Raw genomic sequence first — 69,079 nt, forward strand, 5'->3', positions numbered from 1 at the left:
CCCAGTGGGTCCACCAACGAGGACGCCTTTAACACGTTAATGGAATTGTTTGCAGAAGATAGCATTACTGTGTTATAGTGTTGCGTGGAACTACCGTGTTTCTGCACACACAATACTTAATGGAACAGTCCTGAGTTTGCTGCCATTGTTAAAATGTTGCCGACTAACAAAGACTTCTTAGCGACTATAATTACGTATTAAAATGTTGCCGACTAACAAAGACTTCTTAGCGATTATAATTATGTATTAAAATGTTGCCGATTAACAAATACTTCTTAGCGACTATAATTACGTATTAAAAATAGTTTTGTTTGTTTCTCTGTTTGCTTTGTTTTACGACACCACTGGAGCACATTGATTAGTTAATCATCGGCTATTGGATGTCAAACATTTGGTAATTCAGACTCGTAATCATAAGAGGAAACCCGCTAACGTTTTATATGCACTTTCCCACAGACAGGAAAACACATACCAGTGCCTTTGACCAGTTATGGTGCACTGGATGGAGAGAGAAAAGACCTAATCAGTTGGATGGATCCACCGAGGTGGTTCGATCCTGCGATGGAAACACCTCAAGCAAAGTCGAAATCAACTTTGGAATACTTGCAAACCAGTAGGACGATCACAAACTCATATAATATGCAGATACTGACATTATACACATTGTAAACAAGAAACTTTATTTGGTATTTAATTTTAGTTGTTACAATAGTGATAGTGTATTAGTCAGAAACATCTTACAAAGGGAGGAAACTGAGGATAGTCCCTTTAAATGTTGTATTTTATGTACAGATAGCAGGGCGGGGGATTCGCAAACTGCGTCTGGCATGTATGACTCGCTTGACGCCGGAGACGATACACTAGAGATCTACGAAAATTTGAAACTAGGTTTGTAACAGCAATATTTTGTTTTGTATACCAATAATATGTACGTTGCATTACAAAAATAAATATATAATGTATCCTGGTTATAATGGATATGTACTCATGATCTTGTTTCGTTTTAAGGTTTGTCTATTGAAATACTGCACACCATATTTGTGTTACTGCCATACGAATCGGTGCTGTAGGTTCGAATCCTCCCAAAATTGTAAGGTATATTAGCTGTGCGGAATGGTTATATGATAATAGTGAATTAATTGGGCAAACATTACAACCGGAAGTTCAGTAAACAGTAGGTTTTATGACCACCAAAGATCTTGAAGGACGATTGGGGTCAGAAGTGAAATTTTAAAGTTGATGTGTTTTATCAGCAAGTCGTAAATTCAAACAAGAACAATGACTAAAAACAAAACATTAACAACTGTATGATCAACAAAATGAAAAAGGTTGACAGAAATAATGTTCCACGGTGTTTAATCGACCTTCCTGGAAATGGTCAATATCGAGAATGACACCCCACGCACGTATACAAGGCAACTGCGTGAAGCATGTGTAAACCATGGAATGTGTTTCGGTGTGTTGATAAACAGATCTGAACGTTCTTTACTAGGATGTCTGTCGTCTAATAGTTGAAATTAATATTTCAGGTTCCCCTACCTTTTTGAAGAGTATATATTTTTCTGTACCTGCGAAATTATTGTGAGTCGAAATCAAGTTTGGAATACTTGCAAACCACTAGGACGATCACAAACTCATAATATACAGATACTGACGTTCTACACATTGTAAACAAGAAACTTTATTTGGTATTTAATTTTAGTTGTTACAATAGTAATAGTGTATTAGTCAGAAACATCTTACAAAGGGAGCAAACTCAGAATAGTCCCATTAAATGTTTTATTTTATGTACAGATAGCAGGGCGGAGGATTCGCAAAATGTGTCTGGCATTTATGACTCGCTTGACGCCGGAGACGATACACTAGAGATCTACGAGAATGTGAAACAAGGTCTGTAACAACAATATTTCGTTTGTATACCAATAACATATACGTTGCGATTACAATAATAAATATATAATGTATCCTGGTTATAATGGATATTGTTGACAACCAAGCACATGTGTTCAAACTGAAGTTCTCTTATTGTTTTCTTATTCTTAGGGATCCAAAATACAGATTGACTGAAAGATATAAAATATAAAAGAACTAAATACTATGTCTTTTTTATATTAATACATTAATAATACTAGAAAAGTATATATTCACTATTTTGTAATTACGACATTTACGGTAATTTACGGTACAATCGAGCCAACCATGTGACATATAAAAATGTGTTTTTACATACATATATAACGTTAAAATCAATAACCCAAGAAACATAAAGGAAGTTTGTTACATAGAAAATCAAAAGATGTATATTAAACGTGGGGATGACATGTATATTTTCTTTACCATTGTTTTAGGCGTTCTTTAATCTTGGTCGTCTGCACATGGTTGGTTGCCATTACGTTAGAATTATCTCCCTTGGCCCATGGTAAAGCAACGGGTGATATATAATCGACAATAAAATTAAACGAAAGCGGAATTTTCCCTCAAATAACTAAAAGTACTCTAGCGGACTTCACAACACAGTTAATTAATTTAAACCCGATTATTTGACCACTACATTCCGGCCTCCTAATTGTAACATACTAAAGGTACAATTATAACACAAATATCTGGTCAAATAACAAACCACTAACGTCAGATAATAAACCCTTAGAATAAAGTTATTAAAATCAAATAATCAAATAACTTTAGTGTTCTCAAAGCACTTCTGAAATTTCCAGTTCCAAGTTATCCTGACACAATGACACACAGTTTGCCAATGGGAAGGACAAGTTCAGTTTTCCTGAGATACTATGACAAAATGTTTGTCGATGGGATGGACAAGTACAGAAGAAGCCGTTTACAGTTTCACTGTTCGCACAAGTCCTTTCTTGTCCATAACAACTTCAGTAATCCGGCCAAGTGACCAGGCATTCCTTGGTGAACTGTCCATCACAAGCACAATGTTTTCAACAGCAAGATTTCTTTTTCTAGTCAACCACTTTTGTCTATCTTTCAGTAGGGGTAGATACTCCCTAATCCATCGTTTCCAAAATACATCCGCCATGTATTGGACTTGACGCCACCACCGTCGACAGTATGTATCAGCTTTGTTGAACACTCCCGGAGGCATCTTGTCACCAGACTGCAGCAACAACAGGTGATTAGGAGTGAGTGGTGACAGGTCATGCGGGTCACATGGCACGTCTGTGATAGGCCTGCCATTTAAAATCGCTTCGACTTCACAAAGGAGGGTATGAAGACATTCATCGTCTAATTTCACAGTTTGCTCTTGCATGATCGAATAAAGAATTTTTCACACAGAACGAATCATTTGTTCCCAAACACCACCATGGTCAGACGCCGCAGGGGTATTGAAGTACCAATCAATTCCCTTTTTAAGAAGTGATGAATGCAGCTTTGTCTGGTTTAGATTGGAAAGTTCTTCTCGGAGTTCTCTCTCACTTCCAACTAGGTTGGTACCATTATCTGATCTGATGAGTTTAGGTCATCCGCGCCGGGTACTCTTACATGGTAAAACATTGTTTCTATATCTCCCGTGACGGCTACCGGTTCTTGGCGAAATCTCAATAGAATTCCTATCAAGTTACTTGTAAGGTCAGGACCTCGTAGAAGCATGTTGTTTAACGACACACCTTGGTAGCTAGCTGCACAGTCGAAAACCACATGTATTTCCCCAGGCTTTCTGGGATAGTATACACCGTGGTGAGGTACATACCACAATTTTCCATCTTGACCTTTAATTTTCTCCGCAGGTACTTTCTCGGCATATCCTTTCTTAGTAATGTCACTCATAAATTTCTTGTAGTCATCACGAAACTTGGGATCATGGAAAAATCTTTTCTTCAGACTATTCAAACGCTGTAGAGCTTGTTTGCTGTTGCCTGGCATCCTAACATCTTCGTTTCTAAATGGCAGCTTAATGTAGTATTGCCCATTTTGCAGATTTATAGATTCTGTTACCATCTCAAAGAATTTCTTATCCTCTTGAGACATTTCTTTCTTATCGTCAGTGGTTTTCTCTGGAAAGTCAAAATTTATACTTTTTCTTACAATGTTATCAAGTTCTTTTAGTTCTTCGGCTTCCTTGGCTACAAGGATCTCTGTTCTCATAGTTTGAAATCGATTTCTGGTTTCTTGTGGGGTTGAGCGTATTACGTTCCAGAATATCCAGCCTAGACGAGTTCTGGTTGCGTGAGGGCTACCTTGTGGACCTGTTCTAATTTCAAATGGAGAATATGGATCTGGAACATTTCCTCCAATGAGCAAGCCTACCTCTGAATCTATATCAGGTATGTTAATGCCTTGCAGGTGAGAGAAATGCGACACGTCAGACGAGGAAGGTATGTGGTTCTTCGTTACTGGTAAGCTATCTTTTGAGTACACGACAGGTAGCGGGAAAGGATTTTCTTCATCTAAATCAAATACTTGAAGTCCTTTGATGGCATAGGAGTACATGGTATGGGACTTTCCCATGGTATCAATTGTGATCTCCATCTTTTTTCCACTACATCCTAACTTCATAATCAAGGACTCTGAGCAAAACGACACTGTACTACCTGGGTCTAAGGAAGCGTAAGTTTCAACAATTTTCAGACTATCTTTCATGGCTACTTTAACTGGGATGATAGCTAAAGTACATTCGCCTGCGCCGGCCTCCTTATACACACCAACACTGTCATCTAAATCTGTGCACGCACTAATTATGTTTTTGTCCTCTTCCTTGTTCACGTGGAGAATAGTTTGATGATTTCCTTCTACATATGGCCGTTTTATCACAGCTTCTACTGATATGTCCATGAACTAGACACCGGAAGCAAACGCCTTTCGAGCGCAGGAATGCTAGTCTATCAACATGGGGCTTAGAAGCTAATTTATCACAAGAGTCTATGGAATGAGAATTCTCGCTACAGTAGATACATGGCTTTTGAACAGCTTTGTTAACTGGCTTGCTTGTGTTGATCGAGTTATTATTTACGTTAATGTTTTGTTTTGTTTGGTCCTCTTGCTTTGTATCTAGGAGGAACAACGTTGGATTTTTTGCTGGGGGGCAGCGATTTATCATCAGTTTGCATGGCTTCCTTACCATACATGGCGTCTATCACTTTCTTGGCTTCTTTCTTTACAAATTCCACAAGGTCGTGAAATTCTATAACTTTCCCAGAACTACGTATGTTCTGAATGCAGCTTCTCCATTGTTCATGATAATTAGAGGGTAGTTTCATGACTAACTTGCGTAAGTTGTCAGGGTATTCAAGAACTCTTACTGCAGATATAGCATGTACAGCATTTTCACATTCTGTAAGGAAGATGGCGTATTCGTCGAGAGCCTTCGCGTTATTGTATTTCACATTCGGCCAATTTAGTGCGCGTTTTACCAAGGCAGTAGCTTCTTCATTTCCATACCTTTTTTCTAATTCTTTACATGCGGCAATGTAACCCCTGCTTGCATCCAAATAGCTATATCCTTTCACAACTCGATATGCTTCTCCGGTAGTAAATTGTTCAAGATAACTCATCCTTTCGTCGTCGTTGTCTGAATTCATAACTATTTTGGTATAGAATTGCCTTTTGAACTTTTGGTATTGAAGCGGATCACCACTAAACTTTTGTATGTCTGGGTTAGGTTTTCGGAGCTGTTGCACAACTGACTTGATCACATTAGAATCTGTGTCCATCTAAATAGTAGTACATTTCCATCCACTGGCACGAATGGCGATGCCTTGGGATTAAGTTTGGTTCTATCAGTTACTTGTACAAATGAATTATCTGTAATGTTAGCATGCTCAAACTCAGAAGGTTTTTCCACAGGAGTCGATGGAAATCGTGTTTCGTTACCAGTTATATTCTGTCCGCTTTCAAAACTGTCAAGAACCTTAGATTTTGCCTCTGAAATATCAATTTGTGTTTGTAGTTCAAGTTCCTCTTCTCTCATTTTGATTTCCAATTTAGCGACTTCTAATCTTTGCTTTTCTTTCAACGCCTTGGCCTTAGCCATAAGATCTGCCTTTCTTTGACTTTCCTGCAGCTTTGCGGAGGATATCGAGCTTGCCAAAGATGAATGGCTGCCTCTTGATATTATGGAACCTTTCCTAGATGAAGCATTACTGATCTGTGCCCATTCTTCACTTTCTCTGGGTAGCTCCAGTTCTCATGAAGTATTGATCTACATATGCTTTTAACTTTAATAGAATATGATCTTGGCCACTACACTCGTCCTTGAATCTGGAACGGTCCGGTTCTTCAAGAAGATCTGCATATTCTTCGCGAACTTCATATTATCAAGGAATTTAAGCTACTTTGCATATGCACAACGAACATTTTCGATAGATTCCTTGGAAAAGTCACACGAGGTCATTGCACTATCAACATGTTGATATTCTTTCTTAAGTTGCTTAAATACATGATCAATCTTTTTAGATTTTATTTCTTTACTACACTGTAACCCCTTTTCAGTCATTTTTCTTGATCTTCTTTCTTCAACACGCTCACTTGTTTCTGTATCTTCTTCACTATCCATGGTTAAATAACAATGTCAATGCTGTTGACAACCAAACACATGTGTTCAAACTGAAGTTCTTTATTCTTGTTCATGAATTGTTTTCTTATTCTTAGGGATCCAAAATACAGATTGACTGAAAGATATAAAATATAAAAGAACTAAATACTGTGTCTGTTTTATATTAATACATTAATAATACTAGAAAATTATATATTCACTATTTTGTAATTACAACATTTACGGTAATTTACGGTACAATCGAGCCAACCATGTGACATATAAAAATGTGTTTTTACATATATATATATATATATATATATATATATATATATATATATATATATATATATAACGTTAAAATCAATAACCCAAGAAACATAAAGGAAGTTTGTTACATAGAAAATCAAAAGATTTATATTAAACGTGGGGATGACATGTATATTTTCGTTACCATTGTTTTAGGCGTTCTTTAATCTTGGTCGTCTGCACATGGTTGGTTGCCATTACGTTAGAATTATCTCCCTTGGCCCATGGTAAAGCAACGGGTGATATATAATCGACAATAAAATTAAACGAAAGCGGAATTTTCCCTCAAATAACTAAAAGTACTCTAGCGAACTTCACAACACAGTTAATTAATTTAAACCCGATTATTTGACCACTACAGATATGTACTCATGATCTTGTTTCGTTTTAAGTTTTGTCTATTGAAATACTGCACACGATATGTGTCTTACTGCCATACGAATCGGTGCTGTAGGTTCGAATCCTGCCAGTTGACACTTTGTGTTTTAAAATGTTATATGTGCTGGGTACACGTTTCTGCTGGTGGACTGTTAGTCCCCGAGTGCCTCGTTGCGATTTAAAAATAACTGTACATTAATACTGATTGTTACAGTAATTTTGAACCGAGTATTTTGCCAGCACGGTTAATTGGGCTTCCAGTTTTTGTAGAAGATCTGGTTGGCCGTGTTGTTATGGTTGCGTGTTGTCAACTGCCATGCGAAACCACTGGCGTAGAAAGCGTTGGGGGGGGGGGGGGGGGGGGGGGGGGGGGGCGTGCCCCCACTTTTCAGATATTTTTATAATAGTGTAAACGTGTGTAAATATAACAGTGCCCCCCCCCCCCCCCACACACACACACACACGTTTTGGCACCTTCGTTCGCCAATGGAAACGGTGCTGTAGGTTCGAAGTCTGCCTATTGACAATTTGTATTTTTTTTAAATATAACTATAACAAACCTATGTCTGTATTAATATAATTGCACACCATGTTATTGATTTTATTGATATATACTGAACCCAAAACGAAAGGCAAATCGGGATTATGGATATTTGTAATTAGGCTTACTTGATTACAACGACTCAGTTCTGTGACACGATACACGGTATACACACAAATAATTGCTTCAATGCTTTCCTTTATCAATTCAGGGAACAGGACAAAATATTTGGCCAAAGAAACAGACACAGGCCCTTCAGAGAATGTGACCCATGATTCGCCAGGTGACAACGAAGCAATCTACGTAAACCAGCGTTAACTCAAATAAAGTTCAATGTCGTGGAATTACAAGGTCATCTGTCTGGTATCTACACAGCAGGGTCGTCCCAGTATGTCCTTTACTTAAATACAGGAACACTAAATAACATAAATTCTAAATAATAATAAGTAAAATATACGTTCGATATTACAGTTTAAGGTTTATTGTATTACTTTTAAATAGTGCAATCCAATATCATATTAAAAAACCCACACAAGAAATGTTTAAAATATAATTTATTACCAATGAAATATGAGATGAGCGTCATACACTGAAATTAAATAGCAGCCTGATAAATAAAACAGTTCGTAGTATTATTGTGGCGTAGTGTTATTGATTACGGTTGCACAGACACTAATGCATTGCTTAATTTGGTATGTTGTCTTAAGGACAGCACACAATAATATTTACACACCAGTGAGATAATCACAATACTATTCCGCGAACAAGCCCTTGTATTGATGTGAATAAAGCCGGAAATAATATGTTTGCAAGAAAACAATATGTATAAAGAAGATCATCCAGTTAACTTCACTGGATAAACATGTAAGAAGGGCAGTCCCAGCACATGTGCTCCGTTTGCCTACGAGATTGATGATAGGACGATTTGGCCAAAAGTCCTCGCACACCTGGATTCTTGTGACTGCACAATATATATGTGTGTGTGTGTGTGTGTGTGTGTGTGTGTGCGTGTGTGCGTGTGTGCGCGTGTGTGTGTGTGTGTTTACATGTATGTGTGGGATGATCTACCTATTAGCAGGGTAAGTAGCCACATGTATAATATATAGTTCCACTATATGACACCTGATGAATGAATGCATTTTTAAAGACCTGTTTAAATTCCTAGTTCATGTTTGAAAGACATCGGACATCGATACTATGATGATTTGTTTTATTGTTTGTTGAAGGAACATATTTAAATTAGAAACAGTCATAGTATTGTGTTACAAAATCATTTTTAATGGATATTTTAAAAATGAACTATGATGTATATAGATTAATAGGTTATCAAATGAACTATGATGTAGATCAATAGGCTTCCAAATGAACTATGATGTAGCCTAATAGGCTTTCAAATGAACTAGATGCAGTCCAATAGGCTTTCAAATGAACTAGATGTAGCCTAATAGGCTTTCAAATGAACTAGATTTAGCCTAATAGGCTTTCAAATGAACTAGACGTACCCTAATAGGCTTTCAAATGAACTAGATGTAGGCTGATATGCTTTCAAATGAACTAGATGTAGGCTAACCTTATGAGATGTGGGACGAAAAACGTCTGTTCCTTAACGACAACACTAGAGGGTCTTGATTTATTAATCGTCGGCTAATAGGATGTCAAAAACAGTTTTGACTAATATGTATTCAAATGAAAGAGTAGGCTAATAGGCTTTCAAATAAACTAGATTTTTAATAGGCTTTTGAACTCAGGGCCTAATACCCTGATCAAAATCCTAGGGGGGGTAGGGGGGGGAGGATGGGGTGGATGGTGGGGACACTACGTTTTTATAAACAAAGTAAATACTATACAAATTAAACCCTGAGATGTGTATGCTATTTTCCGGAGTCAAAACAAAAAAAGTGAGGGTACGGTCCTGTTAATAATAAGGGCTTTTTGATATGCCCCATTCCAGACAGGATAGCACATACCGCGGTCTTAGATATACCAGTCGTCGATAATTGGCTAAAACAAGACACAGCCCAATGTGCCAACCGACGGGGATCGATCCTAAAGTTCGAACCACTAAAATAAATAACTCTTCTACATTTAATTACTCTTAGGTTTTCCCGCACTTTTTATCCACACAGAAATCGTGAAAAAGAAAAAAATACATTGGCTTAAATTACACATAATATAATGTAACCATATCGCCTACATCAACTTCGCTGAGATCTTCTAGGGCTAAAGACATGTCATATTCTTCAAGAGGGGTATCAGCCTCCGAACAATGTGACCTATACCATAGCATGTCATAACGTTGTTAGATTACGTCACGTCCTTCCACCCCTCATGGATAGTACTCCATAAAAAAGCAAAATGACAGCCTATATGGTGTGGGCTGGGGTTTTTTCTTTGTTTGTTGTTGTTTGTTTGTGTGGTTTTTTTGTGGGGTTTTTTAGATTTCAGCGGTAACTGCAAATCACTGTTTTTAATCATTATTCTGTCATTGAGAAGATTTTTTATTTATGTTGATACTTTTCTAAAGCACGGTTATGGTGTAAGGGGGGTAACTCTTATTTGCGTTTCAGCATTAAACATCGAAAGATTGAGTTGCCACTTACATTGTGTTACAGTGTATATATGCAATTTTACTCAATATTAAATTGATCTTGAATTTTATTTTTTTAAAACAGAAAATAGAAAGTCATATTACAAAATTCCACAAAAATTATGGTCGTATACATGATATATTTATTATAAGGTGCAAACATGATACTGCTCGAATAGCCTGCGTTGGATCTTAAGGCCTAAACGTTGTTACCACAAGGTGGAACTACCATGTCAATGTCATTCTGCAGATGTGAGCAGATTTTTAAATTGTTGCCAATGGTGGGGCTAATTAAAAAAAAAAAAAATATGGTGTTATGTTTATATATTGACAACAAATTGTGTAGGCCTACCTTAATTATATTTTATAGGCCTATTATTTTAGAATATTTAATAAAATATGGTTTCAAAGCTTAGTTTGTTACAAATAGTGGTATATGTGTAATAAAATTTATTAAAATAAACAGAGTATTGCAGGGTTGTTGTTTTTCCCCCCAATTTTAAAAACCAGCGGCCTCCCATCCCACACCACCCTCCAAAGAATGGATCATACGTGTTGCTGGTATGTCGGAGAGGGTTATAGATACAATGTGAGTTACGGTATTTATGTATATGTATACGAATACGTAGAAATTTGAGATGAGGGATTGGTGTGCCTCCCACGAGCGCGGATTTCAGCATGTCTTCCTCTCCAGGCTTTCTGCCTGAAAACGACTATAAATGCGCCTACTTAGTGGTTATATGTTTAAATCCTATAATTTCTAAAAAAGTAGGGTAGGTAATTTTACCCTTCGTTCCCTCAGGAGGTAACCCTGATAGAAAAATGACTGAATATTGGTGGTATAGATCCCTCCTATACCTTGTGCGGCGCCTGTCCAGGAATTTTATAGAGGAAGGGGGAGGTTTAGACTGTAGTGAAGAAAGTTTATAAGGGGGTCAAGTAATTCACTACCAGAAAAAAAGAAAAGAGGAGCATTTTCTCGAGTAGGGACCCCCAAACCCACCCTTGCACATGTCCCTTCTTGAATTGTCTGGTGGGAGTGTTTTGGTTGAATTATACATATTCATGGAGAATTGGTTAGAATATAGGGGGAGGGGGGGGATTCAGTTTTTAGCGCATTGAATGGGATCGATCCTTTATCCCATTGTTCTTCAGATGAGCACTCAACCAGCAAGCTGACACAGGATGTTGCTCAGTAGTAGTGCTCGACTGAGGAGCACCCTTGATTTGATGAACTTGGGCGGCTTTCGCCGTCTCAATCCGTACCCATGACTTGTACATCAACGACCGCGGTATGTGTTGTTCTGACAAATGAGAAAGTGCGAATAAAATATCCCTTTCTGTTTTATCAGCAGCAGGAGCAGCCTATATAGCAGTGGCAGGTTTCCTCTTCTCTCTATTGACCAAATGTAAAAATAGCCACAAGGGGGAAGGCGTAAACCGGTGGTACAGCGACCGCGCAGTCGGTCTAGGATCAAACCCGAGCAGTGGGACCATTTTCTCGTGTTGCAACCATTGCTCCACAAGTGGTATAACAAAGGCAATAGTATGTACTATCCTGTTTGTGGGATGTTGTAGCCCATGAAGTAGTAACGGCGAGTTTTTTCTCTCACTATATGTGTGGTCCTTAACCATATGTCTGACACCATATTGTAGTTTAAAATGTGTCAAGTGTTTTGTTAATATTTAAACCCCCCAAATCTTCCTGTCTTTTCAAATAGCAATAGTTAAAATTGTATTGAGGTGTCGTAAAACAAACATTCCTTTCCTTTGCTTTTAACCAGCAATCTAGGCCTGCAGCACTCTCAAGTGGACCCCAGTGTAATTCTCCAAGTCAGCAATGAAATGAATATTTGGGTAACACCCAGACGATATATCTAATGCATGGCGCACACCTACCGATTAATTCCGACTCGACTGTTAAGTCAGCACTAGTCTGAAAATGTGCACCAGCACACACCTACCGATTAACGCCGATGCGACTGTCGAGTGAGCGATAATAGGTAGGTGTGTGCCAAGCATTAAGCTGGCTGTTTAGCGGCTCATGATTGGCACACACCTACCGATTAATGCCGACAACACAGTCACTTTAGTTGGTAGGTGTGTGCAGGACAACCCCAACAAATGTTTCATTTTTTCCCCTGATAAAACTATCGCCGGCTGGTGTGTGCACGTGCACATTTTCAGACTACTGCCAACTTGAGTCGGCATTAATCGGTTGTATACCATTATCAACCAACGTGACACTTTCTCACAAACGGGACAGAGCGGGGAAAAAATTATCAATCTGATTAAAATTATCTCCATTGGTCTATAACTATTACCAGTAGAGCTGATTTCAATCAAATGGGGGGGGGGGGGGGGGGGGGGGGGGACTCCACTTGGGGCTCAAGGTGTATAAAAGAAGTCAGGACTAAACTGAAGTAAGACTTGCAGTACAAAATGTAAGGTCTTTGGTGAAACAGCCTCCTCCATCCAGATACTGATTTCACTATTCCTGAGGACTGGGTGGGTTTTTGTTTGTTTTTTTTTGTTTTAGGGCAGGCGCTTCTCATAAAGAGGAATTTAGAAGAAAACAATGAAATGGATAATGTGGCTTGCTCAGGTCTCCTACAGTCATGGAAATATTTCCTGTCGTGCGTTGGTGAAATCTTGAAAACGAGTCCATTACCTTTACCATGTAACATAATCCACCATTACCATGATGACATGACAACAGTAAGCGATGGGTTCCGATGATCATAGTGCACAGAACTAAATAAAGTTTGCCATAAAGTTTGAAACACTTACGCCTGTTGCTAATATATATCGTCAGCCTCTTAGTATAACAAATAAATTAATTCAAAGATGAAAGAACACGCGACAAATTGATACCAAGTTAGAAACGTTCCGCTGACGAAGGTCATAGCGGGGCTAACAAAAATTCATTTTGTTCTTACTCAAATAATCAATAGAAAATGTATGTCTGTATAAACATTATTTAGGTGGTTTTTTTCAGTTTTCTTAAATGTTCTAAAAATTAGTTAGACAATGATTCTAAGAGGTCAATGATGTGCATATTTTATGCTATCTATTTTTTACTTGATGGCTAATTCCTAGAAAGTGCCTGCCACCCAGGGATCAATCACAGAGCAACCGCGTATCAGTCGAGCGTTTTACTACTTGGCTACATCCCGCCCCAATTCAAAAGACACAATTTGTAAAAACTTTAATTTTAATCAGTAACACTTATTCTGATCCATGCACAATATATAACTGATGATCTTGTCCGTTGGTTTGTTGGTTATTGTTCTGCTTTCTTTGGGTGGTGATTTTTTTTTTTTTTTTTTTTTTTTTTTTTTTTAGTGTGTGTGTGTGTGTGTGTGTGTGTGTGTGTGTGTGTGTTTGTTTGTTGTTGGTAACATGTTGGGGTTTTGTTTTCGTTTCTTTTTTCTTCTTAAATTCACATTCAGTGGTAGAATAAATTCTATGTCTTACAATAATCATACACAGACAGGAATGCCAAACGTGTGTGTGTGTGTGTGGAAACCATCGCAGCTCCTACAAAATGGGGAAAACATGCCCTCCTTGCCCCCTATAAAGGCAAGATATATAAAAATGTGGTGACTCAATCTTTCAATAATATTGCTCCAATATAAATAAGTTATTCCGCTTATATCGAAACTAAATTCGTCACAAATTTGGTGAAAAATTTCATCAAACTGCGTAGTGAAACGAAACACAAAATACGCAAATCATTGCACAATACCAAAGGCTATTCCACAACCGATAACACTGCAAAGGAGCGGCGGGGAATTTTAAATAATGGTTTAAATTAAAACGGTGCATACTTGTTCAAGGGTAATGACGTCACACAAACTTGGGGTTCAACGAATAGTAGCGACCGCCAAGCAAAGGGCCGCAACTCTAAACGCTTTTTATCATGTCGCCAAAAACGCGACCCCGAATACCTACATGTCGATTACGGCTTTACACTCATTAACGGCCGACTTAATCGTTAAAAATCGGTAGTGTTCGTAAACTAGAATGATGAATAAATTGGTTTACGTGAGTCTAGCATCTTAGTTGCAAATTAAAAGTGGTAAAATGATTTTTCCAAATATAGGTTATCAATTTGTAACCCTTTATCAGCCATAAACTCCATTTATATGTATATGTTATTATGTGCAGTATTTTAAAGAACCGATTTATGTCACTAACATAAATATAAACCACCGTAAGTAAAAGAATTGATTTATTAAAGTAATTAGGATTGACCGGGATTTTTATACCAAGGGACATAACTTTTGAATTTCTCGCCACTAATTTTAAATTGTTTCGTTCATAGCGCACACAGAATCTCAAACTTGCATACATATTCCAATTATAAACAAGACTGATTGATGCCAAAAATAAAATAAATAAATTGCAAACAAGATTTAATAAGCATAAATCATTTCCAGTCTAGATTTTGCCTAATATTTGACTAAATACAGTTATGGGCCAAAGGTTTTCAGTGTCACAGTGGTAAACCAAAAGTATAAATGTAATACATAAACATGACAATTTGGTATATTTACAATGTGAAAATGAAAGACAAGTATGTACTTAAACTATACATTAAAAAAAGGTATTGCAATTTGTTCACATATGAATATTTATAGTTCACATTTATTTACCTGTAAATTAATTTTCACCGACAGCCCATAATTACTCCATACTAACGTCTCAATGCTTTCTTTATGTCATATTAAAAATACTCTACACCAAATAATTGGTTCCCTACCCTGGGTTTCTGCTAGAGGGTACGCAGGTAGAGGGTACAATTACATGCATGTACTAAAAAATCTCGGAAATTAATGGATATGTTTTGTTTTAATTTTTTGATAAATTATAGTAAGATAATTGCTGTTTAAAATTTGTAAAATTGCATTAAATAAAATGGTCCAATAAAACATTTCAAATTCATAACTACCCAATATATGCCTTTGAATATATTTTGTTTTTATTACGTAACCTCGAATTATGTTCTGGCAGAGAGCCTGCTATATTTGACAGCGGTTAAAACAATTGGTCGTCTAATTTTCGACTGTTACCATAAAGTAATATACTTAATCACTTTTGGCATCTAGCAATTTAAAGCAAATTTTACAATAGTTAGCACTTGGAATAAGCTTCATATATTATTTTGTTTTGTTTTACCTGTAATATATTTTACCTGTAATATATTTTCACCAGGACTTCCTTCTTCCTCCATGAATGATTAAAGAAAATAACACTGGATATATTGTAGTTGTTTTTGTTTCATTCCAATATATAATAACAACTGTGTTTTATGTCAGTATGTGGAGCAAACTAGCTGATACAGTTGGTTTGAAATCATGATTACAAAATCCTAAAGATAAAAGGAACTGGCTCCTAACGTCAGCCTCTACATATTGTCCACATCTGTACCGGCCTGTAGGAACGATATTTGAAGTGTGTGTGTGGGGGGGGGGGGGGGGGGGGGGGTATACAGTCTAGTGAGGGATACAAACTAGATTTTAATTTTTATATCATCTTTATTTATGTGGAGTAGTGAAAATTTTAAACATACATTTTTGTCCTCAAGTGTGGGATGGAAAACAAGCCCCTAGGCCCGCCCCTCACACACCCACCCCACCCCACCCCATCCCAGTTCCTACGGGCCTGATGTATTTTATATTAATAAATACAAAGACTACACAATGATATTGTCTACAGGACATATCAGGTGATTGTCAGCATGTGACAACATTATAATATTTTCCAACATTTCTGTGTTTCTGTGCCCGGCTGTTGACCGTTTTGGCAGACGGGTAACACATTTGCTTAATAATAAAAAATACACAGTTTAACCAAACACATTAAAACTTGGAGGATAACTAGCTAAGATAACACAGAAAAGTGTGCTAATTTTAGTTTTTTGTTAAAGTATTATATTTTGCTTTGGTGAGGAGGGGACGCTTTTTAGCAAATTTGCGAAATTGGCCTCTGGAATATCCATTGACGTGTCATGTTTACATCTATGCTGGACAAGATTTATGATGAAATGTTATTACATTTTGTGTGTTTTTCTTCTAATTAGGTCCATTTGCTTCAGTTTACATTATAAAAGTCATAAAAAAGTATGTTAAAAAAAATGCTTGTTGTATGCTACGAATAGTGAAGTACACCAGTACCAAGTTCAATCGTTAAACGTTTCGCTAACGTTAGAGAACTATTTGAGTGGTTCCCCCGTGGCCATTTGATTTACCGTGAAGCGCATAAACCAGCCTAGCGGACATTTTTTTCTGCTCGGTGTGGCTGAACTCGGACCAGATTATTGTATTTCATTGGTCAGAACACACTGATGAGTTCGAACCATTGTCTGCTAAGAAATGTAAATTGTAGTCCGTCTGTCTACTGGTTTTAATTTAGTCATGTATAAGCGACATTTATTACCCCAGCGGTCACTCATAACAGGGAAAATAAAAATCATAATTTCATGCATTGGTCTAACGAACAATACTATTGGACAATTTGACGCTTATAAACCAATGACTTTGTCGGTACTAAATATGACGTCATCACGATTTGACAAACACACAAAATGACGTCATGTAGTTTAAAGAGTTTGCCTTTACGGGTCTCTGTTTTTGGTGTTAAATTAATAACAAAATATCATTTTAATGCAATTCATTATAAATTTGGAAGCAGAATAAAGAGAACTTGTGTTTTTAAAAATTATCTATGAACGTGATTAAATTACAACGTTATAGTAATTCTCAGAACAGTGCGTAAAGTGGTTTACATCGTTCCTATACAGGTTGGCCTTCGTGCATGTGCGTCGAAATTAAAGGCTTTTAGAGAAAAATAGCTGAGGTAATAAATAGAATAACAAACTCGGTACCAGTTATTATGAAATGTATGTCCCTCGTGAAATAATTTAGATTTGTCACTCGCTAAAGCTACTGAAAATTATTTCACTCGGGACATAAATTTGATAATAACTGGTAACTCGTTTATTATCCTCTATGCAAAGTCCGAACCACGTTGTTAACAAGTACAATAAATTACTCTCCTACAATTAATTAACATTAGATTCTCTCTAGTCCGAAGGGCTGTAGTAAGTTTGGTTAAAAAATAGTAGTGAGTTAATGTGTCCCGTGCACTAGATTCTCCCCACACTTTGTCCAAACACATATTATTGTGGGAACATCCATTAAAATGACACAGATTTCACTCGCTTGATTACAACTATGTCACCTAAATTGACTTCGCTGAGATCTAGAACAAAACATAGGCTGCCATTTAATGAGTTTGCGTTTTATGGAATGCTCTTCAAGAGGGGTGTTAGATTAATTACGTCACATAATTTGAGGGCTTCCGCCCTTTTTCAGGAGTATTCCATAAACGAAACAAAATGGCAGATGGTGAATAAACTGCATGTGTTTTGTTTATAGGAGATACAGGAGATATGGGCTTCGTTCAAATAGACAGACCAGAAAAACGTCCGCTAGACTGGTTTATGCGCTTCGCGTTAAACCAAATGGCCATTTCGGGAACCAATCAAATAGTATATATTCAATCTGTCTACTTATTTAGTGTACGGTTTGGGCTGGAAAGCTGAACAAAAATGTGCTAAATAGAGGGAAGCAACTCGCCGTGCACATTAAGAACAATATTGGCTCAATGTGCGCCGTGCCCTAATTCGGTACATATCTCATTTAAGAAATTTCCCTGATATCAAATTTTTCATTTACCTTCCAAACACTGAAACATATTGTTGAAACACTGCCTGTAGTTACAACGTAATACATTCGTGTGTAACACAACGCTCATTTGTCAATTTACTTCCCTGCTACCAGAGTGAGTGAGTAACTCGTTTAACGTGTGCATATACCACGAAGGTTTCGCACACGCCCAACTCGGGTTTAATCTCTGAGATTGCCACTGTGGCCAGTGACTAAGTCCGGACCAGAAGGGGAGGGGTAAGTTTGAGGTGGGCGGAATTTGAAATAGGAATTTAGTATTTAGGTCAAAAACCTAAAGCCAAAATGAGATAGCTGATCCATCCTAACATGTCTGGCCAAAAAAGTTAGTCCAAAAATAAAATTAGAATGCCCGGCCAAAAAAGGTTTTAAGGTGATTTGAGCAATTTAGACGGGCATCCAAAAATAAAATGCGTCGGACTGTTTACAAAAAAAATAAACATAAAATTTCGAAGGGCAGCCAAAAATATTTAAAATCCGACTATTACCTGGAGGCGAAGGTTCTTGAAAGGTTGTCGGCGGAACTCATGACCAGTGGGCTGGCTGGTGGTGCTGAGATTACCAAATATCCAGTCTCCATCGGAGCTGGTGCTGGTTTAGAAGGGACCGCCGCTGTCAGTAGAGCTAACAGTTTTGGTTCCCCTTAGCCGCTTCTGGCGTTAAACCAAATGGCCATTTCGGGAACCAATCAAATAGTATATATTCAATCTGTCTACTTATTTAGTGTACGGTTTGGGCTGGAAAGCTGAACAAAAATGTGCTAAATAGAGGGAAGCAACTCGCCGTGCACATTAAGAACAATATTGGCTCAATGTGCGCCGTGCCCTAATTCGGTACATATCTCATTTAAGAAATTTCCCTGATATCAAATTTTTCATTTACCTTCCAAACACTGAAACATATTGTTGAAACACTGCCTGTAGTTACAACGTAATACATTCGTGTGTAACACAACGCTCATTTGTCAATTTACTTCCCTGCTACCAGAGTGAGTGAGTAACTCGTTTAACGTGTGCATATACCACGAAGGTTTCGCACACGCCCAACTCGGGTTTAATCTCTGAGATTGCCACTGTGGCCAGTGACTAAGTCCGGACCAGAAGGGGAGGGGTAAATTTGAGGTGGGCGGAATTTGAAATAGGAATTTAGTATTTAGGTCAAAAACCTAAAGCCAAAATGAGATAGCTGATCCATCCTAACATGTCTGGCAAAAAAAATTAGTCCAAAAATAAAATTAGAATGCCCGGCCAAAAAAAGTTTTAAGGTGATTTGAGCAATTTAGACGGGCATCCAAAAATAAAATGCGTCGGACTGTTTACAAAAAAAATAAACATAAAATTTCGAAGGGCAGCCAAAAATATTTAAAATCCAACTATTACCTGGAGGCGAAGGTTCTTGAAAGGTTGTCGGCGGAACTCATGACCAGTGGGCTGGCTGGTGGTGCTGAGATTACCAAATATCCAGTCTCCATCGGAGCTGGTGCTGGTTTAGAAGGGACCGCCGCTGTCAGGGAAGCTAACCGTTTTGGTTCCCCTTAGCCGCTTCTGGCGTGGGCCGCAATCGAGTAGTAGGGGGCGACGAAGCAGAAGGGACCTCCCTCGGCAGCTGAACCGCCGGGTTTGGTCGGCCCCCCCCCCCACCACCCCCACCCCCACCCCCGTGCTGCCCCTTGGGACACATTCTCCTCCTACTTGTCGATCCACGCGGCTTATTGTCACCGTATATAAGGGAACGATTTCGGAAACCAATTTCATTCTTCAGCGCCCAGAGTAGGAATGCTGCTACCAGAACATCCAGACGCAAGTGCGTTTTTAAAATTATGGAAAATGCATTTTGGGGTAGGCCTATTACAAAATGAGTCCCGTGCTTATAAACCTTAAAGTCTAGCCTTTAATAAAGTCCAGAATTTAACGTCATGGCAACGCCATTCAAACTGCATTACGTTAAAGTCTGGACTTTATTAAAGTCTAGACTTTAAGTTTTATAAGCACGGGCCCTGATAGCAGACAAGTGAAATAGTTTGCGAACGTTAGCGTCGCTCGCTGTCGTTGAACGCGGACCACTGTATTACATTCTGGAAGATGGCGTCAAACTGGAAGTTGTTGACAGTTTCATATGCCAGGACAATTATTCTTTTGGCGCTTCTGTTGAACATTGACGTTTGTTTAGGTTAGTTTACTACCGCGGCTTCTTTATTACAGGGACTGCTATCAGATATTTGAGACCAATATAGCCTTTTTACAACTAAAATTACTATTAAGGTAGACGACAGTCACTTTTTGCACCCTTGTTTTGGCTTCGTACACAATAAATATAGCATATCTCATAATTTCACTTGAAATCTATATTTCGTAAAAGGAGGGGGGGGGGGGGGGGGGTGAGGATGAAAAAGTATATGGTATTTTGTGCTTGCCCTATTCTATATATATAAATAATAATCTTGATTATGCAGCCAGCACCACCCCACCACCCCCAACCCGACACTGTGGACCCAGCTCTAGCGATTTCGTCCCAACGGTCCCGGTTCAGCAAGTCTATAGTATGTAGTACTTGTACTTATATAAGACTATTTCGCCCGAGTCTATTTAAATATCCACTTTGGTTTGGTCGCCAGAGGAAGATCGTATAAAATGTTTTAGTCGAAAAACGAGGGCTGCAGCCTACATGGTATTTAATTACCATGATTGTCGTTTTGGATGCGTTGGTGGAAGGCTGAGTGGACGCAAAAACATTAGTGGCCTAATAGCCACATATCCAAACAGGTCTCTGACTTGGCACACAACTATTTGTCAGGTCCCTCCCCGCCCTCTCAATATGGGAGCAGGTGAACTCGCCTTGAGCGCCGGTTTTTCAAATCGCCTCACACTCGCTCCCAACATGTTGACCTATATATATATATATATATATGTATATAGACATGTATATATTTGGAGAAGATTGTCATCTTTGGGTGCGAGTGCGAATAATTTTTACATGCTCATATACCACTAGAGTTTCGAGCATGTCCGTCCCGGGGCCTGTCTCTGGATAGCCAGTGACTTGCTCCGGGACAGAAACAATTTAGGGGACAATTTTGAAATTTACATCCAAAAATTAAATAGTGGGCATTTAAAATTTTGATGCGTTTGGAATTTGGAAATTAGCAATTAGTAAAAGAAATTAGTAGGATTAAAAAAAAAAAAATTACAAGCCAAAAATAAAATGAATTGACTGCTCGGCCGAATATTTATATAATTTGGAGCATTTTTGAAGGACAGTCCAAAAATAAATAAGAGAAAGAAGAGAGGATCGGACTATTTATAGAGGATTCGTCACGAGTATTTTTTAATATGGGAAATATCAACCGAGGCTTCGTTAATCTGTATTTGTCGAGGCTCTGCCGAGACAAATACAGATTAACAGGCCGAGGTTGATATTTCCCATATTAAAAAATACGAGTGACGAATTCTATTTATCATATCACTGTCAATTTTGTTTATTTTCCACTTAAATGATTAATAAACAAAACCCCAACGCTCGGACGTAACAATCTGTTTTGACGTATGAATACATGCACATGTCAATCACTCAGCTGATAATCGGTTTGTCAATACACCTTGAAGGTCATCTATGCTTTCTGAAACTAGGTTAAAAGCGGAAACAAAGATTGTAGCTATTTAAACAATTTAATACTAATTTAACAGTTTTATATATAAACAATGAAATTATAATAAAATAATTGACAATAGCCAAATTTTTCAAAATAACTTTTCGCGGCATTTTGCCGAGTACTACGTCATTGTCAGACATAGGCCTATCTACGTCACTGACCTATTTAAGGGCTTCATCAAGTTCAGTCTGAGTCTGTCGAAAATAAGTCTTCGTCGTTTTAGGGGGACAACAGGACTTTTAGGCTGAGCCACATTTATTACGATGTTGCTTTGGAAAGATGTAAGACTGTTTTCTTTTCGTACACTGATGTAAAACTTGCACAGAATTACATCGAGTTCTTTGGGGGCATTTCTGGTCTGGACTCATTGATTGATTGTAGATAGTTTTCAAAAATGCGCATGTCGTATAGAGGTTTTTTTGGCAGTATTCTTATTTTCATTTTCTGTAATGACATTACCAATCATCGTATCATCTACTTCTACAAATCTACGAGTTTTGTTTTTGGGCCTGCCGGATTGTGGCGTCTGCTTCGATGTCCGTGGATCTACCCTATCCCCTGTTTGCACTAACTAAACGTTCTGGTGACAATTCAGCTTGAATCATAACTATATAATTAGGGCCTACCGGACGGTAGAGTTGCTTTGATTGTAGCACTTCCTTTTTTATCGATAGTAACGCTATCTCCGACTTCAAAAGACAATTTTGACAGGTGAAAATAGTTCTACGTTTTCGGTATATAATTTGCATAATAATGTAATTTGCATACTTATGTTCTAAATATTTGCATACTTATGTCTCAAAATATGTGATTTATGTAAAAGTAGTGATATCCCTTTTGTAATTAAAATTTTGAAGGAAAAAGTCCGATCTATATGTCCAAAGCGGAAGGTTGGCGACTAATGTCCGGAGTTGCAGTTAAAAGTTGCTTCTTAGAGAGCAATCTCTGAACCACGCGGTAGTGGGTTTCCTCTGATGACTACGAGTCTGCAGCCAATTACCAAATATCCGTCACTGAGCATTCAATAGCTGTGGATTAATCATCTGGCATCGATGTGCTCCAGTGGTGTCGTTAAACAAAAGGAGAAACTTTAAGATTACTGGGCCATAGCAGTGTCCAACAGATCGCTCGTCACCTCCGCGGTCGATTCCGCCGGTGGCGTCTTCTTCCTCTTCGGTGGTAAAATCGGGGGGCGGCGACGCAGACGGAACTGTCACTGGTTGTTGAGCCGCCAGCTTTGGTTCCCCCTGAGCCGCCCCTGCAGCGCGTTCCTTCCTCCGTCCTCCTCTTCCTCTCCTCTTCTTACTGGAGTCCGCGTCCCCGTATACCAAAGTCACGATCTCCCGCGACCCGGTATACGCAACGCGGAACTCCAACAACATACCAAAGCTTGCCATAAGTCCTCCCAGGTTGGGGGGGGGGGGGGGGGGGGGGCAAGTTCAGAGCGCACGTCGACACGTCTAGCTTCATAGCTGTCTCTCAATGGAATCTCATCATTGGGTGCATTTAATATTACAAAGGGGCTGGATGTAGCTCAGTCGGTTGAGTGCTCACTTGAGGTGCTTGCGTCGCAGGATCGCACCACCTTCGTGAATCCATTCAGCTGATTGTGAGGGTTTTTTTTTCGTTCTAACCAGTGTACCACAACTGGACAAATGCCGTGGTATGTGTTTTCCTGTTTGTGGAAAGTGCATATAAAAGATCCCTTGTTGCATTAGGAAAAACAAAAGAAGTAAAAAATGTAGTGGGTTTCCTCTGATGACTACGAGTCAGAATTACCAAATATTTGACATTCAGTAGCTGATGATTAATCAATCGATATGCTCCAGTGGTGTCGTTAAACAAAACAAACTTTAAGATTACAAAGTTAACCAATTATTTGCAAAGAAAAAATACGGCGAACTAAATATAAATGTCTAGAACCCTTAACCCCACCCCTCAGGCTCCCCCAAACATTGATAGCACACATGTATATAAGAATAGAGTGGATAAAAGGTTCTTGGAGTTGTACCTAGGTTCTAGCTAAATATATGGAATATGAACTTTCATTTTAGATGTTTTATAGGGATTATTTATTATTATTATTATTTTGTTTTTGTTTTTTTTGTTTTTTGTTAGCCAATTTTCAGATCTTAAGAATTTTACAAGTTCTGATGGCCAATTTAAACAAACTTTTATTAGCCAAATACTAAATGTTGAAGCCACTTTCTATGAAAATTAGCAATGTGACACTTTCTCTAAAAATTAGCAATGTGACACTTTCTCTGAAAATTAGCAATAGGTAATGAAACAAAGGGAAATAGTGATATATTTTTTAACGCATGTGCTTTTGAAAATGACGAGGTTGGCGCTAAGTCAAAAGCAGCACACTTATATATTAGGACAAATACAAATGTGGTCCTGGCCTGCGGTTATAGGTGTATGGTTAGTAGCAGTCGATGGAACACCGATGCGAGCAACGCTATATAGGCGTTGTTCATGTATACAGAGAGAGGGTCGGAAACGAAGATCCATCAGACACACTTACCCACTCGCTAAAATATCTCCAGTTACAATGATAATTCCTATTTTTGTTTACCACAAATACACTAAGATAACTTTACGATACCTTCGAAGATATGTCGTATCTTAAATCTACGACATTCGTAGCTAAGATGACTTCAAAAATACGGGCCCTGGTTAACACGTAACAAAAATGTAGTTAGGTAGGCTATAACATTAAACAAAAATGTTGATTCCTAAAATCTGTCAAACTGGTCAAGCAAAGATCAATAAAGTAACATTACAAATAAAGTATGCGTACTCTAACTGTTTTGAAGATCAGTACTGTAGGAGGGAAAAAAACGTTTATGGTGAGCGAAAATGGCACACCAAAAAATAGGGTTGGTCGGGTAACCGGAACAACACATATTTGTTTAATTAATATATTATTTTTGTATCTTTCTACAGGTCTTGCAAGTACAACTATTAATTGTATGAATAGTGGACAGGATGGACTTCCTACTCGGTTAACCTGCACAGTGATTGGCACCGTAGTTACTGGAATCAGATGGCTTCGGCCAAATGGTGATAATTCCCAAGTGGTGGTAACATGTAACACAGCTAATGTTGAATGTATTGCAACTGGGGGTGTACCAGGCTACAATGTTTCAATTGATTCGTCTACAGGGAAACATACTCTTACCATAGATTCTTTTAACTCTTCAACTGATGCTGGAGAATGGGCTTGCCAGGATGGAACAGGAAGTGGCCAATTTACATGTAATAAGACTTTAACAGGTAAGTTCGCTATAAATATTTAGGGTTTTTTCTGTATTAATTGTCAAACTCAAAGGTGATCATGTCCTTATGTAGCAGCATCAGATTTTTACAATATCGAACACTAGGAAGAAAAACGTAAAAGAACAATAAAGCACCACTATAAATATCACATCATAGAATAAATATCACCAACTTATATCATTTAAATAGCCATATACATGTAACGTTTATAACTGCTGTGCTAGACAGAAATTGAAATGTATCCCGCCGTTACTGTGTTCAAGATCCAAAACAATATAATCATGAACCATGAATTTATTTTTATTAAAATATAATTAGTAAATGATGTATTTTTGAGATTTAAATTATATTGTTTTATACATATCTTAGCTTCAATTCTGTTATATTATAGTTCCAATATTGGATGCCTAGCACAGCATATATAAAAAATATATAAACCCAGTTAGTCATTTCATGCCATGTTACAAATATTAAAACCCCATTAATGCCAAAAACTTAATTCTGTATGAACAATTTAATCTATTAAAGTAGTCAGTATGAACCCCGTTAGGGCTCAAAATCAGGTTCACGGCGAATCCTTCTGCTCTACTTTTTATTTTGGTATTTTTAAACAGCTTAGGTCTTCAGAATGGATTGATTGGTCTGCAAGTCAATTTATATTGCAAAAAAAAAGTTATCCTATAGCAACTGAAGACATCTACACCATATAGTTTTCACATAGTAAACCAAATAATTTGGTATTTTAAAATTAAGATGCAACTCAGCATACACACAGCACATGTAGGGGACATTTTTAAATTAAAAGTAATTTTAAAAATATTGTGTTATAGGAAGATGACCGCCATATAGCTGTTTGTTAGTAATGCTAATATGAATAGATGTGCAGATTCTGGCTTTTTCGTTGAATTCGGGCACAACGCAGATTCCCCCACCCCCCCCCCCCCCCCCACCCCCCGTACGGAATTCGAAGCTCATACTCCTATGCTATCGACCGAATTTGTATTACAGTTGTTTCATTTACATCATAACACTTCTGTGCTATTTTAGGCTATGCGATTTAAATGTAATGAAACTGCAGGGCAGTGTATTTAAAATAGCTAACTTTGACAGTTTTTCTCGTGTCATCTCACTGTATTATAAATGAACTATTTCATCTCACAATTATTATAAACTAATTTTAATTCAGCGTTTATGTTTCACTGTACTTTGCAGACATACTCGTGCTGTTCTTACGATACAAATGCATGTGCATATTCTCGACAACATGCGCGAAATCAACAAAGACTGATATATTTAGCCTACAAAATAAAAACTAGTTTAGTGTCCATAGATGGAAACAACTTGTTTGTCACAAATTTGCTTCAAGATGAAAGTGTTTAATTTGTGCGTGATGAAAGTGTTTAATTTGTGCGTGATGAAAGTGTTTAATTTGTGTGTAATGAAAGTGTTTAATTTGTGTGTAATGAAAGTGTTTAATTTGTACGACAGAGTCTCGACTGCCGTGCAATCTCAGAGGACCATGTACAGAGCTTGACCTATATTCATAGCTTGAAACACGGGCTTTCGGTCATAAACGAACATAATATATGTATTAAAATTAACACACAACATGAAAAACGTTTCATTTGCGGCCAGGTTTTATTACTTTAGCAAAAAAAAAAAAAAAAAAACCATTCAGTAGCAAGGTTCAGAATTTTATTTTCAACCATTTTAATTAATAAATGTGTTGATTAGCTTGATTAAAATAAGCAAGCCTTGGTTGACATTTTGTGATATACTAGTATATTATATTTGAGGTGTCTGATAGATTATGTAAGCATTCATTCACATCTGAAGAAAGAAATCTGTTTAGCAAATATTTTAGCCAGTCAAACATTTTATTAGGCAACCGACAGCGTGAACAAATGATTGCCTCCACACCATAACATTCTTTCCATATTGACTGAAATCTATGTCCATGATTTTCCTCGTATTTAATCATTCGTTTTTGTAACACTTCTATTAAATCTGATCAACTTCGACTTCCGTCATTTGCATAATAACTACCTCTTTATAAACATTGATATAATTTAAATCCAAATTGCGTGTGCCCATTGAAACCGATCTAACTAAAGGAACAAGTCAGGAATGGTAGAAAATATCAATTCAGATTTATTTACTGCAGCAGAAAAGCAGGAAATAACACATCAACATCAACATCAGTGTCCAATAGATCCCATCTAGTGTTCAAGTGAAGTAAGGCTAAGAACTAGTGGGGTAATATAAATGCAGGCTTAAATATAAATAAATATAATAGGCTTTTTGGTCTAAATATTGTATTAGTGAATGAACCAACCTTTAAATTAATTGGAAACAGTTTCGGTTTTCAATAACAACAACAAATGCTGGCCTAAATTGCTTACTATTGTCTAAAGGTACTTTTATTCATTTTTGGATGTTTATGACTTTAACACTAAAATGCAATGACAACAGACGTTCCTTCGCGCCTTTTATACTTTTCATATGACGTCATCTAACCAATCGCGTTACGCAATTTGGCCCGACGACACACGAGATCGGATCTATATCACAAGGAAAATGCTAAATAACGTTATAAATAACGTGGGGCAGGTTCTGCCCCCAACGGATCCACACTCTACTATTACAGAGTATTCATGTGCACTTTACTGCCCCAAAATCAAGTAAGTATTAGCTGTGCAATTTATAAGACAAACATCGAGTCGGCCGCTCGACTTGCTTTGAACATTTACGTTTATATTGCTACTTGTTTTTATTTTTCATACAGTAAATACGATGGGGCAAACTCTGCCCCACACGGAATTAGTGGGGCACAGGAATACTTAATATTATGCAACAATTCGTTTTACGATGTAAAGTCGACGTAAAACCATGCCCCATTATTTTGTGGTAATATATCCAAAAGCCGTGCTATAAAAATAGACTACCAAATCCATTGTTCATACAATAAATACGATGGGGCTAACTCTGCCCCACACGGAATATTATACAACAATTCATTTTACGATATAAGTCAACGGAAAACCATGCCCCGCTATTTTATGGTGATGCAACTAAAAGCCGTGCTACTAAAACAGACCACCAAGTCCTATAAAAATCACCAGTAAATCCGCACAACACATCGGAGCAATTCTGCACACACCACAAACAAACAACCTGTCATTTAACATCATTTTACAACATTTTAAAGTTAATAAATTGATTTATTTTTAACACATGTTGTATTTTCGACCCCTGAGGCAACAACGCCGGTGAAGTCAATATGGCGGACATTGATCAATTCGTCTGCTAATAGGCGCATAAAGAGGAATATTGTAAACTCTAAAATAACTTCAACTAAGGGAAATAACATAATCATAGCCTATTTAGAGTACAGTGAATTCAGTACCAACATGTATAGAGTAATAAGTTCATCGGAATATCGTCGGTTTAAGTAAAATAAATTTACTCTCAGCTAAAGTGTCAAAATCAACTGTTTGCCATTAACGTATTAATCATAATAATTAATGAACACAGTAGTAGGATTCATTACAATATATACATATATATATATATATATATATATATATATATATATATATATATATATATATATATATATATATATATATATATAAATCAAGTACATTTGTACTATAAAGTTAAAAAAAACAAAAAAAAAAAAAACCCAACAAATTGGTGCGACCAAAATATTGTAAGTCAAAGTGCTGACATTAATCGCCCGAAAGGCAAATAAAAAAAAAAAAAAAAATCCCAAGTGCACCCCCCCCCCCCCCCCCCCCCCCCCCATCCGTCGTGTAAGTGACATTTTTAACACATTTGTTCTAGCAAAAGGGATAGATATATCGGTTTGGTCCCCCAGACCATAGTGCACGTTGTTCATCCCTAGGCGGTACGCTGCTGACCAAGCCGTCAGGAGCCATACCAGTCATTATTTTTAACATAGTACATAATTGTTTGATCTTTCAGATAGTGTTTCCAAACCTGTTTCTAAATATAATGCGTTTCTAGATGTAAACAATGGTAGACCGGTTATTATCCTTGCTGCTTCAAGTTGAACTTTTTCTAAAGTTTCAGAATTTATTAGTGAGCATTCATCCCAAATTTCAGATACATATTCAAGTGTTGGTGAAATAAAAGTTGTGTATATTTGCATCAGTATGTGTCGATCCAAAGAGTATTTGTATTTTCGTAGAACGGAGATTATATTTGAAAGTGATTTACATATATTTTGAATGGGATTTGTCAATTTTTCATCATTTGTGAAAGTTAAACCTTGCTGGTAATCCCAATGTACAGTACAGTATTTCGGCCAATCACAGCATTCGATTCTCTTTAACCTGACATGTTTCCATGAGCGATAGGTGCTGTTTGAATCCTACGCAGAACCCGCGAATTTCTTGCCGGACCGTAAAAATTGTAATCTCAGTGATTAATCCGCCAAGTGAATACACATTTTAAGTATGTTTCGTCTCAGTTGTCAAAATTGAAAACGTTAAAGACGTGTTAACTTCAAGAATTATAAAATGGCGCCCAATTTCCGCCATATTAATTTAAAACGATTGAAGTTTGCTAATGTCCATGTTTTTATAGGGATGGAATCATCCACAGTTCCAGAACTACAATGTACGCAAACTACTTTGCACTTTTTTTTTTCTTTTTAAATAAATCTTTGCAGATTTTTTTTTTAAATTTCAGTACGAGCAAAAAAAAAAAAAAAAAAAAATAACTAGTTAAATAATTCACTATTATATATTGTGTGCCTGCTCTTGTGTTTGGTTATCTTTTTCGTTTTCTCTTTTTAAATCAGTGATAGTTTTTATGTAACTTGTGTTGAGTTAAATAATCAACAGTAGGCCTATATATTATGTATTTGTTCTTATATCGAGTAAGCCATACCAAATAAATATTATATATACTTCTCATTATTTGACATTATGCAAATAATAATAAACATTACCGAAATATGTCTTGACATATATCTTTCTACATGACACCCATATATTAAGTACTCCAGAATGCATCTAAAGACTTATAATGCATCTGAATTAAACAAAACTCAACAAAAATACTGGAGAGACTTTCGCCCCACCCCCTAGCATTCTCATCCACAAATTAATTTGCCAACCCTCTAAACTCAAATTCTGGGGGACACATTGCCCAAGTATGTATCCCAGACCCAACACGCTAACAGGGCATGGTAAAATTGTTTTTGTTTTTTTTTCTAGTCAGGACATAATTTTATATTTACAATTATTTAAACCATTTAATATTTTCAACTTTATATTTATGGGTAAGTTGTTACATGTTTATGTTGTTGTATAAAGTGGACTATATGTTTCTGCTTATGATTAAATGAGTTTGTAGGCGAAATGTTTACAAATCGCTTGACAATAAACAATAAACAAACCGTAGTAGCTTACAAAATTAATGTTTTGTTATTGTAATTAAATGGGAAAGAAAAAGAAACAATCATGTTGTGAGGTATACATAAGACAATTTTGTCCCTCGGGCTGGAATTGCCTTATTTATACCTAACAACGGTGATTCTATTAATCTATATGTCATTTGATGATGCTGTTAAACTAGTGTCATATGCAAATAATCTGGTTACACTGTCACAGTAAGTTCATTAGCAATATCATTGACGTATAATAAACAGTGAAATGGGTCGAGTACTGAGCCGTGTGGTATTCCAGTCGTTAATGTACCATAGTTGGACAAAGAACCATTAATAAAAACACTTGGTGTTCTGTTTGATATATAATTTCTTATCCATTCAAGTAGGTGTCTGGTACTAACGTAACGTTCTAGTTACAAAGGCTTTTGATGCTAATACCATTTATTCATTCAGATGGCCTAATACATTTAAACCTATTCACTAAACATCTTTGTTCTTTACATCCTGTCATGTCGATTGAGTGTCACAGATATGTGATATATTTGTTCATATTTCTATTCAACTTCTCCAGTTCCCAATCCAGAGAGTCAGGTTTCGGAATCCACCATTATTATAATAGTGGCTGCTGTTCTACTGGTCATCATTACGGTTCCAGCAATATGGTTCTGTCACAAGAGGTATTGCATGGTGTTGAAGAAAGCCTTTAAAACTTGTGATCGTCTCTCTCTCTCTCTCTCTCTCTCTCTCTCTCTCTCTCTCTCTCTCTCTCTCTCTCTCTCTCTCTCTCTCTCTCTCTCTCTCTCTCTCTCTGTGTATAGTCCCATCTCCCACACTACCTTTAAATCAGGCTATTTTTCATTCATCCTGATCAGGGTGAAGCCGATATGCTACGTCATTAACTAGTTATAACTTTTATCCTGCAGTTCACGAAATGTATGGGGAAAGCTATTATTATTGTTGTTATTTTTCAGCTTTGTTGTATGATTACCTAGAGGTCAAATGAGTGTTTTTTGTAATGTAGCAATGCACGTGACGTCAAAAAGTCAGAATCTAGTTTATTACTTTTCTTTAATAGCTCTTGGTAATCGCAAGCTGATTAAAATTAGCTCTATTGGTCTACCAGTAGATCTAACAGCAGTGTGTGGACTCCCATACCCAGGTGACATTTCATCTGTAAATAATAATTTAAATATCAACCAATCACACGTCGCCTTTTATAGCATTATTTGGGAGCATAAAAATTCTAAAAATAACTATTTATGCGGCCTCTTTACCACGAACCATGCCAATACGTATGGACAGGGTTAGGCGACTACTCAAAGGCAATATCTATAATTCCAGGTGTTTAATATATTTTTTAAAGACCTAAATCAGTCTTCAATTTTACATTACAAATTATTTATTTTATAAAATAAAACATGTTTTAATGCATTGGCGAGATTGGACTAGTGAGATACAATTGAATTTTTTTTTTTCGTTTAATGACACCACTAGAGCACAATGATTAATTAATCATCGGCTATTGGATGTCAGACACAGGATCGAACCACATTAGTGGATCCATTAAACAGACTGGGCTTTTTCCTCGTTCCAACCAGTGCACAACAACTGGTCAAAGGTCGTGACATTTCTTTTCCTGTCTGAGAATGCATATAAAAGAGTCCTTGTATGTGGGTTTTTTTGTGTAATTCTCTTTTCACCTTTACAGTACTGATGCAGAAGTCGGAAGTTCAAGATAATAAGTCGAGTGCTGGAAATAACAAATCGAGCACTCGAGATTATAAGTCAATAGTTTAACATAATACGTTTAGCACTCAGTCAAACGCTCGAGATAATAGAAGTCGAGTACTCGAAACAATAAGTCAAACGTTTGGGATAATTCGTCAAGCGATCAAGTTAATAAGTTGAGCAGCTGAGATAATAAGTTGAACACTTGACATAATCAGTAATGCACTTAAGATACCAAGTCGAGAGCTCGACATAATAAGTCAAGTGTGCATTCAGCATGTACAGAAAAAAAAGTTGATCGAAGTTTACTTGTAGCTTCACAGTACTTTGATGACTTCAAATTACGAAAATGTAGATTTGAAAATGCACGTTTTCGCGTGCAGATCATGTTAATGGAAAGTGGGTGTTATGTTTAAATCCCAACTTATTGTATTTATGTTGAGGGCTAAGTTAAACACTCGAAAAAACAAGTCCATATTTTGAGATATAAGTCGAATTTCAGCATCTTTTAAAAGCGAGAAAAAAAATGTGTGTGTCCTAAGTATACCACCATATTATTTACTTTATGGGTGGTTTTTTAGATTATATGAAAAGAAGGTTTCAGGCCTTAGTACATTTTAAATTATTGGTGTTTAACACAATGATAGTTATTTTAATACTGTATGGTCGAACGTAGATTAATTTCTATGGCAACAAGATTACATAATAATCGTAACAATTTTGCATTAAATTTATATACACAGTCCTCGGTTGTTTGGGTCATGATTCATAAAGCCTAGCTCCAATTCATTTAGTTTGCCGCTAAAGCAATACGCGAACTTGTTGACGTAGTTTAACTTTAAAAAAGGGGGAAAAGTGCAGTAAACTCTGGATTTTATGGCTATACTACAACGCTTTTTTTTCCGTCTTGAAACCAGAGTTCAACATTAAAATTTTACATTGAAATTAGTTTCCGGCGTTCTTCGTAATTGACCCGAATACTTTCTTGTACCCTCGTGATAATTTCGAATGCTATCAAATTCTTCTCAATTCACCGACATGATTCTTCCAGTAAGGTTTTGATTGGTCGAATGGAAGTTCAACTGAACATGAGCTCCAACGGGATGCTGTTAGATCCATAGGTAGTGGAGCAATTTTAATCAGATTGTCGTAATCAGCCAATACAATCAGTGGTTGCAGAATAAATATAACTAAATATAGCTAAATTGTGGAAGGACATATAATATAATTATACAAATTTAACCAGTTCCCAATATTTACACGTGTACACAAAGGAAAAACCTTTAGAAAACAAAGAGAAAACAACAGTATTGTATACAGGGTTGTGGGTCCATAATTAAATGTATAGTAGAGGCAAAGTAATAGTTGTGTGACCAAATTACGGGGACAAATGTTTGGGAAGCATAGACTTTGTGTCCTTTCACTGGTGGAGTTAGCCCACACTTTTTAGAGGGTCACACCCGCTATTTTTATTCAGAAGGCTTTGAAGATATGAAAAACACCTTCAAACCTTGTTCCTGTAAATTGGTCACGGAACTGTATTATTTTCCCTCTACTATAAGGGCTGTGTAAAGAAACAAAACCTACTTTCACAGAAGAACGATAGATCCCCAAATAAGAATTCCGTGGAATATTATATCGTTTCTGCAATCCTCAGTTTTCAATACTACACATAACATATTTTATGGAGTTGAATAATAACAATAACAATAATAATAATAATAATAATAATAATAATAATAAAATGAAATAAAAATTATACAATTCAGTAACCTCTCTCTAATAAACTTAATACTTTAATCTTAACAGGATGAATCGGCAACCGAAGCTTGAGGAAGAGCAAACTGAAAACAAAACTCAAGAGGCTGAAGATGAAAAGGGCCAACATGACAAATGAAAATCCTTCTTTCGAACTCATAGATTAATTAATTGTGACGTTACTTTTAATGGATTCCATCAACCATTTTACCGATTAATTGAGTACACGTTTTATAATCGAGTATAGTTTTTCATCACTAGTGATTTTCTGATTAATGGATCCATCAACAGTTTGACCGATAAATCACGTACATGTTTGGTAATCGAGTACAGTCTGTCATACTAGTAACTATTGTTGTACTGATTAATGGATCCATCAACAGTTTGGTAATCGAGTACAGTCTGTCATACTAGTAACTATTGCTGTACTGATTAATGGATCCATCAACAGTTTGGTAATCGAGTACAGTCTGTCATACTAGTAACTATTGCTGTACTGATTAATGGATCCATCAACAGTTTGATAATCGAGTACAGTCTGTCATACTAGTAACTATTGTTGTACTGATTAATGGATCCATCAACAGTTTGGTAATCGAGTACAGTCTGTCATACTAGTAACTATTGCTGTACTGATTAATGGATCCATCAACAGTTTGATAATCGAGTACAGTCTGTCATACTAGTAACTATTGTTGTACTGATTAATGGATCCATCAACAGTTTGGTAATCGAGTACAGTCTGTCATACTAGTAACTATTGTTGTACTGATTAATGGATCCATCACCAGTTTGGTAATCGAGTACAGTCTGTCATACTAGTAACTATTGTTGTACTGATTAATGGATCCATCAACAGTTTGGTAATCGAGTACAGTCAGTCATACTAGTAACTATTGTTGTACTGATTAATGGATCCATCAACAGTTTGGTAATCGAGTACAGTCTGTCATACTAGTAACTATTGTTGTACTGATTAATGGATCCATCACCAGTTTGGTAATCGAGTACAGTCTGTCATACTAGTAACTATTGTTGTACTGATTAATGGATCCATCACCAGTTTTGTAATCGAGTACAGTCTGTCATACTAGTAACTATTGTTGTACTGATTAATGGATCCATCAACAGTTTGGTAATCGAGTACAGTCTGTCATACTAGTAACTATTGCTGTACTGATTAATGGATCCATCAACAGTTTGATAATCGAGTACAGTCTGTCATACTAGTAACTATTGTTGTACTGATAAATGGATCCATCACCAGTTTCATAATCGAGTACAGTCTGTCATACTAGTAACTATTGTTGTACTGACCAATGGCGTTCACGGAACACTGCCCACTATTGTTGTACTGTGATCCATCTTTACCTATTGTTGTACTGATTGAGTACAGTCTGTCATACTAGTAACTATTGTTGTACTGACCAATGGCGTTCACGGAACACTGACCACGTGATCCATTTACCTAACTGATACAGTACAGTCTGTCACACTAGTAACTATTGTTGTACTGATTAATGGCGTTCACGGAACACTGACCACGTGATCCATTTACCTAACTGATACAGTACAGTCTGTCATATTAGTAACTATTGTTGTACTGATTAATGGCGCTCACGGAACACTGCCCACGTGATCCATTTACCTAACTGATCGAGTACACTTTTCATGATCAAGTACAACACAGACTATTTCAAGTTGTTTCTCTTCTAGTTCTCTGGTGGTCAATGATGGTGACCATGATGAGTTACATTGGGGCCTAGTTAGGAACTATAGGTGATTAAGACCAACCAATTAATTGTCAACTATAATCGATCATTGGCAGGGGCAGAATCTCGATCTTGTAAATAGGATATCACGAAATTCTAAAAAGGGCATGTTTGTGTGTCTCGAAAGCAAATGAGCCCAGTTCACAAATGTAGCGAAATCTATAATTGTTCGGGGACATGCTCCCCAGAGATTTTAAAATAAACATGCTTTCAGGGCAATTTAGTTTTGTATATTGTAGATGATTATTTTTTAAAGTTATTAAAAAGGGTAGTACAAATGCGGGGTTGGTGGTCATGGGACTCCCTTCTGGAGCCGTTAATGACTGGAACATCACTAACTAATAGTAATAAAATACTATAGCCACATTATGTAGTATCCAGACATCATTACTTTTTTGTTTACGAATCTCAAAATGTCTTATGCAGTGTTGACTGAATTATTCTTAAAATTGACACCGAGATGCTTTAAGATGGTCCGTACAAATGAATGAATTATCATCTACTATTATGGTCTTGTAGTAATACAATATAATCATGCATGTGGTGTGCTTTCGGGGTTCGTATTAGCATTGAAAAGTCGTGGAATTTGATAACTGATCTTCTGAGGTCTGGAAAGTCATAAAATTTAAAGCTATCTTAGAGCTACGATGTTTTAAAACCGTCGTAAGTTATGGCCATTAACGTACTCCCAGTTTTCTAGGCGTAGAGGATGGGGCAGGCCGATTTTTGCCCAAATTAAACGAAAATGCCCGAATCTGGATAACAACATTTATTCATATTAGCATTACGGCTGCAAAAGAATCACTGCACATTTGTATCTGGATTATAACCAATATTGTGGGTAGAATATTGCAAATACATGGTGAAATTGTTTCAGCCCAGCTGATTTTGCCCAAATTAATATCTTAATCTGGTTTTCTTTTTTTAATCTAAAGGTTTATTCAAACACTGGGAAGGGGGGGGGGGGGGGGGGCAGTCTCGTACACTTATGGCTATGACGTCACAACGGATTTACGATATCGTAGAGCTAAGATCGCTTCAAAAATCTGGCCTTTATTTTTAATGATGAGCCACTATTGTTTGAGATAGCGAATAGAATACGGTGGAGAGTGGTTCAGAACCCTTACATTATATATATAGTTTTGTTATCTTAGAGTTCACATATAACTTTAAACTTACATGTGTCTGACTAGTACAAACGCTGCAACGTTGTGTTTTTTTCAATCGGCCACCGCTACCCTGAACACGGGGATAGGACCTGGGGTGTCGGGTTTCTTCTTGTAGGTTTTGTACTAATCACTAACATGTTAGTTTAATGTGAGGAAACTCAGACCAGATTTGTAAAAATGTGTGTACTTAAGATTCAGTGCGGGTAGGTGGCTACCATTTGGTTGTTGAAAATTGACGATCTGTTACTTAGAGTTCGCTCTAGCTCTGGCACACTTATAAACAGGGTAAGAGGACACTCGAGCTAATCAGATATCTGGATTGGTCTTTGTTTTGTTTGTTTTTGTTTGCTTTTTCTTAATTAAATTCTTGTTTATTGGCAGAATAAATTGTATACCTAGTTATGACATTAAAGTGAAGATATGTTTCATCATCAATATTTGTTTGTTGTTGGTGTGTTGTTGTTGTTTTTGTTGTCGGGTTTGTTTTGTGTTGTTTTTTTTGTGTTGTTTTTTTTTTGGGGGGGAGGGGGGTGTTGAGGGGGGTAGGTTTTGTGCAGTTGTCTTGTTTGTTTGTTTGTGTTTTTTGGGTTGTTGCTATTTCCTTTTTGTCGTTGCGACTATAGGAGGAAAACATGGTAACTCAATCTTTCAATAATATATTCTCCAACAATAAACACAAATTATTAAGCGTATTAAGTGAGGGGGACGACTTTGAATCAGGAGGTAATCGTGTCGAGGGCGTAATCGACGGATGAAATGGGGATCCTTCTTGAGCGCTATTCTAGCGTGGTTTCTGCTGCTTTCGGTGGATTTTTAAAATCGTGCTTTTTCTATTTCTTTAATATGAATTTATTTGATTCAGCCCGTGGAATACGCTGGAAACAGCGTAACTTAAAAAAGACACAATGTGAGTTTTAAGGATTTGATTGATATATCGAAAGCCGTGACACAATTATGTCTGCCTGGGCCAATATTCTGAAAGACGACATGTTCAACTTTCCCGTTCATACCGATTCCTGACAAGCCTTTGCCTACCCGCATGGGTCTCTCTCCGTCATGTAACGTTCTCCCCTTAATCGCCAGGGGTCAATTTCACAAAACATCGCAAGTTCACGTCTGCGACTAGCATGCCAGGCATACATATACAAGTGGTTAGAATCAATATTACGAAGACAATTACATCACTACAAAAAATTGAGCATTCCAAGGAGAAATTTTTTTTAAATATGTGTATATTTGTTGTACTGTAACAATAATGAGACTTGTATTGTGGTTTAGTCGTATATTTACGTGTACGTGTAAACCTAGGCTTGCGATGTTTTGTACAATTGGGTCCAGGCCCTTACTTTGCTCTGCGCCGTGGCAAACTGTGGAACATTGCCGTCGTTCCTACCGGGAACCCAACAGGACGTCGATATGAGAGGTTGTTGGAATCGAACGGACCGCACCAGCGCTAATGGGTCATTCCTAGGTTCCAATATGTGTTTACCAGTATAATTTTATAAAATGTAATACTATAAAAAAAACCCAAAGAACAGCAACAGAAAAACAAAAACACGTTTGATGGTGAGGGATTTTAGCACAGGGAATCCTAACCTCAACATTTTCACTGTTTGTTTCATCACAAATCTTGCAGGTTACTTTATTATATGATCAATACCAAACGTGTTCGTCCTTCAAAACGTTTGGGCTGGGAACTTGGAACTCTTCGTGTGTTATCGTAATAAAACTATTTAAAAAAAAATTAACGCCAACATTAACGCTGTATTTCGCCATGATAGTCCTCGGCAATTTAGGAATTAGTGTTTAGAAAATACCGAGGTAAATAGAAATCATTGTGTTTAATCATTATTCTGTCATTGAGAAGATTTTGTATTTATTTTGATAAATTTCTAGAGCAATGTTATGGTGCAAGGGGAATAACTCTTATTTTGTGATTCAGCCAATAACATGGAAAGATTGACTCACAATGAGTTACCACTTACATTGTGTAATTAATTGTTGACTGCAATATTTAATTTATGTTGAACAAAAGGTGTTTTAAACAGAAAATAGAAAGTCATATTACAACATTCCACAAAAAATTATGGTCATTTACTGATACTGCCCGAATAGCCTGCGTTGGATCTTAGGGCCTAAATATTGTCAGCACACTGTGGAACTACCATATCTGTTCATTCTGCAGATGTGAGCAGATTTTTTAAAATGTTGCCAATCTTGGGGCTTAATAAAAACAAAATATGGTGCTACTTTTGAATATTGACTGTATAATAAAACCTATTAAAATAAACAGCATTGCACGTTTTACTTTTTACTTGTTATTTTTTGTGGTTTAAAAAAAACACAAAAAAACCTCAACAGCCTCCACACCAGACCACCCTGCAAAGAAGTGTTCATACGTATTACTGGTATGTCGCGGAGGGTTATACTTCCAATGTGAAAGTTACGATTTTTATATATGTGTATAAGAATACGTAGGCATGTGAGATGAGGACTTGATGTGCCTCCCAAGAGCACGGATTTGAGCATGTCTTCCTCTACAGGCTTTCTGCCAGTAAACAGACTATAAATATAAATCCATTAATTTTAAAGAGATTCCCTCCTGATGGGGAAAGGACTCGGTATTGGTGGTATAAATCCCTCTTATACCTTGTGCGACGCCTATCCAGGAATTGTATAGGGGAGGGGGAATTTAGACTGTAGGGAAGGACGTTTATAAGGGGGGTCGAGTAATTTTACTCATAAAAAATATCTTGAAAACAAAAGAAGAAAAATATGCTCGAGGAAGGAATGGGTTTGGACCCCCAAAACACACCCTTGCACACGTGTCTGGCGGGAGTGCTTTGGTTGCACCATACATAAAGGCATGAAGAACTCCTTAGAATGGGGGAAATTCAGTGTTCAAACCATTGAGGGGGATCGATCCTATATCCCATTGTTGTTAAGGTGAACATTCAACCAGCAAGCTGAGACAGGATGTAGCTCAGTAGTAGAGTGCTCGCCTGAACTTGAGCGGTTTTTCCCGTCTCAATCAGTAACTATGACTAGTACATCAAAGACCGCAGTCTGTTTTGTCCTGACAATGAGAATGAATGAATGTTTAACGACATCCCAGCACGAAAAATATATCGGCTATTGCCTGTCAAACTATGGTAAGTCTGACAATGAGAAAGTGCGTATAAAAGATACCTTTCTGTTTTATCAGCAGGAGTAGCTTATATAGTAGTAGCAGGTTTCCACTTCTCTCTCTATTGACCAAATGTAAAAATAACCATGTCAGACACCAAATAGCCACAAGGGGAAGACGTAGGCCGGTGGTGCAGCGATCGCCTGATGTGCAATCGGTCTAGGATCAAATCTCTTCAGTTGGCTCATGCCATTTTTCTCGTTCCAGCCAGTGCTTCATAAGTGGTATAATAACAAAGCCAATGGTATGTACTATCCTGTATGGGGTGTTGTAGCCCATGAAGTAGTAACAGCCAGCGTTTTCTATTTATATGTGTGGTCCTTAACCATATGTCTGACACCATAAATGTGTCAAGTGTTTTGTTAATATGTAAAATAAAAAATCCTTTCTTTACAAATAGCAATAGTTAAAAGTGTGTTGAGGTGTCGTTAAACAAACATTCCTTTCTTTTGGTTTTAACCAGCAATCTAGGCCTGCAGCACTCCCAAGTAGACCACAATGTAATTCTCCAAGTCAACAATGAAACGAATATTCGGGTAACACCCAGACGACATATCTAATGATTGGCGCACACCTACCGATTAATTCTAACACGACTGTCGAGTCCGCACTAGTCTGAAAATGTACACCTGCACACACCAGCCGACGCGACAGTTTAATCGGGGCCACTCCGGGGATTAGACGCGACTGTCGCGTCTGCCCTGCACACAACTACCGATTAACGCCGATGACATTTTATACAACATTTGTGACTGTTATACATCGATAAATTCACAACAAAATGACAAACAATTCTTATAATTAGAAACAGCACAACTTATTATTTAGTTAAAACGAAACATACCGTAATTCATCAATCAGTTTCTAATGGCTACGCAGTTTGTAACAGGTGTAGATCAATAAATTCATTTTGAAAATGACAAACAGTTCTAATATAATCACAAACACAGAAGCATACGCAGAGGGTTTGGCGGTCGAACCCTCCCATTGATAAAGAAAATATTCTCTTTTTTCAATATTTTTTCCCGGGGAAGCATGTCCAAACCCCTAATAAATTTAGCTAGCCAGTTTACTTTTACTCATAATTTTAGACAAAATATTAAGTTTAATTTTTGAAAGATGAAATAAATAAAACAAAGTACCATTCGTCAAGGAAGGAAATGTTTCATTTAACGACGCACTCAACACATTTTATTTACGGTTATATTGGCGTGAGACATGATTATATGTGTAACCTGGAGCCGGGGACTGAACTGTTTGATAGAGCGAACGTACCCGAAGTGGGATCGTAACACTAATATAATTAACAGCAGACGATAACATACAGTGACTTTTGACAAGATTGGCTTGGTAGATACGGATCCCAGACCTTCAATGTGGAACATCCCGTGCGGCAAGATCCGCTCCAAATACCGAAAGTCCCCTCAGGACAAGGTCCCATCAACCAGAGACAGATGGTGTCACTTCCTTAACAAAAGTTGAACTCTTTTCGGCTATTGGATGTGAGACATTTGGTAATTTTGACATATAGTGTTAGAGAGGAAATCCGCTATATGTGTCCATTAGTAGCAAGGGATCTTTTATATGCACCATCACACACTCAGGAGAGCATATACCACGGCCTTTGATATACCAGTCGTGATGCACTTGCCAGATCGAGAAATAGCCGAATGAGCCCACCAACCTGGATGGATCCTACTACTGGGCTACGTCCCGCCTCCTTCCTTACCCAGCCGGGGAGTATGTCATTCAGGATCACATAATCATTCTATGTACGTTCACAGCAGTAGTACTCACCATACGAAAGGAGGGAGTCTTCTGACTAGACGTCCTACGATAGACAACACTGCCATCCACAGACGTATGAAGGCGCTCTTCTCCACCATCTACCCACTGATCCTCAGAGAGTTATGCAAGTGCAAGAAATACCTCCAGCACTGCACCATACGAGAGGGGATAACAACACCCTAGCAGGGCTCTTGTGGATTATTCTAACCCGTAACGAGGTCACATAAGGATATATAGATCGGACTTTAAACTTTTAGACCTGCGTTAAACATTTTATATCATTATTTATTTTTCTATATTATTAAATAGTATGATAATCTCTTCTTTTTTGCTCATTTATTTTTGGGTTATCCATTAAAAATGCTCCAAATTATGTAAATAGTCTACCGGACAATCAATATTTTTACATTTATTTTTGGCTTGTTAACTCTTTGATTTGTTTCTTATTTAACGTTTCACTAATTGCTATTCCAAATTCTGCTCCCTTTCAGATTGCCACCCTTCTGTACCGGGCACAGCCATGGCGATGTCAGAAATAGGGCCGGGGAGAGACGTGCCTAAACATTTACTGGAACATAGTCACTTTAATAGTTTGTCCCGTATACTGTATATTTTAAAGTATATTTTCGTCAGTATTAAATTGTATTTATATAGACTCGACATGTTTAATGTTTAAAAAATGTATTGACAAGGCTTACAGAACATTAATACTTTACCAATACTTTAGAATTAATCAAATTAGAGACTTCGTTGATGGTCCTATTCGCACAATTTATCAAAACATTTGACAGTTCTTGAATTGTCCTGGCATTTTCAGAAGTCTCCCGCTAGAACCAAAGTTTGGTTGATTTTATGGTATTGGTTTTACAGTCCGTTTTGGTTTATCAGGCATTGGTTAAATACGTTGTTTATTTCGACGATAATATAAACCGCCCAGTAACTCACCATGCAGTATATCTCATTATAGTAGTGTGAACTAATTGTTCCTGTTTTCACAAACGAATGAAACGTGGTACAGTTGTAGATATGCCCATTTGAAGATATCTGAATGTGGAGCCATTTCGAAAAGATACCATGTCGACCATAGCGGTCATTTTGTTTTAGCTGTTATCAAAACGCGCAGTTTATACAATATAACTATGAACAGATCTGGGTCCTAATTCACAGAGGTCTCTTAGGCTCTGCTAGACAACAAAGCATCCTCTTTGCAAGGTTTTTAGCATTGCACTGCGAGATTGTAAAGTTGCGAGAGTTTAGTGAATTAGGTCCACGGTCTTGATCGCGGATAACGGATTTGTCTTTCTTCAGAATTACTAGACATGGTATCAGAACACTTATAATATATATGCACCTATGTTTTGATTATCAAGGTTTGCTATGTTATCATTTAAAATATGCAGTTAGTATACTATTTAATATGCAAATTAAGACCGCAGTTACCAACACAACTGTATTATTCAATATATGTTGGACAAAATTAATGGCCGTGGTTTTGACGTTAAAGAAGCTAATGCAGACAACATGCGTACCATACAATGGATATAAGTCATGACATATATAACTTATATGAATATAACATGTCAATTACTGCCTTTGTAGTTACTGCACTGTTTAAAATTTAAATGATGTTTAAAATATGAAGTAATACAATTTTGCATTAACAAGAACTACATTGTACCAATATAGTGGCATACACAAGTATAGGCACTACTTCAGTTCTAGTAAAAGAAACATTAACAATGAATATACTCAACAACGAAAGTTTAGCTAATTTTAAAAGAAATGGTATACCATTTATAAATTAACCTATTTTTATTAATTAGTATTCACATCTGAAATGTGAATCATTTACAAACAACATAAACTCATCAACCTTTGCCACATCACAACAGGAGGACCTGCTTTTCATTTAACTTTATTCAACCATGGAAAATTTAGACGTCATAAAATATATTTACTAAACTTTCGTTGTTGAGTATATAATGTTTAAATCGTCCATGAAACGCTGTATTAACAGTCTGACCAAATGATTTAGAAATGTGACGCATCTAAGAAATTAAACATTTGTGGGTGTTTTTGTTTTAACTTAATTTCGTTCTTATATCCAATTACGGTTCAAGCACGCTTGGCTGGTCAGACGCCTGAGCTATCTGTCCCGTTTGTCCTTTACAGGGAGTTAATGGTTAGTGATTAGTGAGAGAAAAGTCTGTGTAGTGGTTTTACTTCTCCCCAACCGAGACGTTAAACCTCGCTCTGGCTGGAAGCCGATATAGAGGTACGAACCCCATATCTACAGGCCTTAAGGTAGTACTAAACCAAATCACTTCCGGCTGGGTCAAAGTTCGAGGTGCACCCAACTTTTGATAGAGAAGTGAACACCACAAGTCCTGTGATTGGTTATAAATGTGAGTGTGTTGGTTGTAAACAAAATTAGTTTCATCTGGGCTAAAAGTGTATGCAATTTTATTTCATCTAGTACCACTGTGTCAAGTAGCCTTGTGCTTGGAACATGTATGGGGTACCTGTAAAAAAAACAATACTGAAATTTTGTGCGGAACTAGGGTAGTCATAGACGCTACCCGTTATCTCAGAAATGAGCAACTTGACACCCACTTTTTTGTCATTCACATTAAGGGTGAGGGGTGGTAGTATTTATATACGTGGCGTCTATGTCGATTGATACGTTGCAGGTAGGAGTTTTAACCACATATGTTACTATTGTCGTCTATGGGATTTGATTTGGTAGTATACACCGTTAAATTCGGTGGCTTGGCCACATCACCGAAGACGGGTGGAATTAAACGCCAGGCCAATGGCTGCGTTTCGTAATGTAGCATCTAATAGCCCGTAAAATAAACAATGTAATCATAAAAAGTTAAAAGTGTGTTTTGTTTAACGACACCACTGGAGCCGATTGATTTGTCAATCATCGGCTATTGGATGTCAAACATTTGGTAATTTTGACAATTTTCCATTTCTAGCAAGGGGAATTGTATGTTCAAAAGCCCACATACAGGATAGCACATACCCCACCATTTGATATACCAGTCATGGTGCTCTGCCTGGAAATAGAAATAGCCTAATGGGCCACCTGATGAGGATCGATCATAGGCCGACCGCGTATTAGACGAGAGCGCCTTATCACTGGCCTATGTCCCGCTCCATGTAATACGTTAAACCACATTCCTTTCTGTTGAAATCGCTATTTGCATTATGCGTTTATTATTCTGAAACAGAAATAGTCCGATAAACGACATCCATTCATTTCTGATTCTAAAATATAGCACAGGCCTGGATCCAATAATTAAAAGTGGGGTGTGTGGGTGAGGGAGAACGGGCACTTAGACCAGCTCTTGAAAAAGGAAAGCAAATGAAAATCTATGCCACCGTCCAACCCCCCCCCCCCCCCCCCCCCTCCAACAACAACAAAAACAAAAACAATAAAAACAAAAGATTAAAAAAGAAGAACATATGCAACAGTTACTGCATAGGAGGGGTGGAGGGTCGTCTGGATCCGTCTCTGTAACAGGGAAGTATACCTTGCTCCCACCTCCACACCCCGATGTTTTGACGATTTTGATTTGTCAGTGAGTATATCCAATGGCGTATGTTTGTTTTACCGTCTCAAGTTAGCCTAGATAACGACCAGGAAGAAGATAAAAACTAACAAGCAAACAAGCAAAACACGAGAGGCAACGGATTTAGGACTTCGATTTTACTACTAACCCATTGAACTTTCGTGGAAATGTGAACGCTTCAGTTACATGAATATGGATGATGCTGTATATATGTGGATAATAATATATGTTATGGTTCTTTCGTCACGTAATTCAGGTATGTGTTATTGTGTCTAACAGACAAGTTACTAATTACGAGTATTACTACAGGTAGCAATATAAAGAACGCGTAGTCATATAAAGTTAAAGTTTGTTTTGTTTAACAACACAACTAGAGCACATTGGTTAATTAATCATCGGCTATTGGATGTAAAAAATATGGTCATTTTTACTCGGAGCCTTTAGAGGAAACCTGCAAGGGCTTATTTTATATGCACCATCCTACATATAGGATAGCATATACCACGGCCTTTGATATGTCAGTCATAGTGCACTGACTGGAACAAGACATAGCCCAATTGGACCACCGACGGGGATAGATCCTAGACCGATAGGCGCACCAACCGAGCGACTAGGCTAAACGTCCCCACCCTACTGTAGTTAGTTAAAGAACATTTTGTGCAGGTAAATAAACATTAAATTATATATTCCTTAGTAAAGAATAATTGCGTTGTCTCTCTCTCTCTCTCTCTCTATTCTCGTCGCTCTCTCTCCTCTCTCTCATACTCCCTCTCTTCTCTCTCCTCTCTCTCTCCTTTCTTCCTCATCCTCTCTCTCAGGTCAGAACATGCTGTGTCTCTCTCTCTGTGTCTGTCCCCTGGTCTCGTCTTCTCTCTCTCTCTCTTCCCCCTCTTCCTCCATCTCTCTCCCTCCCACCCTCCCCCTCCCCTCTCTCCTGTCTCCTCTCTCTCTCTCATCTCTCTCTCCCTCGTCGTCTCTCCTCTCCTCTGTGGCTCCCTTACTCTCCTCTATCTCTCTCGCTCCCCCTCTCCCTCCGCCCTCTCTCCTCGCCCTCCCTCCCTCCCTCCCATCCCTCCCTCCCATCCCTCTCTCGTCTCTCTCTGAAAAAATAATCTCTCTCTCTCTCGCTCCTCTCTCTCTCTCTCTTTCTCTCACTCACTCTCTCTGTGTTGTGTGTGTGTCTCTCTCTGTGTGTCTCCCTCCCTCCCTCCTTCCCTCCCTCTCTCAAATATAGCGTGTTTCCTCTGATGATTATGTGTCAGAATTACCAAACGTTGGACATACGATAGCCGATGGTTAATTAATCAATGTCTAACTAAACCAGGCGTGTGCAGGAATGTTTGCAGGGGTGGGTGTGTGGGTTATTGTTTAGACAGAGGCGAGCGACGATTGTAGCGAGTCGCGATGCATGCAGGAGTGTGTGTGGGTTATTGTTTAGACCGAGGCGAGCGACGTTTGTAGCGAGTCGTGATGCATGCAGGGGTGGGTGTGTGGGTTAGTGTTTAGACCGAGGCGAGCGACGTTTGTAGCGAGTCATGATGCATGCAGGGGTGGGTGTGTGGATTATTGTTTAGACCGAGGCGAGCGACGTTTGTAGCGAGTCGTGATGCATGCAGGGGTGTGTGGGTTATTGTCTAGACCGAGGCGAGCGACGTTTGTAGCGAGTCGTGATGCATGCAGGGGTGGGTGGGTTATTGTCTAGACCGAGGCAAGCGACGTTTGTAGCGAGTCGTGATGCATGCAAAGGTGGGTGGGTGTCTAGACCGGGGAGAGCGACGTTTGTTGCGAGTCGTGGAGTATGCAGGGGTGGGTGAGCGTCTAGACGAGCGTCGTTTATAGCGAGTGTTGAAAACGTCCCCGGATTTTTTGTTGTTTAAGATTACTGGTGTAACATGTGAAAGAGAAGAAATACGTTTAATGATCCCTCCCCGACCCAGACACACCTCTTTTTCTATATATGCCTATCGCCCCGTAACACGGCTCATAGACAATGTGTATCCCGCCAATGAAGGTATCCCTCCAACCCACCTCACTAATAATTGGCAAAAAAACGTTGCAAGGGCGATCCTGTGAATATTTCAGATAGGGTCTAACGGCAAAAGGGCATATGGACCAACTCCTTTAAAAAGGGGAGTTAAGTGAACATTTTAAACCAATTGTTCTAGAAAGGGCCTTTTTATGTAATTGGTCCCCCTGGTCTCTCCTTGGATCTGACCTTGCATTTTTCCTCGACGTGCATTTGTATCCAGCCTAAAGAGACTGATCCGAGCGTCCTGTCGTTATGACATTTGTTCTTACTGATACTGGTGTGGTATGTGCTATCCTGTATGTGGGCTGGTGCACATAAAATACCATTTGCTAGCTACAAATGGACAAATGTCAAAATTACCAAATACTTGACATCTAATAGCCGACGATAGACAAATAAATCGGCTCTAGTGGTGTCGTTAAACAAAACATACTTTTAACTTTTTATGATTACGTTGTTTATTTTATGGGCTATTTAGTGGGTGCTACTTTACGAAAGGCAGTCATTGGCGTAGCGTTTAATTTCACCCGTTTTCGGTGATGTGGCCAAAGCCACCGAACTTAAGGCTGGTAGATGTGGGGTTGGCACCTCTATATCGGCTCCCAGCCAAAGCGAGGTTTAACGTCTCGTTTGGGGAGAAGTAAAACCACTACATAGATTTTTCTTTCACTAATCACTAACCATTAACTTACAGGTTTGTAGAATAAATAAACTTAGTGTTAATTTTCACGGGTTGAAACTAGGGTCTGTCCCTTTAAACAATCGCTAGGCGTTATATTAATTTGAACTCGCCAGATGCTTTCACAGAATAAATGGCGTGAGTAACTGGAAGCCAGTACATGCTTGTTTTAATGATAAAAAGCTGGTATAAAATGCGCTATGTTAAGGCGCACAAAAGAATTAGTAAACTATCAGTTCGGAATGCAGTGACGTGTTTCCGTTGTCATTCATCATGTAAACTAATTCGCACGTGCTTAGCTATCTCGGAATTTCTCTGGCGTACATATCAAATTAGGTTTGATAATAACTAGGAAGAAGATAAGAAACAAATAATAAACTAAACAGATCATGTCAAGTAACACTCAAGTCTATGTACATTGGGAGGCCTACAGTTTAACATTACCGACATTAACAATGGATGTATTAGCTGCAACAAATATGCGTTCAGCTATGTGGGTTTGGATATAATATTGTATGCTATCTCTCTTAACATTCAAGTCAGGTACGCTACGATAGTAGTATTGTAATACGAATTAAAATAAATGCTGATAGTTGCATTAGCGTGGCCAGAATTTTATATGGAGGGTGTTACCACATTGGGGGTGGGGGTGGGAGCACACTGTTTTTAAATTGATCTGCTAATTTCCGCTATACATGAGGCGACAGACACCTATACCAACTGTGGTGGAGAAAAAACAGGTGTATAACATCCTGACTATGCTAATGTTGTATGTCGACCAAGTGAGTAAATAACCATATGTTACTTTAAAATGTGCTAACCAAAGATTCCTGACCTCACTAGACGTAATATACTAAATTAATATAAATGAACACTATGCCTAATTTACGCAACATAATAGGCTGTATGCACGGTCGTGGCAAGTTATATAGCCACTTTTGAGTTACATATCACAAATGGCGGCGTCCATTACGGTTGTATTTCTGTAATGTATTGTTGTACAAACTATTTAGCACGATGTGTGTAAACTGGATCTAAATGCAAAAAAATATCCTTCTGAGGTGCGGCTTCGGGTAAGTATAAAGAAGGCAGTAGTGCAGATTAAAACTGTCAAAATAGCGTTGCCTATTATTATTAAAGATACTATCCGGTCGTTATACATTGATTTGCTTTGCATTTGCAAACATAAAACTACTGTAATCTTAAACTCACTTAATCCTAATATATATGGCTTACACTATCATACTTTATTTAGGAATGTTAAATGCTTTCCTGTCTGTGGGCAAGTCCATATAAAAAAGATCCCTTGCTGCTAATGGACAAAAATTAACAGGTTTCCTGTAAACCTGTGTCAGAATGGTAGTCGAATGCAGGCCCGTATCCGGGGGGGGGGGGGGGGGGGGGGGTACGATAGGTGTGAACGCACCCCCACCCCACCCCACCACCCCGCGAGAATTGGAGTTCCACCCAAAAATGTATAATGCTTTTTATTTCCTATTATAAGTATTTTAACGTTTACCCTAACAGATAACGGCTGTATTAAATGCTTGTTTATTCGAAGCCATTATTGGAAATCCGCACTCTGATATTACTTGTCTCGTCTCAAATATTAATATCAGCGTTCACAAATTTCCGTAAATATGTTTTGGCCTAAAATGGGACATATGTTACAAGAATGATATTACAAGGCGTCTTTATGGGTATATTCAACTGAGAACCAGTCTACCATGTAAGTAATTGTGGCGCTCTATTTTGTCGACTCACGAACTACGACTATCATGGGACGACCTGAACAAAGAGAGCGAAGCAAAAACACGTGCAGTCAAGACCTGCCAAACGATAGACGCTTTTCTTACGAAAAAGAAACAAGGTATAATGTAACTGGTCAATAAAATAAATACGTTTACAAAATCAACTACGATCACCCAAAAAATAATAAGATGTCAGTTAAATATTACTATTGACTTTGTTGCGTTCGGCGAATTGCTTTTTATGTTGCATGCTGTTTAGAGATGAATTTATTTAACAGCTGACACTGTCGAACGCGTGCTCAACTTTGTCTGGCATGTAATTGGTACCGGTACCGTAAATATGTTCAACATGTCATACATTTCATTCCGTCTCGAATAAAGTCATTGGTGGAATTTTGATTGCAATACACTTCTTGAATTAACAATCAAGGGGGGGCAACTGACTTAAATATTATTCACAAAAGCGATCCCGATGCCGTCAGTACACCAAATAGAAAACGAAAGTTATGCCCAATACCAAAATGTAAACATATTGGGGGTTTTTGATTTGGTTTTTTCCACACGCGCGTTTAATGGTTCAGTTCAAACTACGAATCCTTGTTTGTTAATGATAACATTATACTCATCATACTGCCCCACATTTGTCGGGGGGTGGGAAGGGTGGGCAGGCTGAGTTTTGCCTGAATTTAGAGTTTAAAAAAAAAAAAGCCCAAATCTCGATAACGTTTATTCACATTTGCAATAAGCACTACCAAACAGCTATATATGGTTGCAAACGAACCACTACGCATTTCACATGGATTATAATTAACGAGTATTAAAGTACAAAATAGAAATGTATTGTTTCACAGTGTAACTAGTTCTCTTCACTTATATGCTGGTCTTAGAAAAAAATATGCGTCTCGCCCCTTGCTTCTGCCAAATCTGTCATTAATCGTATCCATATTTTGGGCGATGGTTATATTGCAGTACGATCGCTCTATTTTATGAGTGCGACACTGTTCAGTCGTACCTGGCCCATAGTCGAGCACAGGTAGGTTTTCACAACGTGTCACACATTTAATGTAGTTAAAGTTTACTGCTGCTCTTGAAGTCTTATCGCTACGAACTCAAAATACCTCAAATAAAATATTAAAAACCCATCACAAATAGCTCCAGAATGCACCTCTGAACATCTACATTAAAAATAAATACCGGGTAAGCATGCCCCCGAACCCACTAGACCTCTCGCGCCCATGATATAAATGTAGTTCCACCCAGTATCTCAACACTCCCCCCCCCCCCCCTCCCCGCAAATATGGCTGGCTACGGGCCTGGAATGTGTCATTAAACCAAACAAACTTCTTTTTTTTCTTTCTTTTTTTAGGAGATGGAAGTAAATCTCCAGTGCGTTTAGTAAATAGCACGACAAATTACCAGGGACGAGTCGAGATATTCCATAACGGAGAGTGGGGTTCAGTCTGTGATGACGGTTTTGGTACGGCCGAGGCAAGTGTTATCTGTAGAAGTCTAGGCCTCGAAAGGTTAGTAGTTCATGCGTTACATTGAAGAAGACTCCAATATCCAAACTACGTTACCAACGTTTTCTCTATAATTAGTTGAGTTAGCACTCGTATCATTCTGATATTTATTGAAAAAAAAAAAAGCACAATAAACTTTTTTCTTTTTCAGACGTGTTGTGCTATAATTAGCTGCTCTCTTAAATAATGTTTTTTAAAACACACAATTTCGCAAGAAAATAAAATCCCCTCCCCCCGCTCCACCAAGAAATAGTTGTCAAACACAACCAAGACCCTGCCCAAAAAACCAGAAGAACAAGAAGGTTGTAATTTGGAAAATGGGACATTTGAAGCAGACATTTTTTTTTCAAGTGTCATGTTATATTCTTAAATGATCTAAACCTAACTAACTGGAAAAAGCAAAAGCAAACCACAGTGATATTCCATATCAATTGCGAATTTGTAGAGTTTTCAGATTTGTTACATATTTTTAATAACACACACGTTTTTGTAAAAAAAACCCCACAAAAACCCCCACAAAAAAAACAAGAAAAAAATAAACAAAAACAAAGCGAAAACAAAGCGAAAACCAACTTAATGGAACAACATAGGTTGTGCACATACACGTATTTGTTTCAGTCTTAGTGCAACAGCATACCAAAGCGCTCACTTTGGATCAAGCACAGGCAAGATCTGGCTGGATGGTCTCGACTGTACTGGAAACGAACAATATCTAGACCAGTGTTCTTCCAATAGCTGGGGGTCCAATGACTGTACGCATAGCGAGGATGTAAGCGTCAGATGTCAGTGTAAGTTGATTAACTATAGACAACATGATCGTGTGTTTGTATGTATGTAATTGTATGTATTGATGTATGAACATCTATATATTGTATGTATGTCGAGGTTGACTGTTACATACAGATATTAACGCACTGGCGCAGGTGATAATTAAATCTTTTCTGGCCTCACAAATTGTATCACGCCGTTGTCTGTATATATGTATGTATGTATGTATTTTGTGCGCGGGCGTTTTGGAGTGTACACACACACACACACACACACACACAAACACACACAGACAAACACATACACACACACTTACACACATGAATTGGGCACACGTTATCCAACTCACGAGACCCTCTTCTATGATAATATTGTAAGTATATATAATCTTCATAAAAGTAGGGGAACCCTAATAAGAATTTCAAATTGTCAAACTTATAAGATATGTTAGCTGTGGGGAAAGGTTATATGATAACAGTGAATTAATTGGGCAAACATTACAACCGGTAGTTCAGTATTACAGTAGGTTTTATGACCTAGGACGATTGGGGTCAAAAGTTAAATTTAAAAGTTGACGTTTTGTATCAGTAAATCGCAAATTCAAACAATAAAAATTACTAAAAACAAAACAATAACAACTGTATGATCAACAGAATGAAAAAGATTGACAGAAATAATGTTCCACAGTGATTAATGGACCTTCCTGGAAATTGTCAAAATCGAGAATGACTCCCTACGCACGTGTACGGGGCAACTGCGTGATGCATGTGCAAACTATGGAAAGAGTTTCGGTGTGTTGATAAACAGACCTGAACTTTCTTTACTAGGATGTCTGTGGTCAAAACGTATGTTTTAATATTTCAGGTTCCCCTACGTTTTTTGAAGAGTATATAATGAAATATCGTGTGTGTGAATATATATATATGTATGTATACTTGATGAAAATATTGTTTGATAAATGTAACTTTAATTAAGTAACTAATAGATTCATATGTTTTTATTTGTAATATATCTGTCACGTCTCCACTTTAGTTGTGGATACCTTTAGTAATGTTTGTTCTGTTATGACCATTCTTCTTGGAACAGGAGAAGAGACATACATGTGACAAGAGTGAAACAATGTTACATATATAATATGAAAAATAACACAAACAAAAACAATTGCTGTCCTTTCTGATTTTCACAAATTGAAAAGTCGTGTTTTTGTTTGCATTTCCTAATAGTTGACTAAATCATCTATTAAGGTCCATTTTCAATTTTCGAAAGTTGATTTTTTGTTTTACAATAATTCTGAGCCATGGTGTAGAGTGACTTACACAATGCATATAACCAACAATCAGATAATTAGCAGGTGGGTATATGAAGTGAAACTGTCAAGTAACAGTTGCAGCTATGCTACAGTATTTCCAAACATATTGCTATTCAAAATGGGTCGTGAGCTAAATTCGTATTATGCGCAGTTATGAAGACCGATTGCTAAGATGACAGTATTACCGGCAATAACCCTCCCCAAAATATCCCCTAAAACCCCAACAACAACGCTCCTCTCCCAACACCCCACCCCCCCCCCAACAAACAACAAACAAACAAAACAACAACACTTCATCCAACAGCATTACTATTACCTTTTACTATTACTATTACTTCTTGTCCTTTTAAAATATTTATATAGCATTAATTATCAGTTACCTAATACTATCGTGTTTTTAATCAAAATATTCAATTGTTTTGATTAATTTCCCCCGGAAGTAGTACTATTTGATAACGAAATATTACGATTTGAAACGAGTGTATAGTTAGGAACGTTTGTGAATGAACTCGGCCTCCTTTGTTTTTTAGATTAAGGGCTGGCTATATTATATTTACATGTATGTGTGAGTGAGTAAACCCAATTAGTTATTTTCTAATGTGAATTTATTTCAGTACCTGTACGACTTGTGAATGGAAACACCCCAACAGAAGGTCGAGTTGAGATTCAGATCAACGGGACATGGGGAACTGTCTGTGACGATCAGTTTGACCAGCATGACGCTGCTGTTATTTGCTCAATGGTGGAGTTTAGTCGGTACAACAACAATACATAATAATAATAACAATAATAATAATAACAACAACAACAGCATGAAAAGAAAGTTTACAAATCAGTTTTTTGAAACAGTAAAAACAACACAAAACGAGTGTGATATTTCGAAACGTATATGAACACTAGTAATCACCATACAATGTGAACATGTTTCATTTCACATAACATCACTCATGACGAAGTGTGACGAAGAAACACAACCATAACTGTAACACACGACGTCGGACAGAGTTCGTTAAACGTCTAATGTCCCTAATTCCTCAGTGCCTGTACCATATGTGGGAGGATTTAACAGTATCGAATTCTATGACGAAGGTGATTTGATTCTCATAGATGTTCTATGGGTGACATATAAGGTGGCATTCCCCACCCCACCCCGTCATTCCCCTCTCGGTAATTTCCCCGAGTTCCAGAATACGTAATTCATAACTTATTGGCTATACTAGCTAGGAATGTGTTTGTGGTGTCAAAACATACGTTTCTAGGGTCATAGAACATGGAAATAATATTTTAAAGATGATTTGGTGAACATTAAAAAAAACACAATAATGGTCTGTTGAAATTTGAAAAAATACGATAAATGGATTTAGGTTTAAACATATGTCCATACTCTCAGAATCTGAAGAATTGACTACAAGTGATATCTTTAATCTTTTCTCATTACGAAAATCCCATATATAAATTCCAATACAAAACAAGGTTCATGGCTCGAGCATTTGTTACCAAGTCTTGATATCTGGGCACCCCCCCCCCCCCCCTCACACACACACAACCATGCCATTCCCCTCTGTTCACACACACACACACACACACACACACACACACACACACACACACACACCGTTCTTTTTATCAGGGTCATTTGTTCCCTGTTCTTTTCCCCTTAGGTCATTTACCCCCCCCCCCCCCCCGTCATTCCCCTCAATTATTAGTGGTAACAAATACTACCACTATTGTAGATCAAAAGAAACATTTTATGTTTAGTTTTCCCTACCCACACTCATAACACATAACACCGCCTGCAAGATATTTCTGCTTTACATAAATATATAAATATAACCCTCATGAATTAATTTCCCTTTATCCCTGGTGCACGTATCTAGAACATAATATTTATAATGTCAGTATCCATATTACTGTACAGCTTCACACGAATGGCTTAGGTTGATCTTATAATTTAGCATCGTTGATTGATTCTTTAATGTAGTTCCCTACTTCCTAATCAAATTAAGAGGATTAACAAGTAACATATCGCAACTTCAAACATTGCTTTTTAGTAAATAATAAAATATAATAATAAAACAATTGCTAATCTAATATTGGTCAGCGTAAGTCAGTGTAATTCCTTAACTGACAATTGCACTAAGAGGTTTCGAAAGTAATTGTTCTAGTTCAAAAGTGGTAGAGGGTTGGATCTCTTCTGCATCCAACATCTTTTGTAAGTTGGCCTCCGGAGCTTTTCTCCTCATCAACACAACAATGTGGTGATCGGCTTAGCGATCTCGGTGTCTGTCTGATATTTCATTGTGGTCATTTCACTGAAGTCAAATTCTTCTTTGCGAACAAGTCATGGTACGTTACTTAAATAACCACTTCCTCTGGGTTAATTTCCACGCTTGACCTATCACGCGTCTTTTAAGAAGTCCAGTACCCACCTACACCTGCAAATACTTGCACTCAAGTGATGCCCCAAAATAACTAAAATATTGAAGCCCAACAAAATATCTTCCATGATATGCGCCATTTACACTTGACTATCAAAGTCACTCCTATCTAATGTCACCTGGACCTGGTTACAACATATTGGCAGAAAGGTCATCAGTTCAACTTTCAAAGTCTGCTATATTTTATCTGCTAGGACAATAACTTCGTCCCCGGTATCTACTCTGGTCTGCATGCTTAGCGCTACATCGCTCACCTGATGCGTGATCGATCTAGGATCGATTCCCATCAGTGGGACCATTTGGCTATTTCTCGTCCAGCCAGTGTTCCACAACTGTTGTATTTAAGGCCGTGGTATGTACTGTTCTGTCTGTGGGATAGCACATGAAGTGGCGACAGCGAGTTTCCTATATCAATATATGTGTGGTCCTTAACCATATGTCTTCCACCATATAACCGTACAGAAAATGTGTTGAGTGTGTCGTTAAATAAAACATTTCCTTCCTTCTATCCAGCAGCACCCTACATATACATGCACTAGAGCCTGCCCCTGCCGAGACAACCTCAGGCAGCCCACATCAGGAACACCACCGACAATTGAGCTGTCCCTAAGGTAGCAGACCACAGTTATTTGTGGATCTTCAGCTGAGATGGTTTAAACATAGACAAAGATAAAGGTGTTTTTAGTATCCAGGAAATTACATTCAGTGTCCAACTCAGTGCCAGCAAGACTATTATCAACAATTCCAATGGATTAATCCATATCGACTATACACCTCACATGTCCATATTAAGGGACAGTATTATGCTGATTTGCTTAGGCGTTTGCTTCTTTTGAAAACGGCAAGGAAAGCTGTCAATCACTCATTTTGGTGCTTTAGGACTATGCACCTGCTTCCATGACACGGGTTGCAAAGTGGCTCTGCAAAACTGGATTTAATGAATTGTTACACACACCCTATTGCCCAGACCTGGCACAGAGTGACTTTCACCCGTTTACCAATTTGAAGGGGCATTTCTGTGGCAAGAGATATGAAGGTGACAACTGGCTCAAGGCGTCTACAGAAGAGTGGTTAAACACGCATATAGCTGTTCGTGGTGACTATATTGAAAAATAAAATTATTTATCATTACACTTTCGTTTCTTTTAATAGATTAGGCTTAGAACATTTGTATCACCCCTCGTAGGAGCATAGTCCTAATAATTAAAATTATTATCTTTGTATAATTCTAATTGCGTAATTGAAAGTTGATCAGTTGGTGGAAACCGATTATAACCGATCATCGACAATGAAATTCCAGTCGATTCCCAATAGTATTACTCTCATCCCAGCTATTATCTCCAAAACATACCAGGGTTTGAACAGTCGGATCCACATCCCTGTTTGCAGGGCTAGAACATTGCTCGTTGCAGTAATATAATATAATTCAAAACTATATACTTATTGCTATGAAAATAATTTAATAAAAATGTATTAAACCTATGAGTAATTTAGTTGATAAATGCAAAGCAAAAACACACAAACAAAGCTAACAACAAAAACAATGACAATTTTAATAGATGCATTCTTCCACTGAAATAAATTAAATAGTATGTAATAAATCCTGATATTCTGTTATATGTTATCCGAAACCAGATTTGTTTTTATTGTGTTTTTAAAATCTAGAAATGGAGCCCAGTTTGTGACCGACGCTGGTTTTGGACAAGGTTCGGGACCTACCTTCTTTGATGAACTAGCCTGTGTAGGGACTGAGGCATCCATTATAGACTGTCCACGCAATCATATAGGCCAAGAGGACTGCACCCACACTGAAGATGCCGGAGTTATCTGTCAGATGAGTAAGCGATAATTTGCAACGTGCAACCGATCTAGTAAATGCCACAACAACAAACAAAAAAATTGACAGGTCGAATATTAAATAATTAGGAGCATTTTAGAAGGAAACCGAAAAATAAATTAGGGATAAGAGAGGATTAAAATACTTAATAGAAAAAATATACTAATTTTGGCATAACATAATGAAGGTCTAAAAGTTTAGTCCAATCTATATAATCTATAGATGTGGATGATATAGTACTGACAGCAAAATATCAACACAAACAGTTTACATGAATAATGTGGAACAAACTATACTATACAATGTATCATTACACACCTGACAGGTGTGATCACAACTGCCAAGAATAATAATGCAGTCCGTGACAGACAATGTCATATAATTTGACTCAAATATCCAAGCGTTATGATTCATTTTGTAATGTTTCATCTATGTTTATTATACCTTCTATTTGTATATAGTAATAGGTCACCATAGTACTAGCACAGTTTTCAAGTTTCCAATTTCATTTCAGGGATTTTTGCAAAATAAGCAACAACATTGTCTTTTTGTGTGTTTTAGTTGTTTTTTTTTTAGGTTTGCCATAGTATATGATTCTGAATTTCTCATCAAACAAGTGCATGCAACTTTCACTGAAATATATTCATTGTTCAAGCTATGCTGATATATTTTACTATCCCCTCTGCTTCGTTCTTTGAAATCGTGAAATCAACCTGGAAGTAGATGATTGAAGTCAAGCTTTGATATTATGCCTACAAACTATTATGGTTTTGTTATTTTCAACTATTGTTTTATAGTGCAGCGCCAATTCTTTAGATGTTTGGAATGGGCGCGTTAATTTGACAATAATGGTTATACAGTTTATCACATATAGGTGTACATGTAATTTCAGGTTAGCACACTTTATTAAAGGGGGTGTTTTTAATAAAATTGTTATTCAATATATATGTATAATTGTGTATGTGTGTGTGCGTATATATATATATATATATATATATATATATATATATATATATATATATATGTGTGTGTGTGTGTGTGTGTGTGTGTGTGTGTGTGTGTGTGTGTGTGTGTGTGTGTGCGAGAGAGAGAGAGAGAGAGAGAGAGAGAGAGAGAGAGAGAGTGTGTGTGTGTGTGAGAGAGAGAGAGAGAGAGTGTGTGCGTGTGTGTGTGTGAGAGAAAGCGAGAGAGAGAGAGAGAGAGTGTGTGTGTGTGTGTGTGTGTGTGTGTGCCTAAATGCCCATGATACAATATTAAAGTAGGCGTTCTTGTAAAACTAATACATGTAATTATTTTATTTTAGTACCTTTACGATTAGTAAATGGAAGCAACCCATCACAAGGTCGTGTAGAGATACAGATTAACGGAACGTGGGGAACAGTCTGTGATGATTATTTTGACGACCGGGAAGCTGGAGTTATCTGCGCAATGATGGGGTTCGATCGGTATAACCACTCTTTCTTATAACGCAAATAATAATACAAGCCATATGTCTTAAACATGTCAAATAAAATGCCTTTAAAATGCCAAATGTCAAATCATTTATAGATCCACATACACATTTACAAACTTGCTAATGATGACACAAACTGTACGAGACGAATTGATACGCTATTACTTATATCAGTTTAAGCATTAAACAGAACACCATTATCACATCAACGACAAATAAACAACATGAAACACCTTTTGTTTTGGGTCTATATAACATATTATTGGCTCAATTGTGGCCTAACCGTAACCTTTTCCTGGTTTACATTGCACATTATTTTCAAATTTAATGAAGTATGTAATTTCACAGACACACGCATGTGCGCACGCACGTGCACAAACAAATACAAATGGTGATAGACATATACATGCGATGACTACAACATTTTAGTTGTAAATTTAACAATTTTACAGTGCATGTTTTCTATAGGACTAGAGCTCAGGCTGTAACGACGGCAGGTTTCGGTGAAGGCTCAGGGTCTACCTACTTTGATGACTTAGGTTGCATAGGGACTGAAGCCTCGATCCTATCGTGTCCTGGAAACCCTATAGGTCAAGAAAACTGTGCTCACTCAGAGGATGCTGGTGTTATTTGTAAAATAGGCAAGCAAAAACATTATTGTACGATTTTAATCATTTTAAATTACTTACAGTTTGCTAACAAAAATCGCAAAAGAGTAGGACACTCTTGCTTATCTCCCTCTCTTCCAGGCCTACAATGAAATTGTGCATATGCGTATTTTAGAGGTTTTCATTTGACAGAGAGTGCTGGGATTATAAATGCCAAATAACATTCCACAAGGTTAAAGTTACTGGAGCTAACTATAACTACATATGTCACATGCATTGTTGCCAAAAAGTGTTGTTTAATCTGGCAGATAAATTAATATATTTGATTTTATCTAATATGAATGTATCAGTTAATATTTTGCTTGTAAATTAGGATGAAACGTTTTGTAAGCTTCTATTATATCACAAACAAATAGCACAAATACGATTGTATTCTGATCTAAGTACATGTGTATAAGGAAGTGTAGTATTTCATTTGGTGATGAACACCTTGAATTTGAATTCGATGTATTGTTTTATAAATTTGTGCTGGTGACGTAGCTGTATGGTTTGGGGAGTCTGGATAAGGATCAACTGCTTCCCATGTCTGGTAAAAAAAATAAACAAATAAAAAACCCAAAAACCTAAACAAGGAGATGTCAAAATATTAGGCCAAATCTTTAAAACAAACACACACACACACACACACACACACACACACACACACACACACGAACAAAACTAAACTAAAAACAAACAGCAATGTATAGCTGATCTACGATAATATATTACCTCAAATGCCTTGCTTTCGTATCGGTTATCATAGCCCATATCACAACACCGAGCTTCCTTTTCATCGCACTTTGGACCAAGAGTCGAAATTACCAAAATAGCCATAGTGGTGTCGTTAAACAAGTTATTCCTTTTCATTTAAACTGGGTACCTTTCTTGTTTTTTGTTTTTTTTGTTTGTTTCCATGTGTTGTTTGCGTTGCTTTGCTTTTATTTATTTATTTTATTTTATTCTAAAAATGGTTTTAAATAATAAAAGAAAGAAATCAGATTTAAGGATCATAATATATGAAATTTAACTTTTCAAGTTTAGAATTGGCACTTGCACCCTTGCCAAAATTAGGTGCATAACCGGACATGTAACTTTCGGAAACCATCAAATTGATCGTTCAAATCGGGTATACATTCAGAAAAACGAATATAAAGCTATTTTTAATTACAGTACTCTAAGTTATCATTAAGATAATAACACTTGTCCTGGTTACAGTGCTTGAACATTAATTTAATATAGGCACGCCAATTAATATAAGATAACAGTGACAGTAACATAACCAATATGTCTGGACGAGATCTCTGATGCAAGTGGATATGGGCATATTAAAGAGTATCCAAATCCACATCCACATTAATAGAATCTCCCACCTTATTGAGGTATAGATGAGTCATGTCCAACCCAAGAGAAAAAAGAACCATTTTGTCCATGAGTTGGGATTTGCTTATCTACACATCACATGAATCAGAATCAAAATCAGTGTATTTGCCGAAGCCAGCATGACTATAGTAAAAACATGGACAAGCAGAAACCGAAAGAGTTGTGCAGTGCCCGTCCACATGTCTGCATCAATGAATTACTAATATATAACATATACGTTGAGAATGTTCCATTGGTTAGTTACTTACCCATGTCAGCTTGTCAGGAATCACTATATAAGCAATGTTTTCACGGACACAGAACCAGAACATTACCCAATTGGAGAATTCATGTTGCCTTGCTTTAGCCTTGTGGAGAAACAATTCAGTCTTCATTGGTATGTGGATGTTCAACTGACACATACATGGACGCGGATCACGAATCACGCAGAAATGGATATCCTCCCCAAGGGGTCATATACACTGGATGAGCAACACATGTATGTATAGGCCCTTGAGTCTGTTGCAAGTTGTTTTTGTATTACCTACGTCAACTGTGTTCAGGCTGTAATTGGTAAAATCAGTTCAATGGATTTTTATTAAATGTAAATGTAACACTGAGTTATGAGCATATGCATTTAACGATATAATACTTGTGTTGGATATTTAAGGAGCATCTAACATAGTATATGTTGGATGTAATTAAATATAGTAATTTTTAAAGCGTGTCATACATGCACACACATGCATCTAGGTCGCAAGCATCCATTGTGAATGCTGTCAATGGAAATATATATTTTTAGCCGCACCTGTAGCAGCCCAAACTTTCACAACTTACTGATGAAAATGTCTCAATTGGGACATTTTAAGCTGCTGGGATATTTTGAGCCAATACACATGCTTTTGTTTTTATTAATTGATCCATGTATTTTACTAGCTGTACGATTAATTAATGGTGGAGGAATTCCAACACAAGGTCGAGTTGAGGTTGAAATGAACGGAACATGGGGAACTGTCTGCGATGATTCATTTGATGAGAAGGACGCTGGAGTTATTTGTGCGATGATGGGATTCAGTCGGTAAATAAATAAATAAAATATTCCTGATATTGCATGCATGCACCCGTTTATCCACACAACTTACAGGCGGACAATAACGCTTGATATCAACACTGTTATGAAATTGATTAATGAGTTCATATCATTATGACATTACTTACTGCAATGAGTTCTGTTCGATGCTACTTTTGATTTAGTAAACTAGTCTGGAAGTGACAGTCCTCTTTATGGCGGTGCCATAATGGTGACATATCCAGTAAAGGATCTTTTCGGGAGTTACTATAGACGAGGCACTGAATAGAGATTCATAGAACCAACCACTATTTCGCAGATATACGGTCCTGATCATGTATTACGGTTTTGTTGTTCAGATTTCCGCTGATAAAACAAAATAATATGTGGAATTACAGATTATTACATACATTAATTATTGTAATTAATTTCTTCTTGTCAACGCTTATATTTGCATATTTACAAAACTCAATTAAACACTCTATTGTCGGCTATTATTGATATACCAGTAATCACAATGGTTTGAAGTATAGATTTTCCATGTGAATACTTCCAGTCTGGACTTGATACCGATAATCAAGATATATTATGTTAGACTTGATAAGAAACAATTATATCACAAAATCAAGTGGGTAATAATGGAAAGGTAACACCAAGTTCATCATGGTTAAAATGAGACGATAAAGAAAGAAATCCATATTTTCTCTACAAGTAGATCTCCGATTTGTGTATATTTCTTGTTTCATACAGAACTGGAGTTCAAACTTCATAGTGTTATTCATTTTGTGTTATGCCTATTTGTATGAATCCAGTAGGACATGAAATAAAATAATTATATAGGACAATAATATGTGAGAAATAAAAAAAGGAAAAAAAAAGGAAAAAAAATCCCACAAGATATGAAAACCAATAAGTTCTCCATGCATATCTCAACTGTGTGTTTTGTGCTGTTTCGTTCACATAGAACTGGAGCTCAAGCTGTCACACATGCTGGCTTTGGACAAGGTTTAGGATCCATCTACTTTGATGACCTTGTCTGTACAGGTTCTGAATTGTCCATACTGTCGTGTCCAGGCATGCCTGTAGGTCAACACAACTGCCAACATACAGAAGATGCAGGTGTTATATGTGAGATAGGTAAGGTGAAACTGCAACACAGAACAGTACTGTTAGTACCAAACACCGAAAGACGTCCACCACCTCAGTTTTATTTCTTGTCACCTACATATATTTTGTAAGGTGGTCTGTGCTACACCAATTTCTTTCCTCAACATACAGTAGCCTCATTTACAAATGCAAAACACATACATACCAACTTTTTTAGCGGTTATCGTCGATTATCTCCATACAACAAACAAGCTAGTATTTCATCATGTTTGAATTACTTTGTACAGCAACCCACCCCTAGGTATTAAAATTGAGAATAATGTATGACAGATATATAGTGAGTATAGCCCAACGATATCGATGAATAGAAGGAAGGAAGGGAATGGTTTATTTAACAACGCACTCAACACATTTTGTTTACTGCTATATTGCATCAGACATATGGTTAAGCACCACACATACATTGAGAGAGGAGACTTGTCGCTACTTCATGGGCTACTCTTTTCGATTAGCAGCAAGGGATCTTTTATATGCACCATCTCTCAGACAGGATAGTACATACCATGGCCTTTGTTACACCAGTTGTGGAGCACTGGCTGGGATGAGAAATAGACCAATGGGTTCAGCGACGATGATCGATCCTAAACCGACAGTACATCAAGCGAACGCTTTACCACTGGGCTACGTAACCCCCCCCCCCCCCCCCCTTTCTAAGAATGGCATTCAATAGTAAGAACATTAATACTGATGGTCTAATCTGAATGGCTGAATAATAATAAAAAATGCATACCCATTCCTGTAGCGTTAACAGCCTTAAGGTTAGTGTATCTGGTTTTAGTAAAGACAAAAACAGACTGTGATTCGTGTTCAATATGAATAAACATAATATATTCATGCAAACTCAAAGTGCTTAACTAGACTCGTGTATATCAAGATAGATCAGTATCAAAGTGACAATTTATATCCTTACTTCAAGGGTCGGGTTGTACCTCAGTGGCAAAGACCCTCGATGGACCAAATGCACTGGTTTAGTTGGTATGCGTTTTGCCAGAACTATTTAAAAATGCAAATAAAACAGAAGGTGTTAAGTTTATCGGAAAATGTGAATAGTTTGGTGAGTAACTGATTGACTCAAGCTGACAACCGGTCTCTGTCTATATCTCTATGTCAGTTTAAATACTCTCTCTCTCTTCTCTCTCTCTCTCTCTCTCTCTCTCTCTCTCTCTCTCTCTCTCTTCCTCTCTCTCTCTCTCTCTCTCTCTCTCTCTCTCTCTCTCTCTCTCTCTCTCTCTCTCTCTCTCTCTCTCGTGCTGTGCAGATTTCCATCTCATTTTGATTATGTGTGTAAACATAATATTATATTACATAAATATTTTGTGATATATATATATATATATATGCATATATATATATATATATATATATATATATATACTATATATATATATATATATATATATATATATATATATATATATATATATAAAGTAAAAACACTCTGGTAGCGAATTTTGTATTTACACGATTTTAACATAATATTGTTTTAATACCACCAGGTAGTGTGTCGTTCGTGTTAAATAAAAATAAATGTGTTATTATATATAGAGCCTACGGGATATCCGGTGCCAGTACGACTTGTCAATGGAGGAGGGATTCCTACGCAAGGTCGAGTTGAGATTGAAATCAACGGAACATGGGGAACTGTGTGTGACGATTCATTTGACCAGATGGATGCTGGAGTTATTTGTGTCATGATGGGATTTAGTCGGTATATATCACATAAACATGAATACATTTACAGAAATATATAATATAAACTTTAATGTTTGAATTGTATGTATAGTTAATGTAAAAAAAACAAAACAACTGAACAGACAGAAATATTCAAAGAAGACAGAAAAAAGGTTGAAATAAAATTTAGTAATTATTTACCATGGTTTTACAAATTGTGTTATAACGTCTATTCAAAGCAATTTAATTATATAGTATGTGCATACTAAGCCACTTGAGTAACATGAACTCTACCAGGGAATAGATGAGGGACGGATTTCCATCATGAACGATTTGTCACTCAAAAACTGTTTCATAAAGGGAATCTGGTATACATCACCTTTTAATGAATATACTCCATAAGTGTGTTGATTCCTACTTTCCCTAACAATTTATGTGGATCATTCCATAGAATTTAAGGTATGGTTTTCATTCTACTAATTCCTGTATGGTGCTGCTTTGTAGTGATAGTCTAATATTATGATGACCATTTCTAAAAAAATGTTAAAGCTTGTACCTGACAACATATTCACATTTCGCATATTTGCATAGTCTATGTATTTCAGTTCGTCCTAATGTTGGTAGTAGCCCAAAGTGGATAATGCGTTCCAATAATTGCATACGTATGAACAATAAAAATATAATGAAGTTTGAGCTACTACTAACATTAGGATCAAGAAGGACATATCGTGTATACAGACACTGATTTAACAAAGCAGCAAAGTATTCAATATGTAATTATAATTATCAAAAACAGTTCTGTTAGGTAGGAACATCTTAACAATGTAGCAAACTCAGGACAATCTCTTTAAAAATCAATATTCTCCATTCTCTTCCGTCTTCAGAACCGGAGCCCAGGCTGTGATAGGTGCAACGTATGGAGAAGGGTCGGGGCCTATATTCCTCGATGAACTAGCTTGCAACGGGACCGAATCGTCTATCTTAAGCTGTTCAAGTCAGCCTATAGGTCATACTGACTGCAGTCACTCTGAAGATGCAGGTGTTCGCTGCAAGACATGTACGTCTGTAGTATTTCCATTAAGCAGAATGTAAAATAAAAACAGACCGTTTACCAAGGCCCTAATCAAAATTACATCCAACTGTTTTGTGGGTATTTTTGGGTGGTTCTCTTGCCTATTACGTATTTATGAAAATTCCAAGAATGAAAACCTAAAAACTTCATTAGTTTGTTAATGATCTGTTGCAACATACAAACAGTTGCATTATATTATTCTTGGGCAAATCCAGGCCGACGTTTGGTGCCTTTCATTGTGCGTTGCCATTTCGTTCACTTAACACGAAACTTATAGAATATTTGATCTACAGCCACGTTTTATATCCGAAACTGTAATTTATTGATAATAGCAGCCAAATTTCGACATATGACATGCATATTTGAGCTTTTAGAGCATATAATGTATCAATATATGAGTTTTGGGGGTTGATGAAGACAAATATAGCACTTTTAAATACAGTATTTCATTGAATTTGTTTAAGACGTTTAAGCGTGGTGCAAGTGAAATTGTGGATAAGGAAGTTTGTACTTGATGTGATAATAAAAATGTTTACCGCCAAAACAGATAGTACAGTGGTTAAAAAAAATATTTGTTGACGGAAATATTTATGAAAGTGAAGTATGAGAATAGTCCAAAGCCAAAGTCATTTTGGTAAAATGTCCGGTTGTCAGAGGTGTCCAGTTTTTCATGGGTCTGTATTTACGTAACTACCTTCCGTTTTCCATCAAATAGGGAAAGTGATAAAATGTTTAAAACTAACAACAACAACAATGAAATGGTGAATAAATTGTGTATTTATGTGGTATTTAGAAACATAATACACTTATTAACGTATGAATAGTTTTTAGCAAGAAATATATCAACAAATCCACAAATTGTGAATCAAACGTCTATTAAACCACCGTTTATTTCCATAATGTTCTTTTCAAACGTTGCCTTATAAAACTCTCGTTTCTTGATGATGTCTTCAACTGTTGATTTTCCAATACTACACTTTTTAGTAAAATATCTTAACGTTGGTTGAGGAATACTTCCGAAAGCTTTTTATTTTAAGTCTATCATCGAGTGATAGTTCAACATGGCGACGTTTAGCTGGACGTTTCGTCATGTTGAAAATCGACAGGAAAATAAAATGTTACTAACATCTGTTCGACCATGCAAAGCCAACGTTACTTTTGCTAACTCTTTATTTCGTTAAATAAATGTTTTAACAAGAACAACAAATCCACACAATAGAAAGACAGTGAATTACGCAACTTTTAACACTAAGGTGTGCTGTTGCATTATATTGTACATGCCAGTTTTTCAAGTATATGTCTTCCATATTTTCAGTCATCATTGCTTCATCCGCTCTCTTTGTTCATGTCAGTCATTGAGTTTGCATTGTGTAACATTCTTCGCGTTACGATGTTGGACTTTCTACTCTACGTCATATTCTCAAATGTTTCAGTCAACCAGAATGTATTGTTTCATTTGAATTGTGTTTTCAATCACTTGAACCTTTATTTTCTGGTGCATAGCATATAAAATGTATTCTACTTATAATGTAGGCACCAGTGAAACAAGATATTCGTGTGCCTGTTGATAGTCCTCACCAAACAAGTGTCCTGCTTTGTGCACATCGTGTGCAGACAGAACATCATTGTTTAGATAATTATTCCATTTTTTAATAAAACTTATGGATAGACCCATATTTTGGCATTAAATATGGTGAACATATGACCCACTTATAAATTGTTCACTCAAGCTGCTTACAAATCAGTTAGCGACCATGATAACCTGTAGGAAAAGTGTTATGTTTGTGTAAAAAGGCAGGAAAGACCTCTATATAGCCGGACATTTTAATTTTGACAAATACAATATCCATACAGAAAAATATATAACATACCGTTTGTATGAGACTATACTACATGTATATGGGATCACAACTGCCAAATGTAATCAATTTCATGTAGTCTGTTTCACATTTCGAAATAATATCTATTGTATCACAATTAATTTGTTTTATCTGCCTTCTGAATTTGTATTATGGCTACTTATATAATAATAATATGTCATCCTAATTATACTGCATTTTCCACTTTCCAAGGTCTCTGATAGCTGCAAACATCTTAGCAATTACAGTAAACAAGTGATTGGAAGCATATTTTATAGCATAAACAACCAATGTACTATGTCCTAATATTGTTCTGTTACTAATGTGTATGCCGATAGTAGTTACGTCTTCATTCCAGTGCCTGATGTTAATATACGGTTGGTCAATGGAAATTTTACTACCCAAGGTCGAGTGGAGATTGAAATCAACGGGACATGGGGAACTATTTGTGACGACGACTTTGACTACAGGGATGCTGCAGTTGTGTGTGCTATGATGGGATTCAGTAGGTAATTAAAATAATACAATTTTCTTATAATTACTTAAATCGTAATCCCCCTCCCCCAACACGTTACGAATTTTCCTGTCACCCCATGACTAATATGCATAGCCTGGTTGCCCCCAATGTGGGTGGCCCTTAATGTAAAACCCTGACTTGTTTGTGTACCGGGTATATGTGATATATGTAAAACATTATTTTGTTCTGCAAAAGTTAAGCAATCGAGGCTGAGAACAGAATATAGGGATTGACAGTTATGTGTTTCGAAAAGCAAGAATGACATATTTGAAAATTGAACATTCACCAGAATACTAATATTATGGAATGTAGTAATCCTTGTTATCACAAGTGAAAGTAATTTCCATTTATTATAAACACTAAATTAAAAGAAAGAACGTCACAAACCAAAGTAATTTCCATTTATTTTAGATTTAGTTAAAGAAAATGGATTCTTGCTTCCCAATACATTATGTCTTTAAATATTAACCAGAAGCTATTTATGGAGCACATTTTTGTTGCTGTAGAACTGGAGCTCAGGCAGTGACTAATGCTGCTTTCGG

General features: G+C 37.2%; 2 protein-coding genes across 2 annotated transcripts; one reads left to right on the plus strand and one right to left on the minus strand.

Annotated features, from left to right (window-relative positions):
- Positions 1 to 3,444: 3,444 nt before the first annotated feature.
- LOC121386089 lies at positions 3,445 to 4,794 on the minus strand. Its single transcript, XM_041516888.1, has one exon. The coding sequence runs from the start codon at positions 4,792 to 4,794 to the stop codon at positions 3,445 to 3,447; it is 1,350 nt and encodes a 449-aa protein (XP_041372822.1).
- A 15,350-nt stretch (positions 4,795 to 20,144) lies between these two features.
- LOC121386231 lies at positions 20,145 to 35,226 on the plus strand. The gene is made up of 4 exons (XM_041517063.1): positions 20,145 to 20,228; positions 24,658 to 24,987; positions 30,981 to 31,086; positions 33,947 to 35,226. The coding sequence occupies exons 2-4, from the start codon at positions 24,684 to 24,686 to the stop codon at positions 34,032 to 34,034; spliced, it is 498 nt and encodes a 165-aa protein (XP_041372997.1). The 5' UTR covers positions 20,145 to 20,228; positions 24,658 to 24,683; the 3' UTR covers positions 34,035 to 35,226.
- Positions 35,227 to 69,079: the final 33,853 nt, after the last annotated feature.

Source organism: Gigantopelta aegis, chromosome 12 (assembly GCF_016097555.1).
Source record: "Gigantopelta aegis isolate Gae_Host chromosome 12, Gae_host_genome, whole genome shotgun sequence".
In the NCBI taxonomy this organism is placed as follows: Eukaryota; Metazoa; Mollusca; class Gastropoda; order Neomphalida; family Peltospiridae; genus Gigantopelta; species Gigantopelta aegis.

Bases quoted from the DNA above. Each gene is read 5' to 3' on its own strand.
- LOC121386089 (XM_041516888.1), bottom strand. From the start codon at position 4,794: ATGGACATATCAGTAGAAGCTGTGATAAAACGGCCATATGTAGAAGGA.
- LOC121386231 (XM_041517063.1), top strand. From the start codon at position 24,684: ATGAATAGTGGACAGGATGGACTTCCTACTCGGTTAACCTGCACAGTG. The intron at 24,988-30,980 runs GTAAGTTCGCTA...CAACTTCTCCAG, and splicing joins ATGTAATAAGACTTTAACAG to TTCCCAATCCAGAGAGTCAG. The intron at 31,087-33,946 runs GTATTGCATGGT...TAATCTTAACAG, and splicing joins ATATGGTTCTGTCACAAGAG to GATGAATCGGCAACCGAAGC.